Below are 72,089 nucleotides of genomic sequence, written 5' to 3' on the forward strand. Positions count from 1 at the left end.
CACACAAAAAAAAAATTAAGAGAAACAAGATTTAGACCTAAGTTTTGAGCCCAGCAACCTCATGTTTAAAACTCCTACCGGTTCCCTTGAGGCAGGCACTCAGTTCAGAAAAAGCTGCACAAAGGGGTAGGCAGATACAAATTCTGCTGTGATAAGTGGCTCTCAGACACACAAAACATTTTTCAACTGAAATATAATGGAGACATTGAAAAATAACAGACATAAAGGTTTAGGTACAGTGTTTAGGAAAAAAAAAAAGTCAGTAATAGCACTCTAGCAGTGATTATACATAAGTAATAGTGAGAGTTAGTAGAAGTGTTGAAAATAAAATGCCCAAACAATTACTGAGAGAAAACCAAACAAGAATAATGAGTTTATTTTTTCACACACAACACTATAGGCAGCTAAAGGCCAAAGAAGAAATAAAGAATAAAGAGATCACATAAAAACTTAATAGTGGAAAGGATCTGCACTTGATTGTGTTACATTTGAAGCCATTCAATTCTGTGAATCTGATCATTGCAATTCTTGGCTGCCAGAGAGAGCAAATGGAGAGTGTGAGCCACTTATTTGTACAATCTAATGAAGTACAAGGGTTTTGTGGTTAGAGCAAAGCTCTTTGCCCCTGAGAACACTTGTTAACAATGACCTGTGCTTGAGAAATTAAAGACATCAGATATTTTCTTTTTTCTCCTGTCTTCAAAAGTGTAGTGATAATTTTGATTGGCTGCCAATTAGGAAAAATGTAACTAACACGCTGCTGGCCAAATCCAGCAATCCAGATTTTGTGGAAAAAGGGAGAAAAATAACAGTTGCTGTGGATTTTTCTGGTGCTTATCTCACTCACTCCTTCTGCATTTTGCTTATTTGCAGAACCACTGATGATTTAGGCACACATGCCTAAGTGTGGCTTCCTTCTGCATCTGAGTATTAGAGAGGGAAATGTTCCATGGTGCAAAGCTAAAATGAGTTCTATCCATGGATAGATAATTTTAAATCTGAGGGTACTTATGTTATACATGCAGTCATTCATCTGTAAGCATTTGCCTTATCTTGCAAGTGCAACTGGGATGGAAAATATAGAGAAAGTGTCTCCCATGGTGCTGGAATTTTAAATCCTCACAAATCCCTACCCCAGCTTCATTCCAGCATCTGACTTCTTGCCAGCTCCACCCCCAGCAAAATGAAGTTTTAGAATCTACTTTGACACTATGATTCTACATCATCTGCTCTGCATCTCATCTGAAAGCTCAGTATGTTAATAAAGGAGGTGATTTTCATGCAATCAGGTTCCTTAGGATCTCAAAGCAGGTACTTTATCTTTTTTGTCTTTGTCTGACACATTTTTCTCTTTTTTTTTCCCTCCTGTTTTAATCTCTTCTTCTTCTCAAGAATGAGTGGTGCAATGCTAGTGGAAGAAAACTGGAAATAGAGAATTGTTCTACAGTGCATCCCATAAAAGCCCATCTGGAAAACAGCAACAGCATGTTACTTTCATAACCATTCAGTGGAGATTAATGAAAAATTATGTCAATACCACCAACCACTATTCTGTGGATTTGTTTTTCAATGGAAAATTACTTTGAAATTTTGAGGAAATTATCTTATATACATATGAATTCTATTGAGGTTTATAACTACAGTTCATTACTGGCCCATTTGCAGTTAGACTCAAAAAAAATCTCTCTTCTAAGTCTTGGTGATACCAGACCCACATACAAAATCAATTCTGTAACAAGCCATGGTGTGGGGTGGCAACTGGCATTATAATAAGAATTTCTTCCACTCATTGACATTCATTGACACTCTTCTCAATCAGCTACAAATTGGCCTTGAGTCCCAATACCATTAACTGGAAGAACACACAATCAGCCCAGAACAGGCTCAGCTGGGATGCCAAGGAACAAAGATATCCAGAGGAGATATTTGTAATTCCATGAAGTTTGGGTGCCAGTAATAGTGTGTCACTGAAATGCAGCCTCACACTGGTCTGGAAGCAGTGAAGGAGCTCAGTCCCAGCATGGTCATTTCTATCTGAGTTCATTGCTGTTAGGAAGGACCAAGGGTCTTACACTCCCAGCTCTAGTGTCTGCTTTTAAATCCTTGCAAAATCAATTGGAGTCTCTTTATCACTATAATAAGATTTTGTGATGATTTTTATAACACATTGCTGTCACTGTCATATTTAGGTCCTGCCTGTATATGAGGCTACATTCAGGGTTAAATTTCATCAGAACTCACAAATTCTCACTCCAGGGTCCTGAGTAAAGTAATGTGAATGGCTCAAATATCTGGAAACAAGCAACTGGAGAATCATTTGGTGATTGTGGAAAAGTAGCAATGCATTGCACAAGCAGGTACTTCCACATGCAGGCTGTGTAACCTGTTGGCCCCAAAATCCCTCCGCATTTCTCTTTTTCTGATGGCATTGATAAAAATGAATATTTTATATTTACACATATTTATAAACCTACTACCAAACTCCTTTAATTCTTCAAAATGCCAGATTTTTTGTCTACCTCCAAGGAAACACTTGGGTTTGACCCATACCATGTGTCAGTGGTCCCTTCTTCTTTTCACATGTTATAGAACCAGCACTGAGACATCAATGATAATTATCATATTTCTAATGATAAAAAACAGTGAGAGAAACACACAAATTGCCACACACAGAGAATTTCAGTTATGCTATTTTTCTCTGACAGGGGTCAGCATCAAATTTAGGGATGTACTTGAAAAACAACAATGTACAAATGTAGGAGTAATTTGCTGGCTGCTGTAATCTGATATTTATTTGTGCCTGAAAAGATGTGGATAAATATTTCTTACATGTGTGGCTTATGTATTTGACTTGACAGTATCTTACTACTCATATAAGCTTCTTATCTTTTTCTTAATCCCAATTATGCTCTTGGTCTTGAGGATGCTGGGTAGCAATTCCTCAGAGGAGCAATGCCCAAGTAATTGCTACACCATCATGTAAAGCCAATAGCAGATAAACGATGCCATTGGAGAGCAGATGCTTAATGTGGGACAGGGCAGTAAACATGATGTCTTTTTATTTCCATTCTGCTCATCTTAGGCTCTGAAATTTCCATGCAGGAAACTATGCAAGTAGGCTGACAGCACTGTTGATTTTACTACTCTTATTTATGTGGAAGTTTCTCTTGTCAGCCTGTTATTACTGCTGTTATCCTTGACTAGGACTTAATCACTCAAGACACAACAGTGACTTGTCACCTTTCCAGCCATGTGTACAATTTTGAGTGGAAATGAGTGAGTCCAATTCAAAGCAGTCAGCATAATTTTAATCAGTCAAGAGCTGCCAGCCTTCTAAACACAAGGGTGGCCCTGGGTCAGCAGATGGACAAATACTTCACTGGCTGTCAGCACGTTGTGGTGCTGTTCATTCATCAGGGAGCTCTGCCCTTAGCAAAACATCCTGAATATTCAAACACTGCAATAAATCACAGCAAAGAACAAGACTGTAGGCTGGATTTTTTTACAGCACTTGGTCCCTAAAGTAGCAGGAAAATTATTGCAACAATTGTGCTTTGATTAAAATTTGTCATGTGAGTGCACAGGTCTGGTTCTGAGGCTCCCAAATCATGACTGTGAAAAATCTGGTGATATTTGTTAATTTGGTGTGTACAGATACTTACACAAACACACAGACCCACAACACACATAATATATGTGAATTATTATTATTACTGTTATAAGGCTTATTATTATTATTATCATCTTCCTATACATCATAGTTCCTCTGTAAATGTATGTGTGTATGTGTGTGTGTTTAAACTGTAAATATAATATGAATCCCACATCTACAACTGACCTCTTACTCCTGATAACATGTAAAATTTCAGTGCAGGCTGCATAAAAATGAAGCTCTTAAAAACCTGTAATTTCTCCAGAATTTCTTATTCTACAAATACACAAGCCCAAAACATTTCAGAGTATCTTGCTTAAAATCCAAAAGAGGGTGACAGTAATAAATGCACCTTTCTTTCATACTAAAGTGAGATTTTGTCCTTGACCTGAGATGTTTTTCCCATTTTTTTTGAAACTGAAACAGATATATTTCTGCCACACAATTTTGGTTCCAATAGATTTGTATCAAACCCCCATCATCTCCAGGGAGAAGCATTTTTCTTGGAGTATGTTTACACTTAAGGGGCTAAGACTTTTTGAAAAAAAATAAGAATTTAACAAAACTATCTGATTAAGTACATAGCAAATATTTGTCCCTAACAGCATTTGAGTTAGGACCAATTTTCATTTTCATGTACTAATTTTCTGAAACATCTCACTATTCATTTCTGCATATTCTAGTGTTACACAGATGATAATTTTAATTACATACTAGGAAAGGAACCTTAAAATCATGCATAAAATGCAGGAAATATGTGTTAAACCATTTTACTGATGACCAACTAATACAAGATGCAAAAAATTACATTTTCCAGGAAGAGTTATCTAAAACCTAGTCCAAGCTCTTCAGAAGAGAAGGGCACTTTGGTTGTTAAAGTGTCAGCTCTTCATGTGTCAACTTCTTCATGTTTGTCCAGCATCTCCCCATTTTTTAAAATTCAAATGTCTCCTAATTTTTAGGGTTTATCATAGCATTTCGTTCAGTTGGCTTTACTACAATAATTGAAATTCCACGGATTAGGTGAATGTCTCCCAAGAAATCATCTTTATCTTGTAATTTCCTTTTAAACTTGACAGCCAGGCCATCCCCTCCTAGTTAAGGACAGGTCTGTGTTTGTATTTGACATTCCTATATTTGACCCTTTTTCTGCTCTTGATGTTTTCCTCACACTGTCTCATCAACACCTGTGTTTGCCTTGCAGCTCACAGGCCTTTCTTCGTTTTGAGAACACATTTTTCATTCATGCCAACAGCTTTTCCAAGTAAAGAACTTTCCAAGTAAAGTAGAAAAGGTTAAAATGGCTCAAATAATCTTCTTTCACACAGACTAGGGGAGAAGTTTGCCAGAAAATTGTGTGCAATCTTTTAAGTATAAAAATTTAGTTCAAATTTAAAGTCACATCCTAAATTTTTGAACTAAATTAAAACTGTCTCATTCCAGTCTTTCTTCAGGAGACCATGGATGAATTGAAGTAACATAAGAGAAGCTGATGTTTCAGCATGACAAAAGCAAGGAAGCCCTGGAAATTGAGAAGATGGGCTATTGTTTCTGAAAATAACTGTCAAAACCCTGCACGTTGTGTACTTTGAGCTCTGCAGAGCATCTGAGCTTCTGAGAGCTGACAAGAACAAGAAATGATCTCTGAACCCACAGGGGATCCTAATGAGATTCAGCTCTCATTAATAACCTCTTTCAGTATCATCCACCCTTCTTTAAAGTTTCTTGTCTACATCTGTGAATTGGACAGAAGTCACTGTATTTTACAAAAAATCCTCCTTTTGTTGTTGCCTCTTAGCTCTGTCGTGCTGTCTGCAAATTGTCATGGATGCTTTCAGTGCAAAAATGTGGGGTTTAGATTCCCATCAAGTTTGACAGAACTTCCACAGTTTAATTTACCACATTGTACTGAATTGGTAGGAAATGGTTCCAAATGTTCATGGGAATAACTGGACATAGAAAGAAATTGTGCTGCCCTGTGGTCTCCAGCTCCAGCTTATAAAGCAGCAGTACAGTTTCCTTAAACACCAAAAAATCACAGTAACTGCAATAAATCCTTCATTTCTCTGCAGAAATGAAGAGCAGCAGGAAAGAGGTGCCAGGAGGCGAAGGTGTCCCCAGAAAGGATCAGCATACCATGGGCACCATGAGGCAAGAGAGTGCACAGATCACCCCTCCAGCTGAGTTTGGAGGACGCCATATAGATGCTCAGATTTAGGTAAAATACATCTTTATTAAATGGAAAAATAAGCCCTTTACAAAGGCATGTTTGCCACATTTCTCTTCTGGAAGGCTCCCCTGAATCTTCTCTTCTCAGGTACATCAAAGACCATTCAAGACCTGCTGACATCAAGATACATTTTGCCACGGACTTTTTTTTACTCCTTGGATTTACCTGGCTGCTCATTTGCTGCATGGTGCTTCATCAGTGACCTTCCACCAAGGCTCCTTCCATTCTCAGGAGCAGAACAGACTCTGGCTCGCTCAGTTGTGTCATCATAAAATCATCTGCTGCCTTAGATATAGCAAAATTACTGTTCCAGACATGGATATACTGGAAAATTTGCTTTCATTTGCTAGTGACTTTAGTTTGTGCTAATATTGGCTTCACACTCAAATTTTCTGAAATGAGAAAAGTTTTGCCCTAAAAGCCCCTGGATAGACACTGCAGGAGAACTCTGCTGTTGACCCCAGGTAATTAAATATCTCTTGCCACTCTGGGGCACTTTCCTCTATGACAGATCACAAGGTAGCAGTGGTGGATGTGGTATAAAAAAAAAGCAGATAAAAATTCTCATTTACAATTAACTGTGAAGTTATTATATATTAAGACAAGTTTTTCTGAGATAAACAGTTATATCCTTTAATCTCCTTTACATATATTTTCAGGCACCTGCAAAACTCCAGTCTTGAAGTTAGTACCTTCAGATTTTTCATATTGCATTTTTTGCAGATAATTTTTCAATATTAATGGGTATCTCTGTGTCTTGTGTGTCTTTTCCAGATAGGAACCTTTGTAATGAAATTTTAAAAAAAAAGTAAATAAATGCACAGGAGCACACACATACATACATATATACACATATATTTACACACACGCACAATACATATATATATATATAAAAATGTATAGAAGAGCATAATTTTTTTCCCTCACTTATGTTCTTCCAAACAGGACAGATCTGCATCTGTCCATGTGTTTAAATTTATTTTTTTTCAGATAGTTGATTTGCTCATCATAGCGAAGACTCAACCTCTTCTCTGTTCAAACCTTCCTTTTTAGAGCAGCCACATATTTGTGAATCATAATACAAAGCAGAGAAAGGAGTAGTGCTTATTCTACATTCAGATAAAATCCTGGAAAAGAATTTCACTTTCAAAACTGAAGAGAATGAACAGTTGGTGCTACTTCATTAATCCAAGGTGCCATTTGCAAAGGAAGTCAGGTTATTCCAGTAACACTTGCCTGGTCATTAGTGGTTCACATTAAAGGTTTTCTCCAATTTCCAGATGTCAAGGCAGTCTCATTAAGAACTGCAAGAGGAAAGTGCCTTGATTTTTCCTCTCAACACAGAAAACTGACAGGCATGAAAGGCTAACTCTGAAAATGAATTTTCAACTAAAAGGAAATATTGCCAAAGTTAAAAGCTGTGTGGCAATCCAAAGCTGTTCCCTATTTAGGATTACAAAAATTTTTATATTCTAATCTTTTTAACTTATCTAACAACATTGCCCATACCAAATTCTTATTGAAATTAAGGAAAAAATTATCAGATCCATCAAATATTCCCCTTATGATGTTGAGAGTTGTTCTTCCAGCTGAGTGGGACTCAGTATTCTGAGAAATCTGGTAGGATGTTGTCAGTTTATCTTCAGTTTCCAGTTCCTTCTGTTTTCACCTTTTTTACTTTTGTTGCAGGAGAAACTGTCATTGCTGCTTTACATTTTATGCCAAGGAGGATGCGTTGGTCTAAAAAATTACAGAATATCTTTAGTAATTTTTGAGCAGATTGTTGTGAAACAAGCCATGAAACTCAGATCCTGGCTTACTGGAACGCAGGGGAATTTACTCTTGGAAGCTTTCATTTAGCAATGTTTATTTTATTCTTCAAAGATAAGTGTTCTTTCGTCTTAGATGAAATGTGAGATACGTCAACGGAGTAGGAGAAATGGAAATTCTTTCATTTAGCAATTTTGAAAGGATAATGTTTTCCACAGCATATTGTAATATTTATTTGGTTTATAGTGTCTTTTTTATTCTTTTTGTGATAGCTACAACATTCTTTGCAGGGAACTTGAACTGCAGTGTCATGCAGGTAAAAGCAGCTGTAGATCTAAATATTTTTTTCAAATAAACATGAAGTTGTGACAAACCTTTACAAATTTGTGACTTGAAATCAATACTCTCTTGGCCTCCATCATTTGTATGATTTGGTTGGGTGTGGTGACTTTTATTGTTGTCTTTGGCTTTTTTAGGCTTTGTTCTGATGATAGGTTACTTAAAGCATTCCTTGTTTCATCCAGGTTTTGATGACCTTGTTCTTTGCTTTTCTGAACATAAGCTGGAATATTAAGTTAAACAAAATATCATTTAAGAAATCTTAATTCATCTAGTGAAAAGAAAAATAAAATAAAAGCATAAGGTTAAACACTAAAACCAAATTTGAACCTTAGGAGAAATGAGCTTGAGAAGTTTGGTAGGTATCCAAATTATATTCAGATCTACCTTCTAAGCTGACAGATGTATCCATTATATGAGGAGCAAAAAAACGTAGAAAAAGCTGTCACTAACCCCAGATTCATGATTCTTCAGGTGTTGGCCAACTTCCAGCTCATAACTGAAAAGCTCAGGTTTGAAATTTTTCATTAAAAGATGTGAGGTCACAGATCCAAAGCAATCAAGAATATTTTCCTCCTGTAAAAGTCTGGGGGTGTCGAGGTGCCTGCCTTGGGTCCTGCCAGGACTTCTGGTGTCTCCTACGAACCACAGCAGTGTCTGTCAGGGTGCCAGGAGGAGAAGCTGACAAAAACATTACCACCACCAGAATTTATCTGAATAGATCTGCATCAAACATGACAGCTTGGGTAAATCATCACATTTCAGTGAAGAATGTTTTCTCTAGGAATTTTTTTCCTTTAAACTAGCTGTAATAAGGAAATTGTGCAAATGAAAGAGTACAAAGAAAAGTGAAGAAATATGGTAGAAAAAGATTAGAAATCTGGAAGAGAATATCAGAAGGCTGTAGGGAGGAGGAGGGTAATTTTTGCCTTCAGTGGATGTGAACGTGGATCATGGTGGTGTTTCCCTTGACATCAATGTGTATATTCACACAAAGACACACATTTATGCTTGAGACACTACATAAAGCTGTTTCTTTATGAACACATGCAGATGTAAGTTTCAAAGTTCACCACTTCTCTTCCATCCACCCTTCCACCCAGTCTTTACATGTGCTTTAAAATTTCAAACTATCAAGATTTAGATGTTTCTAAGAAGAAAATTTGTGCAATACATTTTACATGTTGAAGGTTTGTAGTGTGTGTCCTGAGTTCAGGCTACGCAGCCAGAGTGGCATTTCTGCCCTGGAAAGCCATTGAAATTATCTGGCTAGCATTTCCCAAGCTAATTGATTAGAGGTTGGATAGCTATCATATTGTTAAATTAATTGTCACTCTGAAATTCAAAGAAGTCACCAGAATATTTTGTGCAATCATAGTGGACTCTTGAGCCTCATTGTAGAGCTGGCACTAAGGATTTTCCTTGAGCAGTTTTTAAATAATTGAAGAGACGTGTATAGGTCAGATACAACAAAAAATTGACACAGAACAGAGGATGCTTTCAGAACATTACTAGACAATTTGGCAGTGATGTATACTTAGAATTGCACTACTTACAGAAATTAGTTTCCCTGAAGAATGCCTCAGTATGTATTTCAGATATTACTTACGACCTCAGATGAACTGACTGCATATAACTATCCTACAGTGTTGAAATCTGTGCTCAGAATGATATTTAATTGGAATGACCAAGTTGATAGCTTCCATTTTTTTTTTTTTTTTGTTCATTTAAAAAGTCATTCTAAACAAAAGTAACTCAAAATAATGTGGAGAAATGCCTTTTCAAATGCACTTTGCCACAGTCACCTCTTATTTTTCTTGCATGGAGGACAGTATTTGGATAGATTTTTATTCCTGATAAGTGAAAAATAGACTGAAATCCCAGCCAGAGATACAGTCATCACAGTATTTTGGACCCTGTTAAAATCAACAGGGAGTTAACAGAAGTTTAATATAGCTTAAATTCTTGTTCAAATGTACGTTCAAGACAAACAGGCTTTTGCCATCCAGTGGCAGAGAAATAGTTTGAATTTGGCATATTAGCTACTCCAGTTGATGCACTTGCTGGCTTTCTTTCAAATCTTTAGCGGTATTTCCACACCAGTTTTTCCAAGATTTCTCTGTATCCAATAGCTAAAGGAACAACAAATACAACAGACAAGTCCTCATGTCAAAGTTTACCAACCCCTTTAAAACCCTGGAAACCAAACTTTCAGGACAACTTCAGTTGGCTTCAGTTGTTCCTTACAAACACCTCATAGAACTGGCGATCATCACAACTATTAAAAAAATCCTGATATCACAGCATAGAGTCCAATTTACTCTTGTGTCTCCCAAAATCTAAAAAGAGAAAAAAAAATTCTGTGTGAGCCAATAACACCTTTGAGAGAAATGAGCTATAATAAAAGATACAGACAAGGGCACTTAGCCAGCCATTGACAGACACTCTGTTCGTCTTGCAGTCATGGAGGTATTCAAGGATTTAAGCTCTATGTCTTTCAACCAAGATTTTCTTCTAGCCCCATCCTTAAATTAAGTTTACAGCTGATTGAAGATGACAGGTTGTCAAACTGACAGTGACCTCTTGGTCCAAACAAGCGCTGTCAAGAGACGACAGCCTGGTCCCTGCCAGTCTTGCTGATAGACACAAAGCTGCCACTTGTACAACCTGCCTACCTGTCCCTCCACATGCCTACAAGTCACTTCTAAGCCAGTGTGGCTCAAAGGTAAATAAAAGGATCAGCAGGAGTCTGAAACAGCATGAAACATGAAACAGCAGCACATGCTGTGAGCGAAACTGGCAGGGATAACACAAACCAACTCAATGTCTTCCATAGGTGGATCCAGGTATCAATATTTTTCTTTCCAACTGACAACCTAGCTTAAATGTGAAAAAAGAAGGAAGGAAATTGAAGCAGAAATTTATGAAGAGCAAATGATTGAGAAGAGGAGAAAACCAAGAGGAGTTTGCAGAAATGAAAACTGGATTTTGAAAAAAAAAATTTCACCTTGACACCAGTCTGGTGAAACAGACAGGCTTGCAAGTTCTGTGCTAAGGCAAGTTAAGAAATGTTCTTGTTCCTGTGGGAGTGGCTTTGGGGCAGACACTCTCCACACCTTTCCAGGTTAAGCAGCTCCTGCACTGGGAATGTGACATCACTGTCCAAGCTCTATCTTCATGGAATCACCAATTCACATTGGAAAAGCCTGAAGATGTACTTGAAAAACATGCCAGAGCTCTTGTCTTCCTTCTATTCACTGGGATTTTGCTGTGAAAACTTCTTAATCTGGCTATTGAAAACCAAACCAAGCCTGCTGTTTCTTTTACCACAGAACAATGTTAATAATAATTGATGTCATATTGTAGCAATAATAGATGTCCCATTGCATCTAAACCCCACAGATTCAGAAGGCAGCAATTACAGCAGCTCTATTGAGACTTCACTGGTAGTTCTAGTTAGCAGAAATATCCTTAAGGGAACAGAAATTCTGGCAGCTGAATAAGGATTATTTTAATTTGAGATGCCTCAGATCTGAGCATTTCTGATTTGTTCATGCTTATGTATTTCCATTCATGCATTTGTGCATCCCCTCCTGAGATTTAAAGAAGCAACACATGAATATGGAGAGGAAAGAAAATCCTCTGGAAGGAAATAAAAACACAAGTCTACCTTGAAAAGGAATAGTGGCTCAATTATACTTTACTATATTTTCTCAATTAATTATACAAAAACCAGTACAAAGATTCAAACTGAAAGAGAATAAATGAGGTGCTGCCTCCATTTGATTATTAAATAGAAATGGCTGTGAGGCATTTCCATTTTAAAAATATCACCCCAGGAGGCATCTTCTTGAGCTCATCATCTCAGCATTTCTCCAGCACCCTTAACAGGAAAGATTTATGACAACTTTTCAGCTGTAGCTTCTTTTACTTGACAGGATTTTGTTGCCACCACTGAAGAATAATTCTGTGAGCTTTAGAACATGAATGTAGTGACTGCTGCATGTGGACTCTCTTCCAGTTTCCTTCAAAATTCTGCTCCAACAAAATCCCTCAGAGGCAGCACCTGCCATTTCTCACTGTGTATTGGGCTATGGTGAGGGATCTTTAACTTTGGAACACAAACTGCTTTTGTAAATGTTTTGCATTTTCAGGTTATCTTTTCCTGAAATTTTGGCTCCATTACTGTTTGCTGCTTTCCTAACAAGAAAGCTTTCCTTAACTCCTAATGTTTCATATGGATGGCAGCTGAACACATAAGAAAAACAATTCTTGGAAATGGGCATATAAATTCATACCTGAAGAAGATCTCAGTATTTCAAATATCCCAGTGGCACTGCACACCTCAGTGGAGTGCAGCACTACTGGCAGCAGCACAGCTGGGAAATCAATCCACTCATTCAGAGACCTCCAAAAAATGAAGAATGCAGTTGAAAATAATTCTGCCTCATGAGGAATTCTGACATTTCACTGATCCATGTCTGAGAGGAAACTCTTGAAAATGCAAGAATGTTTAGAGAGAAAAAGGCCTGTGGATCTGACCTGCAGCCTGAGATATACCAAAGACATTGAACTTGACACTAATCTATGCCCTCACAAGCAGCTACCTCAGGACAGGAAAGAAACAGAAAAAATATAAAAAGAGAAGGACTTTGTTATGTTATCAGCATTTCCTTTTTGATTTCATAAAACAGAACTTATTCAAAAGGCCTTGAAGTATCCAATTCCAAATGATTGGTGGGTTTTGTTACAGAATAGATTAGTGGTAAAAGATGCTTCCAGAAGGAAGGGCTCCTTTCCACAAGTCTTAGTAACTAGATGTTATAATGGGTATCAATACTGATTATTTTGGTGAATTAAAACTTGGGAATGATTTTGTAGCAAATTGCCCAGTGGAAGAGTTCTATCAAGCATGATACATCTTTTTTTGGTCCTAAAACACAGGTCCCATTAAGTTTTGTATCTTTTCTCTGTTAGGATCTCTCTCTAATGGGTCATATTAGTGGTGGTTCCCCCCTTACAGACAGCTTTAGCCACAAGGCTGATGTTAGTCCTCTCCGGAAGCAGTGAAAGTGGTGGGTGTCAAATGCTTTTTTTTGATCTTCATTAATTGGGCCACCCAGATTCTAAAATTATGAAATAGTTTTCAATCAAAATAACACATTAAAAAAAAAACCACAAAAATAAATGTAATAAATAATAAATAAATGAGCTGACTAAAATTTGCACTGGATTGTTCAAACTAAATAGATATGTTTACATGTTTGGGGTAATTTGCAATTACTTAGACTAGATTTCTTGTCATTTTACTGTTAGATCAATAACTGAACTCCAGGATTTAATGTTTTTAAAAGTCTAATTTATTAGACTTTAAGCCTTTCATGGGCTTGAGGATGAAAGAAGATAATTGTCTACTGTAACTGGTGATGAGTGAAGATCCGATGCCCATTTTTGTACTAGAATTTTGTACAAAATATTAATATAAATTATGAATCTCAGTAGGTATTTATAATTAGTACATTTAGGACAATTTCCGTCAAAACAGAATCTAAGAACTGGGGGTTTAATCCACAAGGGTTTAAGTAATCCAGATAAAGCCATGACAGATGCCCAATGAAGAGTTACCAGGAGCTTCTTCTCATCTGATATTTTCAGTGATCCCTGTTTGCCTACCACAAAAACCCAATCCCTTACTGAAATATCACCATTTACCATTTAGCACCATTTAGCACCGTGTCCTCATCTTGCTCTTCCTACTGGTCCTGCTGGTGATTGTGCTGCTGTGACAGCGTCAGAGTCTTGGCTGAATCCACTCTCTGCTGTTGGCTCAGCTCAGAATCTCTGTTTGATTCCTTTGATGAGCTCACAGAGTCACGTCTGCCCTAATCTTTACCAAAGCAATTAAATTATTTGTTTCCAAATTAAACTGGTTGCATTTAATGAATTAATTGTATTTAAATTAGTTTAATAGCCCAAACTGATGTAATTGCACACTCAAGATACCTCTGTTTCAGCTGCCTTCATGGCAACAAATTTCACCATGTGTAGGTAGCCACTGATTATCCACAGTTATAAAATCTCCATTGTATCAGAAAGATGTTTCCACAAATATGTTTATATTTAAAGTACTGGATATTGTCATTTTTATCTTCTTTTGAGGTGAAAAAAGACATACAGGTTATCTATGATCAGTTATGTATTCACATTGAAAACGCCCCTGATCTGCAACTCTTAAAACTGTCTTAAAAGTGCAGCTGTAATGAAAAGCAGAAAAATGTGCAATAAAGTTATTTGAGAGGGCTACAAAACATATATTCATGTAAACACACACACACACACACATATACAAACAGAAGCACTTGCTTCTGAGGTTTTACAAATGAGTTTTACGACCTCTCCAAAAATGTTCACATTTAAATAAACCTGGAAACTGAGATGCAGGAGAGTTTATTGCCTTCTACACTCTAGCTGTTCCACTCACATGGGTTTTAGTTCACAGAAGACAAGGAAAATTTTTCTTTCAATCTAGCAATTTTTCAAGAAGTGAGTTAGTCAGTGAATCGAAGCACCAGTACGAGAAGAAAAAAATACTTTTGGAAAAGTTTCTGGAACTCTGTAGACTTTTTTCCTTACATAAATTATTGCCAACAACTAGGAGTAACAGATTCACTCTTAGTGTGAAAAATCCATTGATAGGTAATATCCAGTGATCTGGTGTTAAATCATCAAGTTAAACCCTGAATTCTTAAAGGCCATGTAATATTGCAAATTAAATCAAAACTGGGAACGGGAATCAATAGAACAGACTCTGTTATGAGGTACATACTGAAATCTGATGCTTCACCAAACTCACTTTCTGAGAAATAAAGGTTAGCAAGATGTATTGCATGTATTGCCTGCTTCTGGGATCAGCATTAGTCACTTGCACAGTGAATTTTGTTTCTCCAAGAGCTCCCAGATGCTCCCAGATGTTCCTCTTAATTTATAATTCAGCCACAGAGACCCCCTCCCACATACTTTTGTTTCTTTGCTCTCCTGTACCATGGAAACATGATATTACTGGATTTTGAGGGTTACATATGAGTACAAAACTTACTTTGGATTTCTCTAGAGGTTACTGAGGCTTATGAGACACTGAAAAAGGCTTACATTTTTCTTTTGTAAGATTATGGTTTTAAAATATAGATAGTGTCAATCTCATCTGACTAGGTTGTGTGTTCGGGAGGTGACTATGTTATTTTTATCCTAAACCATCTGCTAGATGGAAGTAACAACAATTTTTAACTCTATCTAAAATTTATTTTGAAATAAATTCATTTATATCAGGCACACTTAAGCCTTTCAATGCACATTCTGATCCCACTTGTAGTTTTTCACTGTAGTAATTCTTTTCAGATCTATATGATTGATCACCCTATTATAACCCAGCTTCAATAAGCAGCTGCCTGACAGACACCATATGTTGTTTAACCTAGATCTGGTAGTGTGTTGTCTAAAATCCTCTCTTGCTGCTTGTTAACTCATTTTTTGTCACCTCTTTCCATTAGGCGATTTAGTTTTAAGTGGGTCACAGCGTTATCTCCTTCTCACAGTAATTTTGTAGCCGTGTTTCACCTTCTTTCACTCCATATTTTCTGGTTTTGTGTGTGTTACCTCAGTGAAAGCCTTTATCCTGAGCACCTCTAAAAACGATATCAGTGACCACTCATATATTAACATTTATTTCCCTAGTAGCATATTAACTGACAGAATTTTCTGCCAGCTATTTCAGGGCCTGGTGATTTTCTTCCCTATTAAGGATTTTGGATGAATGTCGTGGTTTGGAATGGGAGGAAATGGGGGAAGAGGATTTTACTGCAACTCATTTTGCCACATAAAGTTGTGCCTTTTTCCCAATCCCCAATTCTTTTACCACCTGCAGCTTTTCTGCATTTGACTTTAGGGGATTGCCTCTTCACCACTCTGTGGATAATCAGTTGCAAAGGTTTTTCTGATCTTATGTAAATGCCATAATGAGAGAAAACAAAACTTTGAACTATAACCATTCAAAAGGCACATCCAAATAACACATTTATTTTATTCTAAAGACCTTAAATTGTTTTATGAGCAGGATGCAGGCCTAGGCACTGCAGTGATGTCATGGCTCAGCTCCCTGGGGAAGGCTCAGCAAGAGCCACATCTGAAAGGGCTCAGGGAAAGTGGCAAAGGCACCAAAAATTTCTGGTGTGTCTGACCACAGGCCCATGGGATTCAAGGTACCAGCAGAGTTGTGCTTATGCATAAGATCCACCAACTGAATATAAGTATTCCCAGAGATAATTTTAAAAACCCCACACAGTTCCAAGACATTATGTTTTCTTTTTAATATGTGGTTTCTGAGGATAGTACCAAACTGCTTTCTTGCCTTCAGGAAAGTAATCTAAAATAAAGGAAGAAATCTCAGGGGATTTTTTTCTATAATCGTAATCTGCACCCCTGTTTCAAAGAAAAAATGCTTTTCAGCAGTGGTCAGTACATATGGAAATCTATGAGGAGGTTAATGCCCATGTTCTGCATCTGTTTTGCACCATTCAGCAAAATCTTGACAAAGGGAGAATTATAGATATGCCAAGATGCTCATCTCAGCTCTGTGATTCTCATTGCAGTTCTCTTTTGTTCTAAAAGATTCTATTTTAGCCATTCATTTTCACAAAGACTTCTTATATTATCATGTAACAGTTTGTGTGATTGCAGTATATTTGTTGTCTTTCTTCTGTATTCACATTTTGCTTTCTGTCCTTAGATCCAAGGGCTGAGTAGCTGGAGAAGCTGACAGAATTCATAATGGTAGACTACACATGAGACCGATATTAATGGAAATTCTTATTCCTCTCTGTGTCCAGATACAAATTTTAAAAAGGTTATATGTTCCCTCAGAAGGAAACCTCTGGAAGAAGGGAAAATATAAAAATGGAGATTTAGGTGTAGGAGCAGAGAAGGAGAGGAGGATTTAAAGGAATGCAGTATAAACACAAGTCAAATTCTAAAAAAAGGCTTGTGTTTTACAGTGAAAAGAAATTGTACTTTATTCCAGCACAGTCATTGTGGTGAGTGAAAGTGAGACTATAAGGTGCAATAATTTCAAATTATCATGAAAATGACCCAACACTATCTCCACACTTCAGTATCTTGGCTGTCACAAACCAGTGAAAGGAATCATGTCTGCCTTCTTTTACACCTAGTGTTGTGGAGGTTCTGCTTAACCTATCATTTACCAATGAAAATGTATTTGATTTTATTCCTAAAGCTTTGAGAAGTGAAAATTATACCCTGTGCATTAAATTTAACTGGATGTAATATATAGCAGTATATCAAATTTAATTGGTGTACTATTCCATACAAGAAGTGACAAGATACTTCTTCAGCTGTGCAAAAGATAAAGTGTGATTGATGGCAGAAATTAATAATTGAGGAATGTAATTCACAGCAATAGGTACAATCTACAGAGAAGTTTTCAAAATGGTTAGGCAAGGCTAATAAGTGGGACAAGTTTGGCACAGTTCCTGTTTGAGAAGCACAAGGCTTTGAGACAAACAAACATACCAGTTCAAAGCCTTTTAAAGGCAAAGAGAGCCAAACTTCAACACCTGAACTGAACTCCCATGTGTACATGCAAAATGACAGAGCTGGGGAATCCTCCCTCCTGAGGACTGTGAGTGCCTCAGCTCCAGGGCACAGCACCCACTGTGCAGCCCACAGCACCAGTGCAGCAAAGGGAGATGGAAAAACAAGTTTTGGAAGGGAGGTTCGTCAACTGAAGAATCCTGTTTTAAAGTCAGATTCCTGCCTGGCTGCACCACTTGAAAAGAAATGAGTCTTTGCTGTTTCCTGCTTGATTTTCATGGCAGAGTCCTGTGCCAAAGGCACATATTAATACACCTGATCCTGGTTGCAACCAGCTTCTTCCTCTGTTCTGGGAACAGAGGGCCATGCCCCCTCTTCCTTCCTATGTTCCCAAGATCAAAAACTCCCATATTTGCCCAGGTTGTTGGGGCCATACCCAGGAAGGGAGGGAGAAGAGCAAAGGAGGAGACTGGGGCAGAGCTGCTGGGTGGCCACAGCAGCTGAAGTGTTGAAGTCTGGTTCTTGTGATGCTTAAATATAGTCTACTCATCACCAGTCCCTCTTCTTTACACCTAGCTTGATGAACTTGAACAAAAACATAAGTGAAAAAATAGCTGTAAAGAAGCTAAGAAATGTGATGATGTCAATTTACTTAGAAGTGAATAATCCTTTGGGCTGTATAAGAACTCAGATTTTAACCCTTTTACCCACATGAGTCAGGGAAAAGCACAGCTCTGCCCTCTTTGCTCCCAGCTGTGGGACACCTTCATGCTTTCTCTCCTGAGCAATCAGCTGATTGAACAGTGCCCACACTAAGGGCTGGCTAAGGAGCTCAGGAAGGCAGCAGCTCCCAGGCAGCCTTTCCTTCCTGCTATGCCAATGGTTCCTAGGCACTGTTTTACATTTAAATGATCAATAATCCCATTGACAGCCAGAGCAGTAGAGGGTTGTGCTGGATTCAGTGTGCAACAACTGTTTCCAGATGTCAGGACACACAGGACATTCAGCTTAGAATTTACCTATTGTGCATCAGTGCCACAGCCACCTGATTTACATTATTCCCATGGAGCTGATCAGTGCCACAGCCACCTGATTTACATTATTCCCATGGAGCTGATCAGTGCCACAGCCACCTGATTTACATTATTCCCATGGAGCTGATCAGTGCCACAGCCACCTGATTTACATTATTCCCATGGAGCTGATCCCTTGACCTCTGCTTTCTCCACATGCACATGCTGGGGCTCCAGCCACCCTCAGCCTGATGAGCTGTGACAAGCTGCTGACAAGGTCCTCAAGTCCTCCAGAGACCAGGCTGCAGGTGTGAAACCCATTTCCAGCATCACCTCCTTGTGTTGGTCTTCCAAGATTAGAGGCATTAGAAATAAAACTGTTAAGATCTGCTGAATGAGCAAGGCAAGAGGTGTACCCTGTACCAGGCCCAAATTCAGCAGAGCATCACTTTACAGGACAAATCTTTTTGATGTTGCCAAGCCACAAATTTGAAGGCAAGTGCTTGCAAGTGTTTGCCCCAGTTTTCCATCTTTCAGGAAGTGTGTACTTTGTGTTGGCATTGAATAAGCCTTTTGTAAGTGAACATATTAGAGAAATCATTCAAGAACAGTTTGTCTTTTATAAACATCATAATGACTGAACATTTTCAACTAAGTGTGAATAAAATTTGAGACGCAGGTGCAGAGATTAGTAACTAAATTTTTGTTTTGAATTCAACATCAAGTGGATTTTTTCCTAATGATCACTGTCACTGTTTAATATGCCACTGCAAATTAGACAAAATACAATTATTATCTGGATTGCAATTTTTTATTGAAATAAATACATAATTGATCTCTTCCTGGGCTTTTTCATTTTAGAAACAGATAATATTATTAAAGTTACTGTGAAGAATGCAGGCAAAGTGCTAAGACTGGGGGCACTGCTTGCTGCACCACACACAGTCAGGATGCAGCTGCCCTGTGCCCAGCAAGGAGAATTTTAGCTCTGGGCCCAGGCTCCTGCTCTACCCCAACTGGTGTTAAAAAGTGTTATGTACTGGCAGTTAAAGCCTGCTCTCTTTTAGTTTGTTTGGACAACCCTAAATGAATTTGGACCCCAGAGATGTCTGCTCTTTGCCATTGAAGGTTCTGGTCTGAAACCTTTTTGGCGGACATGGGTGGAGATAATGCTGCCTTCCAGAAGAGTTAATAACACAAAAAAACATGTTTTCAGATAAGATGTAGACCACAAAGGAAAAAAGAATTCTGTCATTGTTCACTTGTTCTCTCATATCAACGTATTTCCCCCTTCCTTCTCTCTCTCTGTCATTCCTGCTTCTCTTGTGTTTTTCACCTTTTATTTTAGTTTCATCTCTTCCTTCCCTGTATAACTTTTAACTCAGAAAGCAGGTCCTCTTCCAATCACACCTTACAATCACACATCTAGCCTAGGGTACTGGTGCTAATTCTTAGACACTTATCAGTGCTTGTTGCTGCCCATGTTAAGTCTGTGGTACTTACCCACACAACTGCTGCTGCAGCTCCTCAGGGAGTGATCTTCCTTGGTTTTCACCTATTTTAAATTTTCTCTGTGTCCTGTGAAGGGTTTTCCCCTATCAGTTTGAACACTTCCCAAACTTCTCTTGGAGAGGGCCAGATTCCAACACCTTTACTGAGGGCACTCCAGGAGTCATCCCACTGAAACCAATGAGGCCTCTTAAGAGTTAAAAGATTATTCAAAAAACTCATCTTACCAAGGGATCTTTATCTGTTCTGCACTTGAGAGTTCATTTTGGCTGTCATATGTCGGCTTGTTTAGATTTAGCAATTTCATTCTGAAGAGTTAATTTAATTTTCTAAGTTCAATTTATTATAAATATTTTGCAGATACCCTGTCCCTACCAAAGGCTGCATTTCACAGAATGGTTGTGACTGGATTATCCTCCTTTAGTACAAGGGCTGGCTTTCCTTTTGCAAAGCACCTCTGTAAGTGTTATCTTACTTTTGAGCCTCTGAGGTTCATACCCAGTTCTGCACAGTTTCACTTTCAGGTATGAAAAAAATCCCACACTGATAATCAAAATTAGATAATCACTATTTTATCTGATCACACATGTAAAATCCAGAGTTTCATGATGCTCATTGAAGAGAGTAATTTGGTGATATTCATATTATAATGACACCTGGATTCCCCACAGGCAGAGGCAGAAACTCTCTCTGAAGCAACTGGCATTGCTAGTCAGATATAGTCAAATATTTACATAAAGAGACACTTCTTCAGGCCACCTGCACCTGTAGCAAACATACTTCTGAAAAAAAAAAATCAAGGACTTATTTTGACACCTGACACATTTACTGCAAACTGCAGCAGCATGTTGAGTGATACTCACGTGTGTAGCTGGATCAAGGGCTGTTCTACTACCCTCAGATTAGGGAAGGGCTCTCAGTCGTTCCTGTACCATCCCCAAGCCAGAATACATGCTACAATAGCAATGAAACTCCAGTTATGTTGAACCTGCACATTTCCAAGGATAATACAAAATTTAGCTCAGGACAATGGAAATACTATGTGGATTTTTTTTCAGATTTTTAGCATTCTTTTTTATTTAAGCTCATCACTTTATTAAATGATGCATAGTAGAGCTGAAATAGCAGATTTCAAGTGTTGAATGTGCATCCTTATAATAGATCATAAAAAAAAAAATATTTGGTCTTCACAGTACCTATCAACCATCTGCACTGTAAATACACTATTGGGAAGTCAGAAAATGGCCTGTGAAAGCCCTTTGTTTTCCTTTTTGTCCCATCTTCTGTAAGATGATCTTTTGGCTGTGTTCAGACACTGAGTGCCACAATGTCTGTAGCAGCCAGACAATCCAACTCCTGCAGTGAGATTAATCATTTGAGTTCATTAATGCATCCACTCCTTCCTGATGGTGTTACTCATTTGCACAGCCCCTGCCTGTACCCAGGTACTGGCACTGCAAAGAAAAAGCCTCTTTGTTGAGGAACTGAGTCTCATCTTTATTTATGCTCTAAAAGAGGACTTGAAAGGTAGGAAGCAGTCTCAGGCTTTGCAATGACATCTTCAGAGCTAATTACATCAGCTGGGGTCTTTGCTGGGTCAGCAACATGGTCAAATGATGTTAGGAACCTTAACTTCCACAGGTGTCATCTGGCTGTCATCCACAAGCAGTGATAGGTTATAAAGAGGGAGAAGAGAAAGAACCTGGAGAATTTCCCCGTTGGGAGATCTGCATGGAGCTAGGTGAGATAAGGATAAGATGCCAAAGAGCTCATCTAAGTCAGGCCATTGTCCTGGCCCTGCTGTCCTGGGATGCTTTGATCATCTTTCCATTGCTGGGTCCTTCTACTGAGCCTTGTGACAGAAAGATGAAGATGGAAGTGCCTGTTAAGTCACCTCAGGAATAAAGGTACAGAGTGTTACAGAGCAGCTTAGATTGGAAAGGACCTCTACATCCAGTCCAACACCCTGCACAGTTCAAAGGCAGATCAAGGGCCTGGCCACCCTGAGTGCTGAATACCCCCCAGTTCCACAGACTCTCAGGCACATATCCAAGGTGATTTGGATTTTTTCTCACATATCCATCAGAATTTCCTGTTGTAGCATGAGCCCATTGTGCATCTCTGAGAAGAGCCTGGGTCCTTCTCCTTAGGCCCCCTCATCAATGAGGGACCACATCCCCCTGCTGCCACCCTCAGCCTTTCCTTGTCCAGGATGGACAATCCCAGAGTCCCCTCTCTCCTCACACATCATGTGCCCTAACTCCCCAAAACCTCAGAGACCATCTGCTGGACTTGTTTGACTTCCTTATCCCTCCCTTGAATGGGAGAGCCCAAAAATTTTCCAGACTGAGATGCTGGTAAGAAGAATAAACCAGATGATGGAAACCTGTGTTGATATTGACATCTGAGAGCTGTGTTGGTTTGCATAAGACACAAATGAGACTTCAGACGTTAAGGTGTTTATTAAAACCAGTCCCCTAAAACTTATGAAGTTCTTCCATCCTTAAATAATGAGAATACTTTCAAGATGTTTCTGTTTTCCTCCATCTGTTCTTATTTCCTTGGGAATTTGTTTTACTGAGAGAAAATGATGGTCTTTTTTTACTTTCTGTGAGCACTACTGACACATTGCTATGGAAACTGGAAGTTCAATATTTTAGTGTTATATCTTCAGGAAAAAACGCAGGTACTGCCAAGCCTATTCAAATTTATTTGCATACGTTTTTCTTTAATTTATTGTTGTTTCTGGTTAACTTTGGTTTTCATCTGTACTAATACTGTTTTTCAGATGTTGGTCTGTTGGCACATAATTCATAAAGATGAAATGTGGTTTTCCTCAGCATGGTAACTGCTTATTAGCTTTCATAGAAAATTGATTTATCAGCCTCAGTTTGTGCAGATGGACCTAGATGTGTTCATACCTGGTTCAGACTTTCTGGAGACTGGGCACAAGTGTTTTTGACAGTCTCAGGTTTTGGCACTCCCATCTAAAATAACAGATTAACTCAGAAGATTCTGAAAGTCCTGCACACCAGGCAACTTAATTGTTAGGAAACTACCTGGAAGGAAGATGGATGGGGATCGGTCTCTTCTTCCAGGTAACCAGTGACAGGGCAAGAGGAAATCGCTCCAATTAGCATCAGGGGTAGTTTAGTGTGGAGGGATAGAATGTAAGAAAATAGCACAGAAGGTAGTGTCACACCTGAGGAGTTGCAGCTGTACCAATCACCAAAGATTAGGAACAGGCCTGTCCTTAACAGGACACAGCTGTGTCCAATAAGAAGAAGAGTGCTACAAAAGAGTGGGTTAGCTGGGTGAGGAGAGAGAGCTGGTGTTTGTTGGCTGTGCTGTGAAGAAGAAGGAGGAATCAGTGCTGTGAGGAGCTGCCTATGAAAAATCACTGAGAAGTTACGGAATTTTTGCAATAAGATGGCAACAGTATTGACTGGATATTAGGAAAAGATTCTTCACTGAAAGGATTATCAGGTATTGGAATAGGCTGCCCAGGGAAGTGGTAGAATTACTGTCCTTTGAAGTGTTCAAAACCATGTAGAGTTATGGCTATGTTAGGGTGCTTAGGGACATGGTTCAGGGGTGAACCTGCCAGTGCTGGGTTGGTGGTTGGGCTCAATGACCTTACAGGTCTTCTCCTGCATGAGTCTATGGTTGGCTGCCCATGACTGGTTGTTAAAGACACTCTGGACAAAGAGCACCTGGGCACTCACCCTACTGACCAGTGATATAGAAATTATGAAATGAAGTGCTGTCTGTGTTCACAGTAGGAACAACCTGATATGTAATAAATGCTTTTTCTCGCTGAAATCAAGTAAGCTTTTCAACAAAATACACTCAGTTTCTCTGGCTTGTAAACAATGAACCAAGAGACAGATCAGAGACCTCACCTGTGGGAACAGCTCATGCAGTTAGATCTCAAAACATGTGGTTACCCTTAACTTGTCTGATGCACATGTACTCCTGTAAATGGTAATTGCAAATTAGATCTTTTTCAAAATATTGAGTGCTTGTTAACACTGAATTTACATCACTCCACTGTTACAGTGTCAGCTGTCACAGAGTTATCAAACATCAGTTTTCCTAACGACCTTAAAAAACAATCTGCCTTCAAGGACACTCAATGCCAAAACATTGTTGTTCTCTAGTAAGCAAGCATTTCAAATAGTGTATTAATGTGTTGCAGGGTTAATTATGCTCATTACGCCATTAGCAAATCTTATGCCTTCTCTCACATGTGCATTTCTGCTGTGCAGAGCACTTGTGCTTATTACACAAACCTCCTGAGCTGTTATCAAGGCTGTCAGCAGAGCTCCTGCTGACACCATCACCCCTCACTGTTTTTCCAGGTGAGAGCAGCACTTGCTTTCCTTTCCTCAGGGAGATTGCAAGTTTGGCTGCTCTTATGCCAGGGGAGAAGGAAAAAGCGAAGGGGGAAAGGTCTCCTCCCTAGGAGATGGAGGTGCTTGTCTTCTGCAGAGGAGGAGCATTACTGTGGAAAGTCCTGACTCCTTTTAAAGTATATGCATTCTCCATTTATTTATACATAATTCATACTGCTCAGCTGAAGAAATCTGGGAGTGACTATCCATTATGTAAACCATTTCTCAAAAATACCATTTGTTATGTGAAAAAAGTGAAAAAAAGACTGATGGCAGCAGCTGTGAAATAGAATCTGTGTTGCAATTAATTATTTGGACTAAAAACAAATCTCCAGGGTGGAAGAGGACATTTGTCTTACTTTAAATCTTGCTGTCGTCCATGAGTGTAGTTGAAGGGGAGAAGTAAGCTAAAGCCAAGAAATCATCAAATGCAAATGATTTGTTTCCTTTTTAATAAACATCATAATCCAATCCAGAAAATGGCACTAATTCAATCCACCATTAAATGAACTGGAGAAACAAAGCAACACATTGTGTCAGGGCAGATGAGGGAGGTCATACTCCCTGTAATAAGATAAATGTTATTCACAGAAATTGTAAAGCTCTGATTACTCATTTTCTTGCATTTCTAGCTGTTACATATTGTTGATTTAGAAAGAGCACAACGGCAGGAACCCAGCTAATGTCAGTCTTAAGCTCTTGCACTAGAAAAAGTTACTGCACACGTAGAAATCTGTCCAGTGGGAGGCACATGATAATATTTAAAAAACCAGCAATTAATCATGCAAAAAAAAAAAAACCTCATCTATAGCATGCACTCAATTAAATGTGAAAATTACCCCAAGGATATTTTAAATATTAAAAAGAAACTTTTGAATTAATATTAGGGGAAAATTATCACTTTGCTGTTCATTATAGCCTACGTGCTCATGAGGTTACATGGATGATACAGGGAGGTTTGGGTTTTCTTTGCATTTCAGACTACCCAGAAAGGTAATACCTGTTAAGCATCATTCTTTTCAGCAAGAAACATTGGCCTGTGCATTCTAACTCGTGAGGAACACACAAGAGCCCCCCACCTTGCTGACAAATGTAGTCAGAGATCAGAGGTCTGTAAGCTCTGAATTCCAAAAGGGCTGGAAGGTTCTAAGAGTAGCTGGGAGGAAGTGGATCTTAATCAGAAAATTGCTCTTAAAATTCAGGCTGGTTTAAAAATTTGGACTGTGAAAAATACACTGTTCAGATGAACTGCATAGAGTTTGAAGTCTATCAGTCAGAATGTTTTTGCAAAATGTTGTTGCCTCTCTCCTGCAGTATGTAGACTGCAGTAAAGTGTGCACTAGTGACCATCAATGCATTCCAAAGACCACTTAGTTATACAGCTCTTGTTTACTTAAAAAGATTTTAATTTTAAAATTCAAAATGATTAATTGTGTGTAGAGATTGAAGCTGAAAATGTATTTCCCACCCTCGCTATTTCAACCATGTACTTCTGTATTAACACATTTAAAGTTCTCACAAACCTTGCAAAAAAGACTCAGATCTACAAAATTTTTCAAATTTGCAGCCTTACTTTAAAACAAAAGCTCTTTCATTTTGTGCCCAAAGTGCCCAAAATGTTCCTGTTTGTTTTAAGAATTACTTTGCCTTTGTTGCTGTTCTCAGCCATATCAACTGGGTGGAATGAGGGAAAATGATGACTTGTCAGTACAGAACAAAATGCTGCCAGAAAAACAGAAGGTCTGTGCTCTAAGTCTGAATACCTCTTTTCAAATGGAAAATAAAAAATCAGGGAGATATAGGCAAATTGTTGCATATCTACTGTATCTAAATTGCAATGTATCTACTCCCACAATCAGTCCTTATGACATAAATATTCCTAAAGGGATTTCAGTGACTTTCTTTCAAGATGTAAGATATTACATATTTAGAGACAATATGCAGAACATTTTTAAGCATATGATTTCTAGGTCTAAAATCTAATCTATTTTCACTTAAGACATTTAAAACACAAAACTTTTCTGTATAAAAAAGAAATAACATATTTATATGACCTCCTGCCAGTTTTTCTGCAGTTCACAAGAGCATGTTTTAGGAGTAGTACTAATTGTAATGGAATTGACAGCAACAGCAACATAAAATATGTAGGTAAATTCAGCTCTTTTTGAGGAAATACATTTGTATGTCAGAAACCCAGCAGTTACCCAGCCATAAGCTGTGTTTATGTTATCAAGTACTTGCTGTCATTGTAGAAATTGTTGTAATTTCAGTGTAGTAAAATGGTTATTTGTCTACTAATAATGCAGATGAGTAGTCTCAAGCTTGAGATCTAATAATACGATCTCCCTTGTTAAAACCAGGGACTCCAGTTCCAGGAGAGACTTTATAATGTGAATTTACAGCACACACAAATTATAATACAAGTTTTATAGAGAAGTCATATCTTTCATTAGATCAGCCTCTGTAGCTGGGGAAAAAAACCACAGGATTTTGCATATAAATCCTTTTTTTGCATCCAAAACAGGTTGGAATGTTCAAATGTAAATTCAGACTGAGAACAACTGCTCTGAATTTAATTAGAAGTGTTAATCAGTCTGACCAGATGAAATAAAAAGTTATTGGTATCTATAAAGTAAAAGAAGAGGTGAAAGGCTGGTTTTCCTTGGAGAATAAAAGGGTCCCACCATTTATTACTTACAGAACACCAAAAAGTTAGTGAGAGTAAGTGATTGTGATTTCTTGGAATATTAGGATTACTAACTTTCTAAGGTATATGTGGCTTCACTACTCAGTAGAATTATGAATTCCTAGAACTGAAAGGTCAAAGGAGAAGAGTCTTTAGAAAGGTTATACTGGTAATGAATGTTTCTATCCTTGCATTTATGTCTGTGTGTCCCCCACTTACGTTAATGCTCAGTTACTTGAAGTGTGATACAATAACAGAAATCCAAGCTGTTGGAATGCAGGAAAATGTCACTCTCTGGCATAGATCAGTATTGGTGCTTTCCTGGAAAGAATAGCCATGCTGTGGTTATTTGCTGCCTTTCTTTCTGGCTTCAGAAAGGAGTGCAGGCTCCACAAAGGCAGGGTGTGAAAACCTGGCCAGGGAAACCAATTGCCTCTTGTACCTATTCCCACCTCCTCTTCCCTGGTGTCTATGTTATTTACAAAATAACCCTAAACTTTAGAGCTGCTTAGGGTGCATATCTCCCCTTAAATTACTAGTCTGTTGTCTATTAAACTTCAGCACCTCTGTCTCTTGTCTCCGTGTTCCCAGAGCACCGGAATGAGTCTTGCACACAGCACTGTCCCATCCAGCCCTAGGGAGGGAACTGGGATAGCTCCAGCAGCTGAAAGGGGCTCAGCTGAGATGACTGGGGAGAGAGAGGTGGCTGGGAATGTCCTAAAAAACTCCTTTCCTGCAGTCTAGATGCAGCTGGTCTGGTCAGCTCCTCCTTGCCTCTCACAGCCACACCTGGGCACATTTTTTGGCACAAAGGCTTCCTTATGCTCTTTCTGGAACACAATTAAATAGACCTTGCTATTATTCATACTTCTTTGAGAAAGAAGCTGATACGCTGTCTAGCTGGATCCTAGGGTACTCAAGAGTTCCTTGAGTTCATGGGCCTACACGGCATCTGACAGGGAATGGGCACTATTCATAAATATTCTATTTGTGCTTCCTCAATTGATGCTGTGCATGGACCCATGGGAAAAAAAAAAATCTGGTTTTCGTTCTAATTTGGGTCTCTCAATTGTGGTTTTTCTGCTTGTCATCATAGTTCCTTATATCTGTTAAATCACAAGCACTTGGTATGATCCTGGTAGCTTCTCCTCTCACTTACATTCTGCCATTTTATTGGTATGTAAGTTTCTAAAAAGAGCTGAGGATGTGAATGGAAAATATTCTTCCATGTCTAAGATTTTCCTAAGCTTTCTGCATAGAATGTGACATTTCTCTCTTAAGTAAGTTTGCAAAATAACTCCATGTTGCCATAGCTCCGTGAAATATGTAATTTTCTACTTTTATAATACTGAAGGTAACTTAGATGTGGAAGAGCTGGAGATATTTTAGGAACAGCTGAGATCAGCATAATGCTCCACTGCAATTTCCTTTGTCTTACAGGCCACAGGATCAGAGTCACAACAACAATCTTTATCAAGCCCCAAACCCTTCAGGAGAGACATCTATCCTTGATCGAAGGCTCTGAGGGGTAGAGTCCAGTATGCACCTAAATTTTCTCAATGTGTGTTTACCCTCACTGCTAAAAATATTTCACATTTCTAATGGCTTATTACTGAATTTTCATTTAATGCTACTAATCATTATATTACAGTATAAGCTCAGAAATTGTTGTAAATTTTACTCTTTTTATATTTTATTGATGGCTGCTGTTTTTCCAGTCAATCTTGGATCAATTAATGACATTCCCTGAAATATTCTTCACTGTCTCTGCATTGAAAAATGTTATATTAAAGTACATTTAGACAAAAAGGTTAAAACCCTTTCATGTAATGCAATTAGAGTGAGCACACTCTTACATCCCTCAGATGGGAAATCCATTGCACACAATGGTATGGATTTCAGCTGAAAAAACTCAGATTTTGCTGTCTCTTGTGAACTCTGAGTTTTATCACCTGAGGCAGATACTTGGAGTTCTATTGCAAACATGAAACCAATATGTGTCCAGTGTTAAGAGAAAGCTTCTGACTATAATCACCAGGTGGGAATAGTTTATCTGAAGTCAGTGACAATTAGGACCAAAAAATTAGCTTGAGTCTTACCTAGCAACTGTTTTTAACACATTATAGTCCAGCTTCTGCCATTCTTGTTAGCATTAAATAATCCTATTCACAGGTTAAATGCTGTATAAAAGTCACCAAGTAAAATGTACTTGTTTCTCTGCTAATGGTCAGAAGAAGGATTTGGGTATGAAGTACCCAAAAGACAATATCAGAGTTATGGTGATTGCTTTGCTGCTCCAATTCTCTGCTGAAAGGCCAGTGTAGCTGTTTGAAGTGCTCAGAGGGCAATTAAGCTTTTATCAGCCTTTCTGTTTTGGCCACTGATTAGAGCTATAAAACCTTTGATCAATTTCATGGAATGGGATATTAGGCTCATTTGACTTTCTGATTTCAATTCTTATAGGTTGCTGCTGTTTTAAAAAGTAGCCATTACATTTATTGCTGGAAATAAATAGGAGCCTGTAATTGCCTTCCCATTTTGGTAGCTAGATTACGAATTTTAATTTAAAGGTAAATAATACAACATACATTGCTCCACCTGTCAGGCAGCATGGAGCCAATCCTGCTTGCAATCCCAGCTGTCAGTTTGGTCCTGAAGGTACAGATTGCTGAGCAAATAGCAACCACAGCCTCTTAGTCCTACTACTACTGCAGCAGTATTAGGAAGCAGAGGGCATATTTGCATAGAAAAATAAGCATCTTTTGAATGATTTCTTCAATTACAGTTGCTTCTGGGAACTAAATTCACTAAAGTGCAAGAGTAAAACAGGAATTTGAAATCTTTTCTGTCCTAAATAGATGTAATTTTTAAGTGTAGAGTCTAATTCCTAAATCTTATGGTTTTGGTTTCTTATAATTTAGAATCAGGGAATCAAAAATGGTCATTCAACTGACATTCTACATAAAACACCATTGAATGCCACTGATCATTTCCACAGCAAAAATATCTTTATGCAATTCCTAGAACATATTTTGAAAGGAATTGAATCAAGCAGGAGATTCAATTTATGGTGACTTTACTACCTCCATTAGCAAGTATTTAATTGGTTAATTTGGCATGAAGAGAAAAATATTGCACTTTGCATTTTCAGTGCCTTAGCATTTGACTATTGGATTGAAATCAGATTTATAGGAATTTTCATAACATATGCTTTATAAACAGCAAAATGCAACCCTCATATGTATGATGAAAATACTGAATCCTACTAGACTGCAGTGGTGTAGCATCTCTTAGTTGAGAGGATATTTTAATTTGCTTTTCCTGTGACTTGCTTTAGCTTCCTTTTCTTTTGCATGTCCCCCTCTCTCTGTCTTCAGACTTTACCTCAGTTTGCTCTTTGGGCAAAGCTACAAAATTATTTCCAGGTCTGGGCTTGAGTCTTCAAACAACTATTCTGTAGAAATCAAGAAAATGTCCTTTATTTTGTTATTCATAGCATTTTTTGTAACTTTTGTTCCCCAACATCTCACTGGAAGAACATATTGAGGTTATCTGCCATTAACCTTAAGGTCTTTTCAGAAGTGCCTCTTGAGCACAGTTTCGAAGTCTGAACTTGTCCTTCTCAATTTCAGTGTTTGTGACCTCTCCAGAAGCATGATGCCCTGTAAGTAAATCTATTCTGGTAATTTCTGGAGCCAGATTTTGTTGGGTTTTTTTTCTGTTTCCATTATGTATTTGTGCTTCACATACTAAAAAGCACAGAGACTGCTGTTTGACCTGGGATCCTCAATGGTGCTTCTCTCAGGCCAAGTTACTTTTTCTGTTAAAAAACCCACAGCTCAATAGAATAAATACACATCAAGGGCTCCTTGTTCCTAAGTGCTCTTTATTGTCCCTTTGTCCAGGAAAGGGCCTGTCTAAAGTGTCCCCTTGAAAACATATTAATGATTCCACCTGATTTTGTCTGATCTTTTATTGAAGTTTTTCTCTACTAAGCCAACAGCTTCTAATACTCCCTTGGGTGGATGTTCAGCAAAGCCTTAAGGATATAATACCAAAGCTGACAACTCCTGATTCTCTTTCAGTAGCATTTTGAGATAACAATTAGGAAATCTGTTCAGTAAAATGTTCTAAACAAGACTCCAGAATACATAAAGCATTGGTTTTTAAAATAAAAGTAGCATTGGTGAGATCCAGAGTTTCCTAAAGTGCTGAACTAGCCTTGGAGGTAGATGTAGGAAAGAAGTAGACTTAAAAGAACTTGAATTCCCTGTGAACTCAATGGAAAGCATAGCTAGGATATCTCTGAATGTCAGAAGCAGCAGTATTCTCCAAAACTAATCATTGTTCCCTTCCAGTGACTGTCCAGGAACTGGTAGAAATCAGTAGGAATTATAAAGAGTTACAACCCAGCACTTCCTATCCCTCTCCTGAGCAATAAATTCATGGGGAGCAAAGATTTAGGAAGTGAGTAGCACTGTTGTCCTCCAGTGTCCATGACCACACAGTTTATACAAAGGTGAGCACTAATGCAGGTGGCATGGGAAGGGCTTCAGGCAGCCCCAGGGCTGTACCCAAACCACCACAGTAAATGCAATAAGTGCTCTTTCCCTCTCCTGACTCTCTATTTGTTTAACTATGAGAACAGAAAAGAACTCTCATTTGGGAAAGGGCAGGGGAAATAAACAAATTCAGTCTGAAGTCCTATCAGTATTTTTACAGCTGTATACTCTAAAAGCTACAACCTTTTTCATATAAATGTAAGAAGGAATCCAGCTGCTTTTACAAAATTTTATTCTGTTACAAATGGAAACTATTTGATCATATAAACACAAAAAGAAAGCCATTTGTGACATTGATTCTTGTCCTACAAGTTAGGTTATTTTTTGCTTAGGAAAAAAGACAGATGTCTTTTCCCAATATAGTTTGGAATACCTTTATCAGTACATTTGGAATCATGGAGTTTTTTGTTTCCACCTCTTGTAAGTGTGCAAGCAAGTGAAAAATCCATCTAGATAGAGAAAATTCATAAACTCGTGCATAAACTTACAAAAGAGAAACAGATTTGCTTGCATGATGGAATTTGGCAGCTTTGACATCCTTTCCTAAAGCACTATAAAATAGCAATAATTCAACAGGGTGATGAATCAGAAATAGGATGCTGACCCATACACTGATTCTGTCCTGTGATGCTAGTGATACTCAAATATTTCAGGCTTCAGTGCTGAGAATTGCCATATGGCCTAAATACTGCTATAGGCACAAAAGTCACTGAACAGCTTAATACTGCATAGGGGAGGGGGGAATTAAAAAATATTTTTGAGTTCAAATATGTTATTTTTCTCTCGTACAAGATCTAGTATCTCAACAGTTTTAGAAGTTATCAATATGACACCTCTTTACTCTTCACTACTGTTGCTTATGTAGGATCAAGAGCATGTCCTTTAGAGATGGAGGGACTTCAGGAAGTCTCAAGTCACACCTCCTAGTCAAACTTGGATCAGCTGAGAGGTCAGCTCAGGCTGCTTAGAACTTTGCTCAGTTTGAGCTTGAAAATCTCCAGAGATGGAGACTGCACAATCTCCCCAGGAGCCTATCTCCCTGCTCCACTATCCTCACAGAGCAAAAGGTTTTTATTTTTACCCAGCATGAATCTCTCTTTTTTTATCTTAATCCCATTGTCTACCATTCTCCTGTGAGGCACCACTGTGAAGAGCCTGCCTCTGTCTTCTCTTCCTTGTAGGTACAGACAGGCTCTCCAGGCCCCTGAAGCTGTCTCTTCTGGGGTCTGAAGAAGCCCAAGTCCCTCAATCTCTTCTCCCAGAGCTTCATCCCCATTGCCATATTGATGATCTTCTGCTGAACATGCTGCAGACCAGGGATGGCTTGTCCTGGGAGGCCAAAGCTGGGTGCACTGTGGTCTGACAAGTGCTGAGTAGAGGTGGATGATCACTTCCATCCACTCATTCTGTATTGGTGATATTTTTGCCTGACATCTGGGAGGAATGATGCATCTGACTCCATTGATATCAGAAGGCTAATTAATTACTTTATTACACTATATTATTCGATATTATATTACACTATGTTACCTTACATCTAAACTGAATCTGCACAAGCACCCAACTCAACTCAACTGCCCAGAATCTTGTGACTGCTGACAGACAGAATGCACACGTGCTTGGCCCTGACAGGCCAAGGAAACAGAGCACCATCACTCTGGGTAAGCAATCTCCATACTGCATTCCACTTTGGCACAACACAGGAGCAGCAGATAAGAATTGTTTTGATCATTCTTTTCTCTGCTTCTCTCAGGTTCAGAGAATGTGAATCCCACAATTCTGATTCGTTTCATGTATCCCAGGAGCTGTTGGCAGTTTTGCTGCCAGGGCTGGCTCATGCTCAGCTTGCTGCTCACCAGGACCCCTGAGGTCCCCATCAGCCAGTGTCCTCCTTCACAGGGGCAGGACTTTGCATCTCTCTACTGAATTTCAGCAGGAATGCTGTCTCACTCCATCTGCAAACACAAATAGCCCTTCTTCACCTTAGTTTGGTCAGCTCCTTTTTGGTCTTGGTCACAGATCACTGATGATTCCCCATCTCCATTCCACTGTGAAATGGCCAACTTTTCCTAGGGGCAAACTTTTTACCTCTGGAATTTATGTACCTGCTTTATTTAAGTAAACCTCAGTATAGCTGTCTCAGAAAATGCAAAGAGCATAGAGGCACAGGTGAGTAGCACTTCTGCTGAGCAGAAAGTTATTTCCTGGATAAGAAGTTTGATGTTTTAAAGGCTGTGCTGTGGAGCGTGGGATTAGTCACTTGCCAAGATAATAGGTCTGACTCTCTGTGGTGCTACTCCAGCTGCACTCCTTCCTGTGCATACCCATTGTAGCAGCTCTTAAAACTGCAGTCATACAGCAGTGAATCAGGCCTGGAAAGCTTAAGAAAATAAGAAATGGAGGTGTGGTGGGAGGTTAATATCCCTCCTACAATAATCTGCAATGGTGAAAGCAACAAAACTACCTTTTTCATGTGAAAGAAATGTAATCTAACTCTCAATTTTCTGCACAAACCAAAAGTGTTAAGGTTCAACAGCTACTTGTAAAATGACCCTAGTTCACAGCATAGAATGTTTTCTTCTAACTTGTTTTCCATGACGATTATCACTGATGAACTATGCAAAGAGGGAAAATAAGAGAAGAAAAATAGGGAAAATAATAATCAGTGAAAGAAAATACTTCAAAGCACCCAGAATTAAAAAAAATCAGACCGACACTTTGCTATATATCTGTACAATAGAGAAGATTTCATTTTGTTTTTTCTAATTTGATCTAACACCATTAATATTCAAGGATGTGGAATATAGTTCTAAGAGTTTCATTTCTATGGTATGACAAATCAGATCTCACCTATTTCATTTAAATAAGCAGTTGTTTGGGGGATTCTTACTAGTGCTGAAGAAAAAGAAAAAAATAATTTTAAACAAGTTCTTAGCTTTCTTTCTTTTACTTCTTATTTTTCTTTCTTAACCCTAATTTTTATGATAAATACATGATTATGTGACAGTGAAAAACTGACCTTAATGTTAGAAATTTCTAGCAAACTAGTTATGCTAATTCACAGGGAACATGGTGGACTACTGAAGAGCTGCTCTTGGGTCTCTAAATACATTAAAGAAGATTTTGATCAGAAGGCTCAGCCTTTTAGTTCAGAAGAAATGGGTTTATATGTTGGCAGATCCATTTGATATTATTTAGGGAGTAATACTCCCTCTACATTTCCAGAACTTTATGCTAATTAATGCTCCACAACAGTACTAATTTCTCTGCTGCATTGACAAGTTATCCCACCTTAGCAATAAGAAATGCAGTATGAAACTGATGAAAAAACTGCATAATAGTTTGATTTCTGCATAATTGAGTTTCCCAAATCTGCCCTCAGATGTTAGAGCACAGCTCTGTCTAATTTGCAAAAGCAAGACAGAGAGACACATATCTGAACAAAAATCAGCACATACTCTTTAATTCCTTCATAAATCTTCCTAGTACATTGACATCATTATTCTATTACTCTATTATTACTCTTTGCTGGGGCAATTTCCCTGACACAACTTTCCCCTAAAGGGTTTAGCTTTTCTGATATAAAAAGGAGTCCAGACTCAATATGTAGTTTTGATCTTTAGTTCTGTGTTTTGCAAGAGAAAATGGGATTGTGGCAGCAATGCCAATAGCAAGAGAGTGAACTGTCTGTGATCTGCCTCCCAGCAGCAAAGCAAACCTGCTCCTTTGCTTATATCATTAGCCATCAGATTTATCATTGTTGTGTTTCATGTTATTCAAGAATAGGTCCCCAGAGTGCTTTATGGACACAAATTGAAGGAGGTCACTGCCTCAGAGAATTTTCATTTAAAATGAAAATTGAAAATAGGAGAAGAGCTTATCTGCAAGCAGAGTCAAGCAATACTACAGCTGATCAGGATTTTGGGGAGGAGGAGGCAGAGAAAGGGAATGCAAAGGGGTTTAAGGTGCAATTAGTTTAGGGAAAAATAAGGGAGGGCTGATTAGGAGGACTTTTCCAGGGAGAAATAGTAAAAGGGGCACAGGCACACTGAAATTTGGACAACTCAGGATGCAAACCATCCCACATGGCAGCAGGGCAGAGTTCCCCTAGCAGTGCTCAGGAGCACCTAAAACTTCCTGATGTCTGATTCCTTGTCTCACCAGCTGAGTTCTCTCACCAGTTATTCTGCATCTCCTGATCCTTTTCCAGAGTTCTGTCATTCAAGGTGCATCTCCTAAACCAACCCCCTCAGAGCAGGTATGGAAAAGGAGAAGACTCAAAAAGATCAGGAATGTACCATAAAGGCAAGGACAGCTAAGCACATCATCAGGGAAAGCCTTTCAGGTTTTCTCATTCATGGCAGATCTGGGTTTCAAAAGTCCAAACAAGTTGAACCAAGCACATTTAATCCTTTTTCTGCCAGATGAGGTACCCTGGGAAAGGAACATCCTCTACAAAGTGAGCAAATTCATCAGATCTGTACCCCTCATTAACACAAACATTTCTAAGAGCTCAATCAATTCCTCCATAGGATTGCCAGGGTAGTGGAATGGACACTTCTGCCTGTATGAGGGGAAACCAGTGCATGAAAGGTGCTGAATAGTGCTGCTCTCTCATCTCATGCTTCTTGACCCTCAGAGAACATCCCAAACAGCAGCCCATTGGCCCTTACATTTGTTAAAAGAAGATTTTAAATGGAATTATAGATCAGGAATTACATTCTTTCCTTCCCAACTCAGCTGAGCAGGTAGAGTGGAACCAGGTATAGTTCCACCCACTTCTAAAATGCTCTCCCACCATCAGATACAGCCTTGGTGTCAGCGCAATGCTGTAACCAGATTAATGGCAGGACCACACACATCAGCTTTGCTACCAACTATCTCTGCATTCAAGTGTTTAATCAATTTACTTTATACAAACTGACTGATTGAGGCTACATTAGAAACCTTTTTCATACTCATTTCACGCCTCTTTGGTGAATAAAGATGTCTCCTCTTCAAGCATCACCCATCAGTTCCCTTTGTACTGTGCTTTGTAGATGCTTAATTAGCTCCTCTCAGCCAGCCTGGGAGAATTCAGAAATTGCTGTGACACTGAGATCCTTCAACTGTGCTCCTTGAGGAACAGCCTTGGAAATGAAGATGGGGATGTTTCTGTGGAGACAAGGGGAGTCAGAGTCCCCTCATGTGCCACTCAGTAAGAGTGACATCGTGGCATTCACATTCTCTGAAAAAATCCCTTTTTTCTCCTGGGAAGCTGAGAAGCCTCAGAGAAAAGGAAAACAAGTCCTGCCTCATCTGCTTCTTCTCCTGTGTTGTGCTCATGTGGAATGTGTTTGGAGGTTGTTTACCCACAGGTGATTGTTTCATTGAATTCTGCTGTGAGTTGTTTTCACTCATTGGCCAGTTGGGGCCAAGCTGTGTCAGGACTCTGAAAAGAGTCACGAGTTTTCATTATTATCTTTTTAGCATTCTGTAAGTATCCTTTCTGTATTCTTTAGTATAGTATAGTATTCTTTAACATAATATAGTATCATAAAATGATAAATTAGCATTCTGAGAACATGGAGTCAGATTCATCATTCCTTCCTGCCTTCATCAGGACATTCCCAGCAAATACATTGTGACATTTCTGGATCTCCATAATATGATAATTTGGGGTTTAGTGGTGAACATAGCAATGCTCTGTTAGTGGCTGGACTTCATGATCTTAGAGATCTTTTCCAACTAACTTTATGATCCTCTAAATCTGTATCAGAGGAGTTCCTTGGTCTGTCTGCATAGCTGCAGTGTGAAAGAGTAACCCTCAAGAACTGAGATGCAGAGAGAGGTTCAGGTGACTGTAGTTTGACTGCACGTACATCCAAATAAAGAGTTTCCCTTGGCTCATAGCATAATATCTCTGATTCCACATAGCACCCTGAAATGTGGAATAAAAGTTGAGTTCCAATGAAAGACATGACAGAAGTTATGAGAAGTTATGGTTTAGGAAAATATGAGTTTGCAAAATTAAACTACATCTATTACAGGCCACAGGCTTGCCTTAGTCCTTCCATTTTCTCTTGTATTTGGTATTTTTATGCTGCGTGTTTTTACAGTGACTGGTCTGGGCTTAAAGGGCTCAGTTTGATTTCCATCAGGTATTAAAAAAACTAATCTTCATTATTTTTCATATTATGAATTATGATTCTTGAAAAAATTTGTAATGGAACTTAAAGTATTTTAAGAAATGCTTAAATCAGAGAACTGTTAATAGTTTTATTGGAGGCTGTTACCCAGGTAAAGAGGTTGAATATTTGTAACTGCAGCCAGGAATTACAGCTGGTTCTCACTCTCACATTGAAAACTTGAGATGCTTCCTGCAATTACAAGTAATTGTAAATTTCCTGGTGAATAAAATTGCTTCAGAGTAATGGAGGGTTGCATGGAGACAGTTGCACACAAAGATGGAAATTTTGCGTTATCAATTAGCATATCTATTATTTGCATAATCTATGTAATCACAGAGCAAACTGCAGTCCTAAGGAAGAGGAATGTTATCTTCTGGGTCATTCTTTATTTTTTTGGTAGATCCATGTTGGAGCAGTGTAGAAGGGAATAGAGAATGATCTATACTTTCATCTACACTGAGAATTTCCCATCCTTTCTGTGGCAGGACAACATATTGAGTTAAGGTTCTGATAGTGGTGTTGTGCTAACATTTTTGTGTCTCTCCTTCAGAGACAGAGGCTCAGGCTTCATTACCAATGGGAGCAGCCCCTTTATCTCCACTTACTTTCATTTCACTTTCCCAAACATCTGAGCAAAATTTGCCAAGTCAAATTTTTCTGTGTGATAGAAAGAACTGGGACAGATAGCACCAAGCAGCCAGAAGAAAACAAGGAAAAATTTCAAGTGATCTGAAATGAACCTCTGAGCAGCTGGGCAATGTTTTCAAAGAGATGCTGTGATTGCTCATAGAGTCTGGAAATGAGCAGGGCAGTAACAACAAGCTGCATCTCACTCAAGTGTCACAGCAAGTGAAACAGCAAAGCAAATCACAATGTCAGGGGTGAGCTGAAACTCAGTAAAGTACAATTAAAAGAGAAAATCAGACAAAAAGGCAGCAAAACCAGGCAAAAAAACGTGACAGAAAGCACACAGGAGTTTTTGTGGAAGGGCACCACTTTCCATAGTTTGTCACCTTGGCTTTTGCACTGTGAGCTGGAAGCACCTGGAATCCACCTGCAAGAGGATTTGGGTTAGAGATGTTCTCATCAAACATTCATCAAAGGCTATGGGAAATAGGGGCATTGGCTGTACTTCCTTGGATAAAGCAGGGAGCTTGCAGGTTCAGCAAGGCAGCTGGGCAAAGGTGGGAGCTGCAACATGACCAAAATTAACAGGACATGCCTGGTCACACACAGGGAGTAGGAGAAGCAGAGAATGGGCTGTTCTCTTCTTTATGCTAAAATGCCACAAAACTGCCAGCAGGACCTTCTGAGTGTTGTCAGCTGTTTATGGCCATCCAGTGGATAATAAAAGCAAGACCTGAAAGAAGAAAATGCTAAAAGAATTGAAGCTTGGGGCTCTGTTTCTACTCCCTGGCTGATAAAATTGCCAACTGACAGGTAGTAATCCACAGCAACCAGGAAAATTTATTGAAGATACAATGGTACACTGTGCCTGTAGCTCTGGGACAGACTGATATGCTTTCTTTCTGTCCCTTTCAAGACAGACTATAGAAATCCACATCCTGTGGTTATATCCAGGGCCTCGTTCACCCAGACACTCAGGGAATGGAGCAGATCTCTGACTCAGATTGAGGGCTCTGCCTTGCCCTCCATGATGTCAGACTTGAGACTGTGCAGGGAATGAGTTGCATTTCTATTTTCAAAGATTTTTGTCCTTCCCATGAATATTTTTCAGTTCAAGATGGACTACCTTATTTTCATGTAAGATGTGCTTCTTAATAGCATAAATTTCTGTGCTGCTATTAGGATCATCACATCCCTAAATCTCTTTCCAGCTTCTTAGGCTCTTAAACTACTACTTTTCACAATATGTTTCCAAAGAGAGATATTTTTCAGTCTATCACTTAACTTGATTAATGCCTCATTTTTCTTTGACAGCACAATGTGTGTTGTCATTATGATTTTCATATTCTACTTAGGAACTCAAAGCAGGTTTTTTTTTTCTGCTCTCACATGTTTTTTCTGCTTCTCTTTGCAAAAGCCCAGATGAACTAGGCCTAAATTAGGATCTTAGTCACTACTAGAGATTGATGCAGTGCACCTCACACCTGAACTGACCCTTCAAAGTACCTTGATCTATGGAGGGAACCTAAAGAGATCAGCATAAGGGTGTAGGTGTATCAGTTATGTGTACAGAGGTAAGTGGGAAGGACCCCAGTCTTCCTCTTCTCATGGTAAAACCTTAATTCTTTGCTCTTGTTGATAATGACAGTTAATTTACTTTGCCTTCAATGACAGTTAATTCCATTTGCCTTCTTTTTATAAAATATACCCCAGATAACACTGTTCAACATGCAGGTTTGGAAATCCAATACCAGGTGTTCAATCTGAAATTATGGTTTGCATTGCCAGATCCTATAAGGCAAAATCTTGTGACATGTTTAATTTAATATGTTTAATTTAATATGTTTAATCAGCACATATTGTTGAGATTTATAAAACCCTGAAAGTGATTGATTTACCAACCAATTGATAAAGTGATTGATGTACCAACTCTGAGAGGCAGAGTGAGGGAACACCAATTAGAGTTGGTTGGATGTCAACTTCAAGCACATATTGTGCTAACAGTGTTGTTTGCACAGCAGATAAGGAACGTCTGGAGCATGTTGCAAGACAAGGCTTGGTGACAGACGGCATCAGCAGCTCCTGGAGGGATTAGGCAAACTCACAGTCTAATGCTTAGGGGAATAAATAAAGATGTACCCTTTTAACTTTCCTAATCCTTAGTGCTGGGAGAAGCATGGAAGGCTTGCTCTGCCAAGAAAGGGCAGGCTCTGATAGTCTCCTTACACAGTATCACCTAATGCCATTTTTGGAGATAGAGTCCTGGAGTATCTGGAACTCCTTCCAGGCCATTTAAAGCCTTTATTATATCCTTGAACCAATTTAGGACATGCCCAAGCCCATCAGTCCCTCATGCACTCCTAATACTCCCTCTCTGTGATTCTGGGGTGCTCGTTCACCTCCAAAGAGGCACCAGCTCAGGCTCAGATGCTCCCCTGACAAGGTCTGTGCTGTGGGAAGAGCCTTGCAGTGTGCAGGGAGCGCGCACTCGTGTCCCATGTGTGTGAACACGCATCTCCCAGTACCTGCTAAGCTGACCCTCATTCTGGGAAGGATGCTGCTGAGGCACTTTGCCACCACAAACTGCAGTTTGAGTTTGGAGCCTTGAGCAGCCCAGAGACAAGGACATTGACAGCAATGACTGCAGACAGTTATTTCACACAGATATTTACTGTTGTGTGTTGAAACTCCAGCTACTACACGCTAAATTGTCTCTCCCACTCTTTAAACAGCACAATTTCAGACCGCTAAAAACCTGTGAAGGTGCCAGGTAAGTGACAGAAAAGGCAAAGATTGCTAGTTCTTTCTGAAAATTGCCCCCTCTGAGACAGAGAATAAGACATTAGAGTCCACCTTAATCAAAAACCTAGCAAGCAGTCCAGGTACATTGCTTGACACAACCAATCTGAAGGCAAACTCCGTGGGTTTATCATCCTCCTGCCTTTTCCTCTCTAATGTATTTTGCCTTCTGTAATTTGCCTTATATTATGTTGACTAAGCAAGATGGAAAAAAAATAAATTCCTTTAAATTACATCTATTTGTATTACATTCTGTGTTTCTTGTTTTATTACACTTGCAAGAATGGAAAATACTGGAATAAAATGTGTAACTGTAGGAATTGTCGTCACAAACAGGAGACAGTAAAATAACATTACATTTATGCTTGGAACCTCAAGAGGAAATAAAAGTCATGTACCTATAGAAAACACTTCAAATGTCAGCTTTATTAAACAACAATATTTACTTGTGTAAAGAGAATCTTTTGGCACTGGGTTAATCAGGACCTCAAACATTTAGAATAATATATCCCAGGATCCTAGTTTGTCCTGCATGGAGACAGCATGACCTGTACCTGTGACAAAATATACCTGTCTGCAGTCTGTCTGGAGCCTGCATGGACATCCACACAAACCCTTGGAATGTCTGCTTTTGAACCCATCACATGACATAATGCTTTTGGAATCACCTTATCCAACCTTTTCTAGCCAATAATGGCAGTAGAGAATCTCTGCAATAACAGCTAGTCTGTGTGTGGCCACTGAGTTTGTTGTTATTTTAATAAGATGTAGTCCTCTGACATGATGGAAGCTTTGTGTACATGGCACAAGATCAAAGATATTGCTTGACTTGAGACAAGATTAGTACATAAAAAGGGGAGTAAACAAGGTAAAATAGCAAACACCCTGGAAGAACAAAATGCAGTGGCCCAGATTCATGATTTGTCATTTCGTTTTTGTTTATTCTGCTTCTGAATAAAAAAAAAACTCCTCATGAATGGCCCTATTTTGGCAGAGAATTATTCTTCTACACTGTAACAAGCACAATAGTCCATAAATCCCTATGTTCATATCCATCTTTCATCAAAAGCTTCTTAAAGCTGTCCATTGAAACTATTCAGGAAAATCCTCACTCAAGTCCAGCTTTAGCAAGGGTCACAAACAAGGCAAAGTTTCACTGGTTAATACTTCAAGTACTGCAAACTGTCAGAAGCATTTTTTACTCTGACTGATATCTGCCATCATTTTTATTACACTGCACAGGTGTACACTCCTGAATTAATCCCAGAGGTCCCATTCCTTTTACAGAAGCTATTTGTAGCCATAGACTCAGTCTGGATGAGACAGGTGGGCATTGTCTGTTCAAAAAAACCACAGTGTACAAATACTCTTTCTCTTGCTAAAGGCTGCATCTTCCTTCCTTTCATTGTCCCATCAATTTCAACTAAACTGTGCCCGTGAGGGACTCTGACATGAATAATGGTGGATTTTAGCTTTTTGCCAGCAAAGCAGTTTTTGCTACTTCCAGAACTGCATAAATAGGTTGTTTTAAAGTTACAAATGTTAAATAAATTGAGTAGGCTTTCAGAAATGGAGTAGAATCAGAAAGTTTTGTGAGGCATTGCCTTTATATTACAGGAATAATATCAAGGACCAGAGAATATTGATGTTTAAAAACATTTCCTGGCTTTCAGGTCCAAAGATTGAATGGTTCTTGCAGAACCAGAGCATAAAATCAGCTGCACTTCTTTCTTGAATTCCAGGATGTAACAGGTTTGAGACAGAAGACAATCCATGATTAAACACGGCCCACAAAAGTTTCAATTAAAAGCTTCTTCAAATCACCATGTAGTTTCTTACACTAATGTTTGAGCCTGTAATATTAATAGCTCTACTGGAGCTTCTGCATATGAGGGAATTAGAAGAATTTCCAGCTTTTTCAGCTTTATAATTTGAAAAATGTATCAGCTGTATATCAGTGCAATGGAATGAACCACTTCATGGATACACCTGTGTCAGTATAAACCACTTGACACTTTTTCACTTTTCTGCAGTTTTTTTTAACGATGAAATCACTTTTAACCACACTTGGTCACGTCATTTATTAAAATTAATAACACAGGGGAAAGCTGATCTGTGGTATCTCTTGTGCAGGTGCCCTATGAGACAGAAACTATATTCAGAAATATTCAGACCAACATTTAATCCAACAAACAGGTTCTTTCCTTGTGCATGTATACCAAAAACATGTATGTTTTTTTATCTGTGGAAAATCTGCTTTTCGCTGTAACTTACAGTATGATTTATGTTCATGTCTCTTAGCAGAACTCAGTTCACTTCTCTATTTGAATACAAACTTTTTAAATACACTGATTATTTTGGGAAAGTGCTGTCAGCAGATAAAGAATTTTCAAGGTAATACAAAGTCAAATTAGACCATCAACTGCTCATGCCCTGGTAGTTAAATATCAAATTCTGAAATTCTAATTAAATTCATGGTGGCTGTACTCTACTTATCAGCCAGTCTAATATGATTTGTTTCAATGTTTTAGTTGATAATTTAAATGAGCTTTTGTAGTTGTTATTCACTTTACTGAAACACTAATATTTACTGCGTCTTAATAAAATAATTCAACAAAATATCAGTAGTACTGAAAAAAATCTTTTTCTCTAGAAAGGAGACATAGAAAATAAATAAAAATAAAAATAGCAAACCTGCTAATGTATTTATTTTGAAACACAGCTACAAAGAGAAAATCAAGTGGACAGTACTTGTAAACTCTTTAATGGACTGGGTTTTGTCTTCATTTTTCAAGTTAATGAACAATTTAGAAGAAAATATTGACTCATCACTGCCAAGATTTGCATAAGATACCTCATGGGAGAAGTACTAAACAATGAAGAGACCTAGCTGATCAGAAGTTATTCTAAAGAATATTCATAGGATTTATACTAAAGACTGTGATGACTTTCTGCTAGTGGTTTAGAAATATTAAAATAATTTTGAATTCCCAAAAAAAAAAGATCATTGAAAGTGATCCTGGCAAAAGTTGTATGGATATAGATTATCCAAACTTGCTTTTTTTTGGCAACTTTTAAAGTTCTTTTGACCTATTCAATAGACTAGAGAGGATCATGAGCAGTGTTTTAGGAATACACATAGGAACAGATTTTTCCTACAGATCTACAGACCTCTGTCCCAGAGGTCTCTAAATATAAACAAGATTGCCAGGCACCAGAGCAGAACAAAAACAGCAGGACAAAACATCTTGTAGTGTGAACTGCAATTAAATAAATTTGTAGTAGAGAGCAAATGGCTTTCACATGGAAGTATAAAAAGTCCCCTGTAGTTCCTGGAGTGGATTAAAAAAATAACTCTTTGATGAGTATCATTAAATGTTGTGGTTCTATAATCAAAATTGCCCTGGATCTGCAAGAGGCTTTTCTGCAAGCAACACTGGAATAGGTATTTCTTCAAATATTTTGAATACCATATACCTCCAATTTCTGAACAGGGTATTTTCTGTCAGAATAAATTGAATAAAAATGTTTTGACCATGAGATTGCTTCACTATAATTCTTTCATGTATGCAACATGAGAAGTTAAAAGTTCTTCATTTTAAACAGTCACAACTGAAAGGAGCAGATTAGATCTTTGGCTGGAGTAAATTGATGTAGCCACATGAAATCAATGAGGCTAAACCTCCTTCTTATGTGAAAAAGATCTGCCTCTATACCTCAACCTGCAGGAAGTTCAGATTATACACACAGCTTCAGCAAACTCCTATTCAGATGCAAATTACCCGTGGGAGGAGGGAGAAGGGTGGAAGAGAGGCACTTCACTCTCACCTCCACTCCCATGAGCTTTGAGGCACGCGGGTCCCCCTTCCCATCTCAGCCCTGCCAGCAGCTCTGGCATTCAGTCAGGAACTGTAGAAACACTGACTTCTGTCCCCTCTTGGCTCCTGAAGTCTTTGGCAAGCACACCCCAACACCTGTAGCGCACCTGAGTAGTGGAAAATATTCTCATTTTCTCTGTCTGTGTGGTGGTGGCATTCTCCAAACTATTGCAGCCCATCAGGCACAGCATGGCCAGCAGGGCAAGGGAGGCGATTGTCCTGCTCTGCTCTGGGCCGGTGCTCTGCTCTGAGTCCTGGGGCTCTGCAAGACAAGAAGGACATTAAAGCCATTAGAGAGCATCCAAAGGAGGGCAACAAAGGTGAAGGGTGAAGGTGGTGAAGGGCCTGGAGGGGAAGCTCTGTGAGGAGAGGCTGAGGGCACCTGGTCTGTTCAGACTGGAGGGGACAGAGGGGGGACCTCAGTGCAGTTACAGCTTCCACAGGAGAGGAAGAGGAAGGGCAGGCACTGATCTCTGCTCTGTGCTGAGTCACAGGACAAGGGAATGGCCTGAAGATGTGTCAGGGGAGGTTTAGGTTGGATATTGGGAAAAGGTTCTCCATCCCTTCAGAAAGTGGTTGGGCCCTGGAAAAGGCTCTCCAGGGAAGTAGTCACAGCACCGAGGGACAGAGTTCAAGAAGCATTTGGAAAACACTTTCAGGAACGTGAGGGGGGATGTGAAGTATGGAAAGCACTGGATCATCAGGTTATTCAGTATTGGGTATTTCCATAGTGAAGAGAGGTTAGTCTTACAGCAGGGAAGAGGATTTATCACCTGAGAGTTCAGGGCACCAAGCTTCATTAATTCTCCTCCTCACACAGGGAGCAACTTGTTTTACAACATTTCTAATATGTCTTGTCCAGTGGAGGAGTAGCAGGCAACAAGTGCTTCTTGAAGTTGTTTTCATTATCTTTCTTTGAGGCAAGCACTTCCTTCAAGCTTATCCTCTGCCAGGATTAATTTGGCCAGTCCAGTCTGGTTGTCCTATACCAGGAGCAGATGCAAAACTGCACAGGGTAAAATGAAAAATATTCATTACATACAGGGGAGAAGAACTGTGTTTGAAGTGACCTAAATGAATATGGAATTCTTTTCTTTCCACACAACATGAAGAATACTACACATGGGGATTATACAGAGAGAAATTTCTTGAATAAAATAAAATCAACCCATTTGATAATGTCTTTTTGTTTCACAGTATTTAGGCTTTTATCACAGTTAGTTCTTAGGGGCTTGGAAAGTTCCTCTTCGTAGCAAGGCTGAATCACAAACAATGGGATTAGAAGTCCTCAGAGCTGTGAAGGATTTGCATTGACAGGAGATGTATAAAGAATGGAGCAAACAGTGCAGCTGAATCACCAGGCAGTGCAGCAGCAGAGTGCATCCATGGAGGTGTGGGTGCTCACTGACTCCCACCACAGAGCCTGCCCTGCACAGCACAGGCTGTCACAGACACAGCTCCACGCCCCTTGGCACCAGGCAAACACACACAGACTCCAAAGATCTGGGAAAATATAGGACAAGCCTGATATTGCTAATATTTCAGTACCATCTGGAAGGTCAGAATTTACTGGGATTGATTTAAAAATATAAATTTTTCTTAGGCACTCTGTAAACAGTGTGAAGGTTAATTTTACATGGATTTGGATGTGGAAGATGAAGTTAGGTGTTTCCCTGTCTAATGGGGGATGAAAACATTCAGCAGTGTTCTTGTCAGCACAACCATAGTTATGCTTTCCTCCACAAAGACTGACCTTTACATAACTTTTAGGAATTTCATGTCTTTTAGGTGTTTGGCCTCTACAGTCAATATTGGCCAGCAAATTAAACAGCCAGTCACAGGTCCCATTGATGGATGGATGATGCATAAACTCATTCACCAATGTATTGTCACTGAAGCTCCATTTCTTTATGGTTTTGCACCAGAACTGGATCTTTGCACCACTGGTGCTTGTCACCATGCAGAACCCACACAAACCAGCATACAGGGTGGTGTTTGCTTTATTCACATGGTAGCAGGAGCACTGAGAGCTTCAGGACAATGTGCCCAAGGACAGTGAATAGAGAGCCATGACTGACTCACGCCAAAGAGCAGCTTCAGCAGCTTCCTCTGCAGAATGACCTATGTCAGGATGTCAGGGGACTCCAGCCAAAACCCTGAGCATTGGCTCTTTCTGGCTTGACCCCTGTTTGCTTGTGTGAAGAGCACCCCTTCTGCTCACCTGGCAGGATCCTCTAGAAAGGGAAAAAATGGGCAAAAGGCCCCTCTTTTATCTGCTTTTCTCTGTCCCTGCTAATACAAGTGTCAGACACATCCTCAGAGGAACAATCATCTCCTCTGAGCTCACCCATTTCCTCTGAGCTCTGCTGACTGTGAAAAGAGGGGGAAGTTTATCTCCAGAAATGCATGAATAACACTTAATCTTTCCAGCTTCATTTTTGGTAACATACCAGCACCTCTGCTATTGGTTGCTTTGCATTGCAGGCCACTTTAAAAGTCCCCAGGTTATTTTTGTGATCTAAGGATGCTGTGCTGCTGATAGTGAATTATTTTGCAGGGAGAGAGCTCCTTCCTGTGAAGCAGCAGCAAACAGTAGTTTGAAGTTTACTCTCAAGTGTAATCTATACATAGATAATGCATACTGGAAGGAAGCCAGTTTTTACTAGGAGCAGAAACCTTCGAAGAAGGTGGCATCGAGTTGCAGTTCAGCTTCCTTTTGGTAACAAATTGTTGAGATAGCAAAGGAAAAAATAACTTCTAATCTATTGAGGAAAGGAAGGATGCAAAATGACATTGAGGCCAGCCCTCCAATTCCAGTTCAGGCTGATCAACAAATGGAAACACCAACTTTGTATTTGCAATTTTACAATTTTCAGGTCCAAAGAAACACACCAGTTACAGTCAAGCAGAATGTGATGCCTGCATGTGAGCTATCAGAAATCTGTATAGTCCACTCAAAAGATGTATATCAAAGTTTGGTATTAAAAAAAAAAAAATTATATATATATATATATATACACACCAAATAAACTGCAAGAAAATAAATTTGGGGATAAGAGTAAAAATTATAAAAATTAACAGCTATACTATCATGGAATTGTAGTTCCTAAAAGATAATAACAGAAAACATTGTCACTAGGTATTTAAAAAAAAAAACAACAACCTTTCATTTTATGGCAAAGTCAGAAATTCTGGTTGAAAGTATAAGAAGCTTTAAAGTCTAAAAGTCAAAGCTATCAAATACAAAAAATTGCCAAGGGGGTTTATGTTGTCATGTGGCATGATAGGCACAAATAAAAAGTTAATATTTACAGTTTTCAATACTTTTGAAGAAAGTTTTACGTGACCGAACTATTGGGTAAAATTTACCCAATACCAAGTCTAATTCTTAGAGTTAAACACCTTGTTCATGTGCCAGCCTAGAACCAGATCCAGGGTTAAATTCCCTGTTAATATTATGAGTTTGGCAAAGGAAGGTGTTGAGGAGAGCGCAGATTATTCTCACTTTCAATTCAGCAGTTTCACTGCCATTTGCTGCCATTAGTCACTTTAGAGTTGATTTCAACTCCTATCAACTTAAACCTTCGAACAGCCTTAAAACACCATGCAAAAAAAAAAAAATTCCTTCAAAGATGCACTTGTGCATTAAGAATGTCTGAACTTGACCAATGGCTCAGCAACAAAAATATCACTTTTACTGTACCACAGGAATGAAAGCTACTGGCACACGGAACCATGTGTGCATCTCCTCACCTCTCACACCCCTGAAAAAGTAGTGGAAAACCAGGAATTCCCTGAGAAACACTAATTTGCTTGGCATAAATTTGTTTTGTTTTGTTTTGTTTTATCTTCCCTTTTGGGGCCCATAGGACTTTTTGTTTTCAAAGTTGAGCAGAGAGATGGGATCTGCTGGGCAAGCAGCTCTCTGGCCTTCTGTTTTGCTCTCATTGCCCACAGGGTGACCTTGTGCTTGGTCTATTGTTAAATATTATTATTAAAATACCTTTTGCAGTGAGAATTATTAATGCTCCAGTGACATTTTCTACAGTTTTCATTCTTATATTGTCCGATTGCCTTACAAGGTATTAGATAATTAAACCCTGACCTGAATTTTGCATGTAGGGAGCTGACAAAGAGTACAAAAATTTCCAGCTATGCTGAGAGCCCAGTTTACAGAGGTTGTAACCCTTCCTAGAAGACATGTATTAACTGTATTCTCTCTTTAAGACCATCAAAGGTGCTTATATAATTTAATTTTCAGTATGCATCAATTAGACAGTCTGTTTTACAGACCAAATTCACAAGAATTTTTTTTGGATCAGTATATGTTTCTTCTGACCCACTGTCCTCATCCCCAAGAGAGTCAAACTTAGGCATAGGCTCAACTCCTCACAGGGGGCAGTGCACCATGAAACATAAGACATTATAACCCAGACTGCTTCCAGAAACACAATTTTTACAACCAGCTTCAGCATACACAAATTTACTTATTTTATTCAAGAAATCTAAAATGTGATAATTTTTGTGTTAGTTATGTAGAAAGGGAAGAGACTTTGTAAGTGCTTTGCAAGTAGGATCACTATAAACAAAGGAAAAATTGCCAAGCCTTTCAAGAGGCCAAAAACAACAGGGAGGGATTGTAGGCTTTCATCATTCCTCATTAAATAAGAACAGGTTACCAATATTTTAGGCCTTATAAGAGAGATTTCAGTTTCTGACTATACAGCAGAAAGAAACCTGGAGAAAACAGCCTTAAATACAAACAGCCAAACCAAAATATTTGTAATTCCTTTTCTAGACTGAGGTACTTCAAACTCTGTATTCAGATCAGCCAAAACATTAAAGAGCAGTAAATTTCAAACATGAAGTCTTAGAGAGTCTCATAATTCAGACAACTGAGACTGAGAACTCTAAATCCAGTTCCAGCACCTGAATACAGAGGACAATAAGGGACTTCTGACTGTCCATTATAACAGATGCTTTGAAGCCTGTCACACACAGAAATTGTTTCTTTTCATACTCATGCTAAAAGCAACATTTCACACCTTTGGCTGGGTTGCTTTGTAGCTCACTGAAGCACCACTTTCTGGTCTGGTTCTTTGAGTTAAGGCACATATAAAATATACCACTGCTTGGGGCTCTCAAAAAATGACAGCTTCAAAAAGGTTTACACCTGCTTTTTGGGAATCATTTAACACATCTCAGGTTTAAACTCTCAAAAGTGTTTACCTACATTCACTAGTCATGTTAGAAAATTTTCTTTTGGAACTTTTATGCTGTTGGTTTCTCTCTTCTTGCTACTAGCATTGAGCCTCAGAAATGCTGAACCCAAGCAGCAGGAGACCAGTAGTCCTACACTCAGCTTTTTCCTGATGCTGAATTTTGCACACACAGTGCTTTGGCATGGACTTCTGTTTTGTAAAGTGGAAATAAATTTCAAGTCACCATGTTTTATGAAAACCATATGGCTTAACTCACAGTTCTTCAGCTTGGCAGGATTTGCTTGTGGAAGCAAACATGTTATGAATAGCTGAATTCCCTCTGCATTTAAATAGGTTCTTGGAGACGGCCTGGACTGATACTGCAAACAAGCTATATTTGATATAAAGTGATGATCATATGATTTAATTCCATATATTATAAAAATGAAATTAGAAATAAATAGCACAAAGAGACAAGAACTAAATGGAGATTAACACAGTCCAAAAGAGAGACATCAAATAAGTAGGTTAAACTGTAGCTATTGGTGGAATCACTCCAATGACTCTAGAAAACCTGTTAAGTTTAGTGCTGCCTCAGGACTGGTTTTTGAGACTTCTTATGAATTATGTGGTACAAGATGCCTTTTACAATCTTTCATTAAGTAAATGAAAAAAAATAGGTGGGAAAAAGCCAGGAGCATCCTATTTTTGGAGATATTAAAAATATAAATTCAGGTGAGCTACACCTGCTGTTGACAGTGGCATAAATCAGGATACTAAAACCTCTGAATATATCAACTTCAGAGTGGCAGGAGAGAAAATAACTCAGGGCTTACTAAATTTTCCATTTGCTAATCTCTAATGTTGCCAGGATTCATGGGGGAGAGGAACAATTGCAGTATCTGCTGGGGAGGACCAAAGGTAGAAAGAGCAGGGCTTGGTTTGGTGCTGCTCAAAAACAAGGTGCTCCCAGTGCTTTTGGGGGGACACTCCTGCTTCAAGCTCCTTCAAAACCTCCACTAAGTTTATTGTATAAATTTTCAAGTTTTTAATCATATCTATTTTTCATATTATTCTGGAACATTTAATTAAAAATATATCCCTTAAAGCAAAGGAAATTGTGTGTATATCAGCAGCAGTAGCACAATTGTCAATCTGCAGTATATAGCTAAGGTCTAGGAATTATGAAAATTTGTTATCTTCATCTAAGAGCCACCTTCAGGACCCCCCATCTATTATTTGATACGAAAATTTGTTAGAAAAATTTCCATGCACTTGTTTATGTATTTATCCCTGTTTGGCAGTATAGGACCTTAGAGCGATAATTCTGAAAAATACATTTTTTTCTTTGAATTTAAGGAATTGGAGTGAAGTATTTGTTTTACTAGTTTGATTCATCCTTTGCTTATCTTTAATTTCCTATTGCTTCAGATGAACCAGCACAGTTTTAATTCATTTTCTTAACAGATTTTCACTCAAATGCTGCCATTCTGCCTATCAAAAATAACAGTGTATGAAATTCTTCAAGAGAATCTCACAGCAGCCTCTTGGGAAAGAAGCAAATCCTCTAGGATTCCTCTAAGGTAATTAGAGTAAGAAAAACCATTCTAAAAGGTGTCTGGAAAGCTTTGAAAATAAAAGTAACTTAGACACAGATCAGTTACCTCCTGAGAGGGGAGATTCTTGTCAAGGAGGGGAATTGAGGTCACTAATTGACAACACTTGAAAGATTTTCAGAGGAGACAGCAAATATGTCTCTGAAAAACTGGTCCAGATCATTAAGGACAAGACAAGAGAGTCAATTTTTCACCATCTCCTTTTATTATGACTGCCTTTAGAAGAATGCTTTTCAGAGACTTAAAAACTGAAATAGTAATATTCCAGCAACATGATGAAAAACCATATGAAAATAAATAGTGACCCAATCTAAAGAGTCAGAAATCTGACTTCTCAGTGAAAGAGTCTTAACATTAGAGGTGCCAAAATGAGTTCTGGAAGCAAATGGTGCCCCCAGTTTGGAGGAATTGTGGATCTCAGTGGATGGGGGAGGTGATCCCATGTTCCTGCAGGAGGGAAGAGGGGGAGTTGGCCCTTGCTGGTGTTTTGCTGTCCACAGGCTGTTTACACCCCAAATTCAGGGGTAAAAACGGCCCAGGCAAGCACTCTTGTGCTACCTTTAGTCCAGCCAAGCTGGACAGCAGCAGGAGAGAGGATCTTGGATATTGCAGGCACAGGGAGCAGCCCAGGCTGATCCCCAGAGACCCCCACAGGCTGCTGCAGTGCAGGAAGGGGGGACAGAGATCTAAAACCAGAAGCTGTTTTTAATTTAGGAAACCAGTCCTGTGTTTCCCCCCAGGAATGGGACTGATAGAAAGCAAACTTTAATAGAGCTGAGGATGTATAGCAAGCACCAATCAGAAATGGTGAAGGTAAAACACAAAGAAACAGGCAGGGCAGGACAGGAGGCACAAGAGTTGCTTTTAAATTGAACAGGTAGGGTCTTCAAAAGATAAAATCAATAATTAAATTAACACCTCTCCTGAAAATGAGTTTTAATTCAGTGAGCTGCATCAATCCTTTTCCCATTTGCTCCACAAGAACTGACCTCTGCTTCTCTCAAATTGTCTCATACATTCAAGAACTCAGTTTAAACTCTTAGCAAATCCTCTCAAACTATATTAGATTTTTCATTTTCCTGAGGAAAGCACAGGCCTAAGGAGGTCCCACTTCTTCAGAGCATGGCACTGAATATTAGATTATTTCTCCCTATAATCTTTGATTCTTTAATCTTGTCTGACCACAGCCAGGACTGGTTAACACAAATAGAGATTCTAGAACAGCAGTGCCTTTGTGCACAAACAGAGATGGGAAAGTTCAGCCTTATGGAGATACAAACATGTCATGGCAGCACCAAATCTAAATTATAAATTTTGCTAAAAGTATTTTGCATCTTATAACTTCACATAAATGTCCTAGAAGAAAGACTAAAGGACACATGACTCCCAAGCTTTGGGTCACCCAACATCAATGTTCAGTCCCCCCTGTTTTGTAACACATGGCAGGGCCTATAACTCATTTTTATTTCCCTGTGCTTGCTGATGTTCTGCATGGCTCAGAGAAATTACTTCTTTAATGTCATTATTTCTCTAATTGGGAGTTTGAACAAGATAGAGCCTCCTTTAACACTTCATACCTGGCTTCTGCAGATCCCACACCAAGTTTGCTGCCTGTGCTGCCAAGAGGCAAAGTTTATTTGGGGTCACAACAGCAGCCTCAGCGGACCCCAGTGTGGGGCACTGCTCTGGGGCTTTGTTCTCTGGTTTTAACTGGGATTTGCACTCAGCAGGAGAGTCCTGGAGAGGAGATTTTGTGTCTGGTAGGAGCTGGGAACTGAGCCTGGTGGGAATCATCCCACCCTTACCCCCCTACACAGGTACAGAGGGGCACACACAGCTTTGCCCTCTTTCTGTAAAAAGCCAGTTGTGTTTCCATGCAAAAGCTGTTAATACTGCCTTGCACACAGGTGGTTTTGTATGTCTGCAATGTGCATTTGGCTGGCCACAATGCTGAGTGATTTCACCTACAATAATGAATTGCAAGGACTAGGAAACCTCCAAGTGTGTGCTTCTAGTGTTGAAATTGAAACTCTGAAGTGGGGGTACAAGCATCCAAAGGACCAATCTGGAAATCCTCCTGCACTCTCTGCCATCCTCCTGCACTCTTTCCTGTTCTGTTTCCTCTCTGGAAAATGCTGGAAACTCTCAAGGCCCATCCTTGTCCGCCAGCATATCCTGGCTCACTTTAGGCATTGGATGTGCCACCTGTACAGATTTTAGCTGTGAACCACATCTGAAGTTTACATGGGTTTAAAGAATGACTCCATTTTCATAAATGAAAAAGAATATTTTTGAGAAATATTCACTCTTTGTGTGCTTTCTGTAAGCATCACTTAGATTTGCAAGATCCAAGAAATTAAGATTACAGTTCTTGATTGTGACAGCACTAACCAGGCAGTCTCCAAATAAGGTTTGGAGTCCATTCAAAAAGTAAAAAAATCTCAGCAGTATCCAGGTATGGAAGGAATGATACTGAAAACACCTCCAAAATTGAATGCAGTGGCATCTGACACTTTCCTGGTGTCAGACCCAGTGTTAATTTGATTTGTTCAATGCCATATGTGCTTCCTGACTTTCTGTGTAGTACCTGTGATGTCGTGACTCTCCCTGATTGTGCCTCTGTATTGGTGGATTTGTATGGCAAAGTTCACTAAACCCTTTCCACTGGCCTGCCTGCATGAAGCCTATTTCAGAAAAATGGCATATACTCTCAGGGAAACATTTAATCCTGTACATTCTCTCACACCTTGTGCTCAAAATACAGACCAATCTTACTGGAAGTACAGGGGTTTTGAGTGTGTCTGGTAATAAAGGGAGCAATTCTTCAACATGAAGATGGTACTATCTTCTTTTAGTGTCTTTTGCTCCATTTTTATGAACCTACCTGCATGTTTGATAATAAAACAGATCTGTTGATGGAGATGAGCACCTTTGATAGAAGCAGAGAAATACAAAGTCTGAATGGTGTTGTTAGGATCCATAAGGGGTAGGAATGTAAAAATAAGTTTATGTTGACATTTTTTCGCAGTATACAAAAAAAAAAAGGCTTTTCTTGGAGAACACAGAATCCCTTAGCATTTCATAAAGCATTTTGGTTCTGATGTGGCTGGGAGAAATAATCAGCTTCTCAGAAACTAAGGAAGCAGCCAATGCTAAGTGTACTCTTTATAGTATGATACAGTAACACTGGAAAATTGCCAAAAGCACTTTTTACATCAAAAAGGATTAGAAACATGCCCACCAAACAGCTATAGCAGTAAGCCCCTATATGCAAATAATCAAAAGAATTTTCTGCCTTAAGAAAAAAAAAGTACTTCTTTAAAGAAGTTTACATATAAATACTATTGAGATATATTATAAATCCCCAGAAACTAAAATGCAAGGAAGAGAAGGGTGATGCAGGCAGAGGTTTTTTACTCAGACTGAATTTCCCAGTGTCAAACACTGCTTTATTAGCCATGACACCAAAACAGAAGCATGATGTGGTTGCTGCCTTCTGTCACTCTGCTTGCTAGTCACTGCAGCCATTAAAATGCCAGAAAGAAAGGAGCTGCAGAAATAAAGCACATATTGGATGGAATCTACATTATTTTTAACTATCCCTTCAAGACCTGTACTTGTTTTGTTAATTTCTGAGGATGTTTGTTTCTGATATTTATGGCTGAACATCTGTTCTATAATCTCTGGAGAAAGTTGTGCAATAAATTCACTGTCATTAAATACAGAGCAGTGTTGAACTACTCTACTCCCCAGTTCAGAACACTGCTGTTATCTCAGGGCTTGAAATGTTTCTCTTCATGGCTAATTGATCATGATCCATGTGACAGCTTCTCCTCTCCACATAGGAAATATCACTAAGGGATTCTTTGCTTTTCTTCCAGTCTGTGTCTTTATCTTAAAAGTTGTCTGTTCTCAGCTGGGCAGTGGTTTTGATGGAGTTAAAGGTGGGGTGGAACCAGGATTAAAACACAGCCCAGACTGCCCTGTCAACCCAGAAAGCTGATGTCAGGCATCACCCACCCTGCCATAAAATCCAGGGGTGAAGGAGCCAAACTTCCCTAATCAAATTTCAGAAGAGAAAATATCCACTCCAGGGAGAATTTGGCATATGCAACCCTCATGGAGTGACAGATACACACATGGCTTCTGGTGGGGGACCATGTGAAGCACTCAGGATGCCACATTTGCTGCTCTGTGGCTTCCCAGCTGGCTCTTGGAAAACCAATTAGCACCTTCATTTACCATTTAGCAGCCCCATTGGAAATGCCCTGGTGAAAAGGCACCTCTCAGCCTGCCATGGCATCACCAGTTATTTTCTGTGACACATTCCTGCCTGCATGTGATGCTTTCCCATGGTCTCCCTCTGGATCTGCCTCCCTCAGCTCCTGCCTCCCAGCAGCCAGAGCTGGCAGGCTTAGCTTTTTTCCACTATTCCAAAGAGCAACAGGGACAACCTCTTTTAAATTTCTTTGCTCCTTTCTCTCTCAAGACCAGACCCTGCTCCTCATCCCTGTGCCCCCCATCTTCCCGTGGGCTCTGCCTGCCTCTGTGATCAGAATGAATTATCTGGCAACATCACAGTGCTTGTCACAGCAGCCAGGCACGAGGTTGCCAAGAGCTAACAACTTCACAAGACCCAGAGAACAAAAAAAAAAAAAAGGAAAAAAAGAAAAAGCAGCTAGGATTTAGAAATCGCTGAGCATCCTGGTTTTCATTAAATTTTAATGGGCATGAAGGTCATACACTGAGCTCATGATCCCTGGAAGAAAGAATACAAACTGAAAACACTATGATTGTATCTTCACTTATTCTTTCTTTCTTGTCAGTTACTGCATTCTCTAGCATGGTAGTTTGGTGTTTGTTTTTTACCATTTTTGAAATTAGTACTATTTTATACTGAGTAGAAATTATTTTCTGAACAGTATTTTAAAAAGTAACTGCACAAGAACTAAAAATCATAATTTTGGAATAGAAAGCTAACACAAAGTTGGCAGGTTTTGGAAGCAGAAGCCTGGACAGTCACACCAGCTCAGATTCACCTCAGAATTCATTTTAGTGAGCACCTAAAACAAATTTACAGTGTTGGGCCCCAAGCCTGAAACAAGAGATCTCTGATTCCTCCCAGGCATATTTCCCATTAGTTTCCCTGCCAGAAGCAAGACAAAATCTGTGTGTCTGAACATACTTTTCAAAATTTTATGGGGTGAAAAATTAAAAATTTTGAATATAGCCTGAGTTTTTCTCTATCACCAATGACAAAGATAAAAGAGTGGACATAACACAACACTTTGCTGCCTAAGGGGACCTCTCACTTGGAAGTTAATAACTATTTGAGCAAAAATGATTGCACTAAGATGCATACTGGAAAGATAAACAAGGGGTTGGTAAACAAAACAAATTTATTTTCTTTTTAAATTGGCTCCTGCAAGTGTTTTCACCACTAAGAATTGTTGCTTACAGAGGAGTTTCTCAAAGATCTGCCTGGGTGCTGGGTGTGTAATGACTCCTTCATATTCAGCATTATTACAGGAAGGAAAAACTAACTGAGGAAATTAATATGCAGTGCTCAAGGCTGAGGCAATCAGATAAATTTTTATTGCTTCAAAACAAGCTGAGACCGACTCAGAAGTTCATTGTGCCCGTACAGTGACACTTTTTATCAGTGTTTCCCTACTTTAATGAAACTTCTTCCTGGGCAACCCTCAGAATTGAGAGGCTAATTCACTTTCTTTTGAGTCTATAACCTGCAGAGGCTATGATCAGCTTTTCTGGGAGGAATAACAATAGGAAAAAAAGCTGAAGACAGCTCCAAACCGATGGTTGACATCTTAATAGTGACTTTCCTCATAATATCTTCCCATTATGTCTTTACTTGCCAAATCAGGCACAAAATTAAGAAGTGCTGAGGACACAGGACAGAACTGCTGCTAAATTTCATATTTTGTTTGTGCCGCTTTTTCTTATCCCTTTCCTTGTGAAAAATAATTTGAAGTTTTTTCAGTATCTTAATTACAATTTACTCATTTCTTCATTTATTCTTCAAAAATTCTGAATGCATATTATATACTTTGAAATCTTCCTCCATGGCATTACTTCCCTCCTTTCTCCCCCCAGAGAGAAATACTCCTATTTAGCATGGATTCCCAAGGCACAATTTGAGGGATGTTTTGGTGGATGCACAATGGAATAAGTGCCATGGAAAGCAGGAGACAAAGTGGAGTGGGGAAAAAAAACAAAAAGGAAGAAATACTTCAAACAAAGCAAAAAACAAGCAATTTAAAAAGCAGAGGTTCAGGATACCCAGCCTCTATCCTGGCAAACAGCCTTGCTCATCTCCCTTTCAAAGAAAGAGAAGTGCAGAAGAATGGAGAAAAGAGAAGTGCAGAAGGTACCCCACTCATCAATAGCAGCTCAGTCCCCAACCAGCCTGAATTTTCAGATGTGCTCACACATCTGCAGGAGCTTTACTCTTGGATATAGAGATCCCTTTTCAGCTGGTGCTGTGCAAAGTTTGCAAGATCACAAGAGCCTGGCCAAAAAGAAATTGTCACAGCACTTAAATGAGGTGCTGCTTGGTCTTGCCTTGGTTCTGAGAAGCACATTTTGCCTCCAAATCCTCTAGGCAGCCTTTGATGAACCTTTGCATGTCAATGCAAAGTTATCTTCTTGCTTTTACTGTCATTTTAAGTCCTTCATCCATACCTGTTTCTGCAAGTTAAAAGCTTTCTCAGTTAACAGCTGTCATTTCTCTCAGACCTGGAGCTTAGTGCTTGCCAGAAACCATCTTCTACCAGAAGGGAAAGAAGCAGGTGGAAACTCACATATTGAAGTTCTTTCCTTTGTACTTTCAGCTTGATTTTATACTGCCTGGGCATACACAATAACCTTTTTGCCTGCCAGTTTAAATGACCCCAATGCAGACAACAGATCAAGGAACAGGGCAGCAAAATTTTCATTTTGTTTTGAATTATTCTTTGGTACAAAGGTCTCGGCCTGCTTAATTTATCTATAAAAATGTAGTGCTATCTGATATACCACACATGCAAATGCATTTAAAGCTTTTGCCTCAAAGTTTGGAAATTAGCAAACACAGAACCACTTACTTGGTCCTCGGATGTTATCCACATCTCAGCAGGATCTCTAATGGATTTTCCACATCATTTAATATCTTGCAAGATATAACAACACATTGTGTCATTTTTCAGAAGCAATTAAGCTAAAGTCATGATTTGAGGGAAACTGCCTTCCACTTCATCAGAAAGCAATATGTTGCCTTTGCCAAAGTTTAGCCTTCAGAAAGGGGACCAATATAACAACTCTGAAAAGTGAAGCTCAAGATCTGAAGACATTTGTGGAAAATCTCCTTTATGTGGCAAATGTTCCATGCACGATGAAAACAGACCCTGGATTTCCCCTGTTTGGCACCACAGGCCGTGTGGGCATAACCAGGGCAGTGCAGAACCAGCACAGTTCATGCATAAACACCTCACCCCATCACTCTGCCTTGCTGATTAGCTCAGCTGAGGCACTAACACATCATGGCCATCCAGGCTGAACAAGCAGAGGATCCAAAGTTCCTCTGAACCGACTGATGGACAAAAACCCTGCACTCTCCCAGTCCTGGGGAGGCTCTAGGGATCACAGCCCACACTAAGCTTTTCTGGCTATCACAAACATTTTGCTCTCAGTAAGGTGATGGTTGGGTATTGTATTTGCAGGGGCACCCCCGATGAAGGCAAGAATGATGCATCTGACTCCATCTTATCAGAAGGCTAATTTATTACTTTATTATACTATATTATATTAAAGAATACTATACTATACTAAAGAATACAGAAAGATTACCTACTGAATGTTAAAAAGATAATAATGAAAACTTGTGACTCTCACCAGAGTCCCGACACAGCCTGGCCCCAATTGGCCAAAGAGTGAAAACAACTCACACCAGAATCCAATGAAACAATCACCTGTGAGTAAACAATCTCCAAACACATTCCACATGAGCACAACACAGGAGAAGCAAATGAGATAAGAATTGTTTTCCTGTTCTCTGGGGCCTCTCAGCTTCCCAAGAGAAAATCCCTGGGCGAAGGGATTACTTCAGAGAATGTGAATGCCACAGTTGGGATATTCAAAACAACGTGGAAAACAAAGAAAAGCAAGGCCATGGCCAGAGGATGATGACTAGCCAGGGATGGAGCAAAGATGAACATCAGGAGATGCCTGGAAATCACTGCCTAAAGCTGCCCAACAGCTTCTATGAAATATCTTTAAATGGACACACGAACTGCATGCACATGCTGAGCCAACTCACTGGTAAATAGACAGCAGCTATTGGTCACACTGGAGGCAAAGTTTCATTTTAGTCAATTTTTAATAGTTTTTAAAACTCATTTTCATTTTGATCTCACGGGGTTTTTTATGCTTTCCTCTATGCAAAAGCTGAAATGTTTTGTTAAAGTTGAATGGAAATCAGCTTACAAACTCTGGTCTGACTTTAAAACACATGAAACTTTGCAAACCTAATTATACATATTCAGAAAAAGCTTAGGGGATGGTTAAAAACCATTCCTGCCCTGGAGACCTTTCAAGCTTATGAAAATCTGGAGATCAACAAAGGGCAGAAGTGTCATGCTCATTTTGCACATTTCATTAGATCTAAAGAACAAGCCAAATGTGTGGTGAGGAGGAACAGGATAGGGTTGGAGGTCTGGCTCCTAGCCTTACAGTTATAGGCATTTGCAATGCAAATTTCTCACATGCAGTAAAGTTGCTATTATGGTTTGATCAAGAGAGGGTTTTAAAATATATGAACTGAACAGTTTATGAGTAACCTCTTTTCACAGCTTGTAGTTGTGTACAGTTCCAGTTCCAGTCCAGAGAGCAAGAAAAATCATCTCAGACTTTTGCATTAGGTCCAGATGGGATATCAACACTCCTGCTTCAAAGCACAACACAACCTGTAAAGTGCTGGTGTTTCAAAGAAACTTCCCAAAACACAAAGGGTTTTGGCACTTATCTGAGACTCTGTTTTTCCACAGGGTGTACAGCAGAATGCTAGGAAGGGACACTGAATTAACATCAGTTGTGAAGTATTTTAATGCTCTCTTTTCTATCCATCTGTCCATTCTTCTGATCAGGTGCTTATATTCCTAGTAGATGATTCAGATATATATGGTTTCTTTATAGCTGTCAAAAGTGATGTGATCTTGCATGGCAAAAGAAATGCATCAGCCAATCTTACTCATCCTGTCCTGAGCCTATAATTTTTTTTCTTCTGAATAAGGTATTACTTTGACTGTTGTAACTAGTTTAAAATTGGCAAGATCTGTCACCTTTAAATTTCTCGTAATCATTTAATAAAGCTTTTTTTAACTCTTTCAGTGAGATCAATCCCATATGTAATGGTAGTTTTAGACATACAAAAGACAAGGCATTTTGTAGCTGTTAATATCTGTTTTGCTAAAAAAACCTACTATTTTTGCAAAAGCTAAATGAAATCTGATAATAAAAGTCTCTTACATTAAATTTTATTACAAAGAGATACACATGACCATGTTCACTAAATGAAAAGAGAAACATATCTTTTTTTTAGGCACAGACAAGAAAAAATACCACCTGTAAGTTTGTTGGGATCAGAGTAGAAATTCACTACCCAAATCATGAGCATTTGGCATTGTGGGATGAAAAGACTGAAATCCTCCTTAATTTTTAGGCATCTTAAGAGACCACATACTGCTCAGGATGCAAGTGTGGCACCTCCATACCAGTAGTGAGTACATCTTTTTCATCCTGCTCATGGCAACTCAAAAATCAGTTTACAGTGACTTCACCATCTGGACAAAAGAGAGACCGTAAACCTCCCGTTTTGGAAATTAAATGAGAACAAAGTGAAGCTTCTCACAAGCTGAGAAGCACATGCTGCAAAAATTATACTTGTTATAATGAAATAACTTTTTTTTTTTCCTAGAACTAATCATCTTAATGTAAATCTCTTTGCCAGTCCACTGCAGAGCATCCTCCTGAGGAAGTTTTATCTGCAGTGAAGTCTCCCCTCAGGCTCCTCCTCTCCAGGCTGAACAGACCAAGTGCCCTCAGCCACTCCTCACACAGATTCCCTCCAGGCCCTTCACCATCTTCACTGCCCTCCTTTGGACACTCTGTAATTGTTTATTGTCTTAAATACTGTGGTGCCCAAAATTGCACACAGTATTCAAGGTGAGGCCGCCCCAGCCCCGAGCAGAGCGGGACAATCCCTCCCTTGCCCGGCTGGCCATGCTGGGCCCGATGTCCCCGGCACAGGGATGTCCCTCCTGGCTGCCAGGGCACTGCTGGCTCATGTTCCACTCTCCACTGCCCAGGAGCCCCAGGTGCCTTTCCCTGGCACTGCTCTCCAGCCCCTCATTCCCCAGTCTGTCGGTAAATCCAGGGCTGTCCCAGCCCAGTTCTGAATTGAAAGCCTTGATTTCGATCAGAAATATAATTACAGTGTCAACACCATTCTACCATCCTTCTATTTGAAAATTAACTTACCAAAATTCACAATCTGCTTAAAACAGTCAACTGAAACACTGCCATATTAATGAAATAGAGAAACTGGCATGAATTGTACAAAGTTTGTTAAAACTTGTAATCTATGTCCAGATCAGTATAACTTGGACTGGAAGAAGATTGTATTTTTTTTAGAAAAAGTAATAAAACACACCAATTTTATAAACCACTATGTTATTGCTCTCCATCTGTCCTGTTTGATCACTCTGTTCATCCTGTGCAAATGACTTCTCCTCTTGATGTTCCCCCATAACTCAGCCTGTCACCTCCTTATCTGCCAGCTCCAAAAGTGCAAATTACTCATTTTTTCCTCTTGTCATTTGTAATACAACTAAATTGTATTATTATAGTTAAATTAAAGCATAAGCAGTTGTCTTTAACTTTTGGTTAGCATTGAGTTTGTTGCTTCTTTGTCAGTTACCATGAAAGTACTTTTGTCAGAAAGCTTTTTATATCAGCATCAGGCTGCTTAATAAAATCTGATAAATCTCCCTACACTTGTTCTCTTATGTTCTTGGTAGAGCTACAAGAACAGCTGTTACTACACATTTGTAGGGCAATTTCTGAGTTAATTGAGCCAATCTATTACTGTAAAAATGAGTGAGATCTACTGCATTATGTCTTATTTAGACTTTTTAGCTAATTAAGATTTTGTTTGATTCAATCCACTCTAAATAAATGGCACATTTTAATGTGTCATTTGGGGAAAGTCGTAATGGGGAAAGTTTAGCAAAGTGAGTGTCATGCATTGAGCCAAAATTCATTACAAGGACCTTCTGTAGTAGAAGACTTGTAAATTAACTTTGAGTCAATTTGCTATTTAGAACAAGAGACAACAAATTTTTTTTTCTATATCTGGTTGTTTTAACTATGGGCTCTCTTTCACTTTTGAAACTTGGGGTAAATAACCTATATTTTAGGCTCTACAAAAAAGTTTCAAAGCTCTGAAAGAAAAATTGCAGACTTCTTTGGAGGCAGTCTGATAGGGATAGATAGAGGAATAAATGCATTAGTGTAAGTAAAAATTTTAAAGAAATAATTCATTTTCTGCCTGAAGTAGCATGTTGTACTCCACACACAATATGTTCATTACTAAACATTTACATTTTGATTTCTCTGTCATTATCTTGTCTCTTGCTTTTTGGCAACTGTCAGAATTTGTAGAAGGAATGTAGAAGAATTGAAGTTCTGTAATATTTTTCAGTTTGCTGTATGTCTTTACATTCATCTGGAAGGTGCAGAAAGGCTTTTACAAATTTTTTTTTTATCTGGGTTTATTCAGAAGAGTTTTCAATGAGACTCTGTCTATTATGTAATGGAATGTAAGAAGAACTCATCAAATCTGTAGATAAAGTGTGTCTTTGAACACTTATTTCTGTAAAGACTATTTGGTAATGGGTAATTAGGGATTATTGGTATGGAAGGGGGAAAAATAAATAAAATAAACCCATGGAAAAGAAAGGGGATTAAATGGAAACTGGGCTCATAATTAATTGCCCTTTAAAAAACCATCTTTAAGTACCTTGGTGATTCAGACTTCCATGCACTACTAGATCTCTGCAAGGCTTTCACTCCTTCATCCCTCCTCCTCTTTTCTATTTTCCACATTTGCTATATTTAATCTCTGATTAGATGTAAATGCTGGGAATCAGGCAGGGGTCACCTTGAGTTTGAACAGCACCTAGTTCACATGAGTCCTATTCTTAGTGGTTAAGTTATTATTGGATGTTATAAGATCACCCCCAAAATAGCACTCCAAGAAATCACTCTCATGGGTCCAAGCCCTGCAAAGACTCTGCCAGAATTAATTGGACCATTGGAGAAGCATGAATAAAATAAGTGCAAACAAGTCTTTGCAGAATCACAGATGGTCACTGGAGATTAAGAACATGTTCTCAGCTGCATTTCAAGGCACAAGTCTAAGCATATGGAGCAGGCATGCTGAACTTCTGTTACTTAGCATTTATGGAATGAGCAACAGTGAAGACACTGTGAAAATATGTTAAGGAGAGAACTAAACTTTTTCATCACATTTTTCACCAGAGAATCATTCAAGACAATGAAACTAATTTTGTACTAAAGATATAAGTTATGCTGCCTTTCTTTACTGAAAGTTTCAGCTGAGTGGAAAAAAAAATTTAAAAAACCCCACCACATTTGCAGATAGGGAAATTATTCTTGGGTGTGGGTGTAGATAGAAAAATAAAAGTAGCACTTAAGATTAAACAAGGAGTAGGAGGCAATGTCTGTAGAGAGAAAAGTAGAATTTTATATCCTTAAAGTTCAAAGTTAAAAGACATCTGAAATACTGTCAGAGATAACAGCAATCAAGAGAATGCAAAATTAGGAAACATGCTTTGATCACTTGTCAATAGGAGTCAAATTCCATTTCAGTTTTTCCTGCCCAAAATAGAGACTGTTCTCTCTTAAAAGTGAAAAAAAGTTTTATTCTCCTCAAATAAATCTGCTATTCTTTATTTGTTTGTAATTTTTTTCTTATTTTTTGAGCTTTATAATAAAAACAGTCAAGAGAATCCTTAAACTACTGAAGGAGGAGTCATAGATATCAGATGACTTTTAATAACTCTCAGAATGTATGTCATCCAAATTCATTTCCTGCCTCCAAAGCTCAAAAGGCTGAAATCTACAATTCTTGCCTCCCAAGAGAGAGACCTCAGAAGCCTCCATATTTTTTGTTAAAAATGGAATGATTCCAGCACGAAGCGGTTTGAAGCAAGATTTCTTTTCACAAGTGGTGAGACTGTTTCCAAGGAATTAGGGGACCATTCAATCTCTTCAAATAGCTGGGCAGCACAAAATCTCTAAATATGGTAAAATATGGTAATATGAAGGGATCTGTCAGCAACAACTCATTAACATAACAACATAAGCCAAAGGCAGCCCAGCAGGATAATTCATGTACCACCATTTCTGGCCATGGGTACCCAGTGCAGGAGCTCATGTCACCCTGTGGTGGGAGCCAGGTGGAGATGGCAGGGAGCTCAGAAACAGGAGGCAGGCTGCCCTGCAGGAGGGTCCTGGCACATCACCTCACCTGGCCAGAGACAGCTCTGACAGGGGCTCATCTGTGCACTTGGAGCTCTTGCTCTTCCCTTTTCCAGCTCCTGCTCTTGCAGGACCTCCTTTTCCCTTCCTCCCCTTGTTTTCATCAGTTTCTGGTATCTGCAGAAGTTTTCCAGCTCGTCCCTGAGGTTGGCTAAGCTCCGGGCCAAGGCTTTTCTGGGTGTCTTTCAAGTACCAAAGCCCCAGGTGCTTCCCAGAGGGGCACTTCTGCAATGCTGTGCTGCAGCCAGAGAAGAAGGGATGGGAAGGAAAAATAGGAGCATTAGTAGAGCCTCTGGAAGACTTGGAATTTTCTTGAGAAAGCAAGAGTAAAAATAAAAAATTGTGATTCTTACTGAGTGTTTTGCCTCTGACTTCAACCTAAATAATATGGGAGGACATGGATTTTGCCACCCTGGGCATGTAATTCCTGTCAGTATCCATAACCATCAGTACTTTCATTCTTGTGTCAGTCAGTGTGACATTGTCCATGTCATACACTCACAACCTTTGGCTCAGCCTCTTGGCTGCCCTAACACAGACCCATAAAAACTTCCCAAGATTAGGATTAAAGTCTTTCTAATTTAACCCAATACCCAAGTCATAGCTGTCCTGCCTATACTATTTCTCCCAATATTTCTCCCTCTGTCCAGAGATGGATGCTGCCCACCAAACTACCACAATTTGCAGGGCCAAAGGAAGCCCAAACACCTGCAAGTTCACTCCTTAGTGTGCTACCTTCACCTTTGAAGAAGTCACTACACAACTCTTTCCATCAAAGCTACAGCATGAGCAGCTGTGCAGAGAAAGGCCCTGAATTCAGGACTCTGTTCCCAACATTGTCAGGTCAATGCTTCTTTTAAGTGTAGTGCTAAATTAATTTATGATAACAGAGAGCTGCCTTCAGTTTCCTTCCCTCTATACATTACACAGCAGCACAAATCTGACAAATAATTCAGAAGGAATTATTTGTAACATCCAGAATCATACTTACTCACAAATATGCCATCAAATGATCCCCGGCTGGCAGTTTAATAGCTTTATCTCTGATTACTGTTCCCATAAAAACCTCAGAGAAACAGAAGTGCCTGCATTTGGATGATATTATCACCAGCTATTTCAAAGACAACTAAAATTTTAAAACAATAAAGATGTTTTTATTGTTCCCTACAGTAAGAGCATGACAGGCTAAATAAAAATACCAGCATAAATTCAAGCAAAAACTCTCTCTCTAGCAGAAACTGAGACAGAAATCATTGGCCTCAGTCATTAGCTCAGTGAAGTATTCATAGCAGTCTTCATAACAGTTCTTATTTCAAAGTAAAACTAGCCCATGTTAAGATAAATTTGATACTCTTTCAGTGTTTCTTCTTTCAGATATCAAAGGTGCTTGGCATAGGGTTTTAATACAGTTTTCTGCTCTGAGGGCATCCTCCACCCTGCACAGACACCATAATTACCAATGAAGCACATCCCCTGTTGTGGAATCCCACGGCACCAGGAATGTTTCTCTGTCTGCCCTGGGGTGCCCTGACCTCCAGGGGAGCACTGACTTTGGCCCTCATTCATGGAGAAAGTTTCCTAGACTTCAAGATGGACTAGAATCCAAAAAAAGTGTGAAATAGATTATAGAGAGTAATGTGGGTGTATCACTTGGTGAGAAATTTAGGTTTTGGGATTTTTAATATGTTGTGGGTGGTAGCAAGATGGAGGGCACAGGGTGTTGTCCTGGGTTTCTTCTTCATTCTTCTTTTGCCTTCTTCTTCATGGGTTTGGTTGGCATTTGGTAATTGGGCAGAAAAGTCTGCACTGTGGGCTCTGTGGGATCAGTTATCAGGTTAAAAGGGAAAATAGTCTAGGTGTCAGCTCTTAATTGGATAGTTTACTCTTAAAAGCCCTTGTAACAAGAGATTGTTGGCCATTTTGTGCCTTCTAATGAAAAGCTGCAGAACTCACAGTAGTGAGACTGTTTTACTGATAAGAAATAATAAACACCTGAGTCAGAACATGAACTACTGTCTCAAGTGCCCTCAGTCCAGACCCAGAAAAACCAGTGACTGGTACCCCCACACTTTGTCATGCAGCTTTCCTTCTATTCCAAAATTGCAGCTTTGACCTCTGTCCACTCCAGAGCTGGCTGTTATTTGTCACAAGTGACATCTTGGTCTGCTCCATGCCTACACAGAAGGGGAGGACTCTCACTCAGCTTGTAGTAGAGCTCTGCTGTTCCTAACACTCCCCCAGGGCTGGGAGGAGGACACACCCTGTTGGGATCTCTAGCTGCTCAGAGTGACCCCGAGATGAGTTAGAAAGTCTCTTTTCCCAGCCTGGTGCTTGAAGAAGGAGTCAGAGCTCTTCAGTTCTCAGTCTCAAGGTTGTTTATTGTTTCTTATCTATAAAATTCTTTCTCCTGTCCAGCTGAGGTCTGCTCAGCAGGACAGTCCAAGGCACTCTGCCTGCCCCAGGGCGGTGTTATCTTTTTATACTAAAAACTACCTGTACATTATTTACAATTACTTTCCAATACCTATCACCTATGTTAGACAGTGAGCTTCTACTCTACACCAATCTAAAAGTACCAACATCACAGCAGAAGATGGAGGCCAAGAAGAAGAAGGAGAAAGGCTGGACATGCCCAGATTCCTCCATCTTGCCCCCCTGAATCCCCATTCTAAAAACCCCAAAATCTACTTTTTCACCTTGTGATAAATTCACTATGATTCTACTTAATTTGCCATGGCTTGCAGATCTTCATATAAGGTTGGTAACTTGCTCCACGGGTCATAATCAAAAGCACAGGCACTTGGGGCTCTGTGCCAGGGTCTCTGAGCCCCCTGGCAGGGGTCTTGGCCATCCTGGACAGCCAGAGGGATGTCCTGGGTTCTCACAACACCCCACACATGCAGCAATGGGACAGCCATCACTGGATGGCATCTGGAGGGACCTGGGGGACAAGGTTACTCCGGGGCTGTGCTGAGTTATCTGGCTGTGGTTTGTGTGTCATACAAGGTGAGAAATGGTTCAGATTATGTCTTGGTGTTTTCATCAGCTACCACTCATTTTTCTGATATTGAGGGTGGAATCAGTGTCTCCAAAGGGAATTTTTTACAACTGGGTTGGAGTTCTGGCAGCCCCTATATGGCCAGAAAAGAAATGGACACTTTCAACATGCCTGTGGCAATTAGTTCGATTTTCTCTGTATTTTTTTTTCTATTACTTTGGGCATTTGCACTGCAGGCATGTGAAAGGTGTGAGAAAAACGAGAAATTAATTCCCACATTCATCATCAACGTTGTAGTTATAACACAATAAGTAGGGGAAAGAAATTAAAAGGGGAGAGGGACTTCTAAAGCAGTTATTTTATAATCACTATTCTTACTCCTCTTTAATTAGATGTCATTGGGCTGAGCAGAGAATCATTATGAACAAAGAATGAGGAAAAAACAGGGGTTTTTTGTTCCCGAACATAAAGCCACAGTGATGTTGCACTAGAATTACTTAGAGGTGCTGTCTATTTGTCCTGTTATCACAGAGCCAAAACACAATCACAGCTACAGCCTCCACAGTAACTGAAATATCTTTGGGTTTGTTGTCAAACCCAGTAAAATATCAATGATGATATTACCCCAGTATCTCTATAAGGCAATGCTATATCTGCAAATCGTATTATTCTTCTATTTTCAGTCCAAGATGTGTCAGTAAAAGAATGGCTTTTTATCTCTGGAATTGTGTCTCCTCTGCTGATAATCTGAGATGTTCTCGCTGATAAAGTTTTACTTGTGGAGAGGAAACCATGATGTCTGGAGTGTTCTGGGCATAAAAAAGGAAATATGGAACTAATCAGTCTTTGCAATAAAAAGGCTTGGAAGCATAAACTTGTATCCCATTGGAAATTTTTAAACTTGAAGTTGTATTTGTTCTTAACTTGAGAAGAAAAAAATATATATTTGCAAAAAGCTTAAAATTAAAACACACAGAGAAAGAGTGATTCACAACCAGCAAAAAACTTTGTTTCAATAAACTAAAACCACAGAAAATGGAAGTTAAAATGATAACTTGAAGGAACAAAACAGGAAATAGATATTTTGCCAAAGGATGAAATGAGTTGGAAAGAATCCTTTCTACTGTCTTTTATACAGAATTTAATCAAAATGGATACACTCATATGAAGCTTTTCAGTTGCTAAAGCTGTCCTTTCTGAATTTGCTAAATGACATTTCTCAGTAGCAAAATTTGCTCTCCAGTTTGTGAGCAGACCTTTTTCAGGGGATCATGCAAAAAAGTGGTAAAAATCCCCCAGGAACGCTCCAGTATTGCCCAAGCCAGATTGGTCTAAGAATGCAAACAGAGGAGGTTTGTGGAGAGTGGCTCCAGGTTTCCAGAGGCCAACTGGGACATACAAACACAGCTGAGGTGGAAGGTGCTCTGCAGGGTGGAAGTAAAAGCAGCAATCTCCAAAGGTACCAGCATTTGTTGACAGGTGCATTAGCTAAATTTAGGTCATTTGAGGGAAAACACACCTGGTGGGTCCAGACACACGTGGAGCCCTTGGTGATAGAACAGCAAGGTCAGCGAGTTTTAGGGCTCATTACTGTTTGGTAAACAATTAAAGGAATAAGCAGGTTCAGCAAAAAAACAAGGCCAAGTTTTTTGTTTTTTTTTTTTTTTTTTTTTTCTGTCCCATTTGATGGATAATTTGCACCCACTTCAGGTTAATGTTTCTGTTAAGGACCTGGATAATGAAGTACACATGTGCTTATACTCTTGATCATCTTCTTAAATAGGACTTCTGTGAGCATGTGGGAGATAGAGCTTTTATTTAATGCAAATTTGATAATCTGAGAAAATGTTTAAAAATGTGAATAATCAATTGTGATGAGCATTTGTCCAAGAAACAGAAATCCAGGAGCTGCATAAAAATTGGAGAAAAAAAAACTTGGGCTGTTTCTTGATAGGAAAAGAGCTTGAGGAGGTGATATTTGGTTACAAAGTGAGTAAAATTTAAGGGAGTGTGCGTGGCCTTCAGGAAGTGTCTGCATAAGAATCGGAAGAGAATCAGCAATGAATTTGTATCCTGTTTTAAGCAACATACCCAAAGAGGTAGCTTGGAAAATGGAAAACAAAAAACATTATGCAAAGTTTGGAAAAAAAATAAATCCTTGCAGAAAAGTGGATGTTTGCAATCTAATTTTTTTACCAATGGGAATCACAGAATGCTCGAATCATTCAGGCTGGGAAAGGCTTCTCTCAGGATCATCAAGTCCAAACATCAACTTAAGCACTATGACCATATTCACCACTAAACCATGTCCTCAAGAGCCATAACCACATACTTTTAAAACGCTTCCAGAGCTGGCAACTCCACCACTTCCTTACACAGCCTGTTCAAATGCTTCCTGTGGAGAAATTTTTCCTAGTATCCAGTTTGAGCCCCTCCTGACTCAACTTGAGGCCATTATCCTCTCATGCTATCACAAGAAGAGACTGACCCCACCTGGTGGCTAGAATCTCCTTTCAGATGTAGAGAGTGATAAGTCTGCCCTCAGCCTCCTTTTCTGTAATAAAATATTTTTATTTGTGTATCTTAGACTCATCCTAATTGCCAAAGTATTGTGAATTATCAGCTTCCAACTGACTGCACTGCTTGTTTAATCTGTGAGTGGCTGCTGTGAAGTTTTGACCTGTGCTGGATGAAGGATTTTGTCAGTGGAAGAATTATGGTTAATGCTGTTGGTCTAGTAATGCATACAAAATATAAACAGGGAAGGAAGGGGGGAAGGAAGGGGGGAGGAAGGGGGGAAGGAAGGAAGGAAGGAAGGAAGGAAGGAAGGAAGGAAGGAAGGAAGGAAGGAAGGAAGGAAGGAAGGAAGGAAGGAAGGAAGGAAGGAAGGAAGGAAGGAAGGAAGGAAGGAAGGAAGGAAGGAAGGAAGGTTTAAAACAGGGATGTAATGAAGGAACAACTGTCACTTTTCTGTACGTCCTCCTAAATTCAGAGATAAAGCAGTACCAGACTTAGTTCCAGACTGCAGAGGAAAAGGAAGAGGGAAGCTAATATTCTTGTTTCAAGTGTAAGACAAAAGCTTCAGCAGTTGCATTTGTAACTTCTGACTGCAAACTCCAGTGGCCAGAGATTTCTCTCTGATGTCGATGCAACACTGATAAGTCAGCACCAGTGAATTATTCTGCTTTGTATTCAGTCATACACCTGCCAATGCAGAGATGAGATGGAGCTTTGCCAAGTGGATGATACCATGCAGCCTCTGACTTGCATCACTTTTGTTTCTTTTAAGGGGAAAAAGGATCTAATGAAAAGTATTTGTTGACTAAATGGAGCTTATCTCAGTTTCATGGTTGTACCCTACAGCACCAATTCTGAGTACAATTAACCTTGTTCCAGATATACACTACTGAAATTCTCATCAGAAG

The sequence above is a fragment of the Molothrus aeneus genome, chromosome 4 (assembly GCF_037042795.1).
Source record: "Molothrus aeneus isolate 106 chromosome 4, BPBGC_Maene_1.0, whole genome shotgun sequence".
Taxonomy (NCBI): domain Eukaryota; kingdom Metazoa; phylum Chordata; class Aves; order Passeriformes; family Icteridae; genus Molothrus; species Molothrus aeneus.